The sequence below is a fragment of the Lathyrus oleraceus genome, chromosome 1, assembly GCF_024323335.1.
Source record: "Lathyrus oleraceus cultivar Zhongwan6 chromosome 1, CAAS_Psat_ZW6_1.0, whole genome shotgun sequence".
NCBI classification, from domain to species: Eukaryota; Viridiplantae; Streptophyta; class Magnoliopsida; order Fabales; family Fabaceae; genus Lathyrus; species Lathyrus oleraceus.
Genome location: NC_066579.1, coordinates 99,457,230 through 99,529,318, shown reverse-complemented (window position 1 = coordinate 99,529,318; position 72,089 = coordinate 99,457,230). Strand labels below are relative to the sequence as shown.

General features: G+C 36.5%; 2 protein-coding genes across 2 annotated transcripts; one reads left to right on the top strand and one right to left on the bottom strand.

The window, feature by feature from the left end:
- Positions 1-28,451: 28,451 nt before the first annotated feature.
- LOC127119304 (uncharacterized) lies at positions 28,452-33,858 on the top strand. The gene is made up of 6 exons (XM_051049510.1): positions 28,452-28,792; positions 30,131-30,476; positions 32,735-32,819; positions 32,994-33,080; positions 33,174-33,416; positions 33,538-33,858. The coding sequence occupies exons 1-6, from the start codon at positions 28,632-28,634 to the stop codon at positions 33,612-33,614; spliced, it is 999 nt and encodes a 332-aa protein (XP_050905467.1). The 5' UTR covers positions 28,452-28,631; the 3' UTR covers positions 33,615-33,858.
- A 216-nt stretch (positions 33,859-34,074) lies between these two features.
- On the bottom strand, positions 34,075-37,495 carry LOC127119292 (phosphoenolpyruvate/phosphate translocator 2, chloroplastic). Its single transcript, XM_051049504.1, has 9 exons — positions 36,971-37,495; positions 36,380-36,502; positions 36,067-36,219; positions 35,766-35,851; positions 35,332-35,416; positions 35,132-35,251; positions 34,933-35,010; positions 34,454-34,583; positions 34,075-34,362 (listed from the first exon to the last, which is right to left on the bottom strand). The coding sequence occupies exons 1-9, from the start codon at positions 37,364-37,366 to the stop codon at positions 34,286-34,288; spliced, it is 1,248 nt and encodes a 415-aa protein (XP_050905461.1). The 5' UTR covers positions 37,367-37,495; the 3' UTR covers positions 34,075-34,285.
- Between the last annotated feature and the right edge of the window lie 34,594 nt (positions 37,496-72,089).

The window sequence follows — 72,089 nt, the reverse complement described above, 5'->3', positions numbered from 1 at the left end:
AGTTTTTGGAACGACTTCAACCCAATTTTCCCCCATCAAAAAAGCTTCAAATGGAATTTTGTTGAACATGAAAGTTGTAGATCTTTCTCTCCCATTTTCAAAAAGTCCAAGATCGTGAGAATCGGATGAACGGTTGAGGAGATATGGTCAAATTACCACCGGGCGTGCATGGCAAAATTTTCCATGTATCGATGCACACGAATTTCGTATCGATGCGTGCAAGGCAAAAAAGGGCCATGTATCGATGCACACGAGTTATGTGTCGATGCACACTGTTAAAAAGTGCCTTGTATCGATGCAAACAAGTTATGTATCGATGCATACTGTTAAAAAGTGCCTTGTATTGATACAAACAAGTTATGTATCGATGCACACTGTTAAAAAGTGTTATGTATCAATACATAACTCTATTTTGAGCTCTCATACAGCACTGTTCATGTCCATATTACTTCATGCACCATCTTCATGCACAAGAGTGAAAATCTCATTTGAGCCAACACACTCCAAATATCAATTGAGAATGTATGAGCTGTCAATGAGCTGTCACAGGGCTTGAGTGAAAAGGCCATTTTGCCCTTGCTTAAGTTAAACCATATTATGCTAATTACATTTGGTTTGGTTAATTAAGGTGATTAAGTGTGGATTAAGTTGAAGTATATATTCATAATCATCATCTAATCATAACAGAATCTCACAATTATCAAAACCAGATCTGAAACCCTCTCATTCTCTCCATTTTTCCTCAAGAACACAACACTTTCAATCTCAAAATTCTTCATCATTTCTCAACCTTTTTTCGTGATTCTTGTTGTATTGAACTCACATCATCATCCACAACATCTGTTTTGGGAGTTTGGGAGAAGAGAAGCTTGCAATCTCGGCTGCATTTTCAAGTTTCTTCCATGGTGAATCGCGGATTCGTGCGCTAGGAGTGGAATTGGTGGAACCTGAGCATAGCATTCGACTTAGGGAGGTTTGTTTCGCATCTGTTTGAAGGAAAGAGACACGAAGAACATCGATTGCGTCACTGCCATTCCAGGTTTGAGCAAAATTCGAATCTCTCCAAATGCTTAATAATTATGTGCGTTTTAAAGTGCGTAGCATGTGGATCATCGTGATAGCTTTAGTTTTGTAAATAGTTGCCTGTAGTGTGAGAAATCGTGAAATGAAATTATGAATGCAAACCCTAACATGCTCGATTTGAGAGATTCATGAACATTTAGCCAAAATCAAAGTGATATTCATGTTGTGCTTGATGAGACGGTTCGGTTGGTTATACATTTGTACATTTTCGTGTCAGTTTGTTGTTCTTCATTTTTTTCATTTTCTGGAAAAACTGCTTGTTGAAGACGATGAGGGAGAGTGTTTTGATCCAAATTTCTATTCAAATATTTGAAAAAAGCTGTTTCCCGCTCCCGCTCAAAATAATTACCAATATGCCATTGATGATTTTTAGTTAATTTCATTAAATTATTAAAAATTGATAATGACCTTAAAAAATTTCATAAAAAATAGTAGAAAAATCACAAAAATATGGAGATTTTTTCCTTGACTTTGTTGACTTGTGTAGGATTTTTTTGACCTATTGGTCAAAGTTGTGCTTGGCAAATATTTTATTTGGCATAGGCTTTTCTAATGTATGTCACATTTTGATACATTTTGGCAATTTGATCATGAAATACTCATATCATAAAATAAATGGCTGAAAATTTTTGTGGTGGTTCTTGACTCATTGAGGATTATTTATATGTAAATTTCATGAATTTTTGATACCTGGTTAGAGAGCAGCAAATTCTGGAACTTAGGTGTGACAATTTGTGTCACACCTCTTGATGTCAACTTGTTGAATTTAATTGGATAACCTATGCATGTTGGAATTGGCTGAAATTTTGCATGATGACTTGTTGACATGTTAGGATGTTGTATGAATTTTTGTAGAATTTTTCATTGCATTTTCAATTTAACCTTGATTTTTCATTTCTGGTTGTTGAAATTGCAAGCTCATGTGATACATGTTGGTAGATTGATTGGGAAATCCTCATATTGTATTGTATGGCCATGAAATTTGATATGCATGAACTAGACACATTGTGTGACCTCCCTGTTTTGGTCTCATCCATTTCTTTTTTGTTTTCAATGAGATATGAATTTTTGAATTGGATGTATGCATTGATGGTGTGAATTGAAGCATGAAATTGTGTCTGTTTTTGTTGATTTTCATTGACATGGTTCCATTTGCCCAATTGAGCTCAAATTTGACATGGTAGACCTTGATTGACCCCTGTTTAGGTGTATTTAATTTGAGATTTTTTTGATGTGTTTTGGCATGGCTTTGAATGCAATACTTCTGTTTGTATATTTGGTGCTTCATTTGAACCAATATGGATTGTTTTGTGCATGAATTGAACTTGATGGATGATATAAACATGAGACCAAGGATGTTTGCTCTTGTTTGATGTTAATTTGATGTTGGATGGTGGATACCTTGCTGTTTTAACTTTTTTCTTGCTTTGGGACCCTAGGCTTGGCCTAGTGGTCTAGTTGCTAATGTTTGCTTGGTTTTTCAGGATCAAAAGCATAATGTACATGGAGAATGATACAAGTTGATTTTAATTGATGTTGTGGATGTTTGTACACTAACATAACATTGTTTTGTAGGTGTTGGAGCTTGGGCTTAAGCCTTGAGCTTGCTTTGTGTTGTATTGTTTAAACTGTTTGATTGTTTGCTGTATAGTTTGTCTGATTGAGTACTGACTGAGTTTGATTGTTTCCAGGTACTTTAGTTGCTCAGTTCCTTGTGAACTATTGCTTTGCTTTGCTTAAGCAACTTGCATTCGAGGTATAACCTTCTTACTTCATGTAGTCTGGAGACCCGGCTGTTACCGGGCCGGGCAAATTGTCTGAAGTCCTCCTTAAGAGGCAATGCTTGTGTATGTTTATTTTTAAGCCAAGCAGGAAAAGCCCTTCAAGTAAGGCAATTGGTGGAAGGTAGGGACAAGCAACCTGTCCCCCACTATTCAGTTGAGTCTTCTCCTTGCTCCCATTACATGGTTGTAGCATTGAGATCAAAAGCCCAAGATCTGTCGTGTCAGAGTCATCGAGTATAGAAGGGTTCCCCTATTCTGGACCCATGCTCATTTGTCAGCTCTCCCTGGTTAGGGATAAGAGTTGTGAGGTCTGATCCTCACTTCACCCTTCATCTGCTTCACCTTAGCCTCGTAATGGCAAGGTTAAGAGCAAACACAGCCTGTACAGACGATTGCTTAGGCAGTCAAACCTGATTGATTGAGCCCCCTTGTTTGGCTATAGTGCGTGTTATGTGGATATCTGATTGACATGCTTGTTTGAGATACCTGTTCTCATTTGATGATATATGATTGTATGCTTGTATGCTAGCTTCTTTCCTGGTTAGGTTAGTTTGCTTATGCAAGTAGGATAGAAAACCGAACTTAGGGTTAACAATGCATGACAACATTAGGCTCGAGTCTCAGCTCCCTAGTTGTGTATCTTTCCCCGGTTTCTGGTTAGCAATTTAGTCCCTTTCAGGGGAACTACATCGCCCTGATCCTCGTGCCAGACGAGGTATGTAGGCAGGTGGTCGTGCGAGACCACTCCGGGCACCCTTTTCTTTTTTGCGTGTGTTTTGTTCGCCAGCTATCAGGCTCGAGTTCCCGACTCCCTACTAGTTTGCGTGTTCTTTCTTCCCTTTCAGGGGAACTACATCGCCCTGATCCTCGTTCCAGACGAGGTATGTAGGCAGGTGGTCGTGCGAGACCACTCCGGGCAACCTTTTTCTTTTTTGCGTGCGTTTATTTGTTATCTGACTGTGTGTTTGGGTTCGGATGCCGACGTAAGCCCAGTGATTGGCTGTCGGGCTCCACGTTTGCCCTTTTGAGTATGTTTTGGTTCGGATGCCGACGTAATTCCATCCAGTGGTTGTCGGGCTCCATGTTTGCCACTCTTGCTTGTTTGTTTGTTTTGCGTTGTTTGGCGTGCGTAAGCCGAACTACAGAGGCTCTGATTCTTGTTCCAGACAAGATATGTAGGCATAAGGTGCGATACCTTATCGAGCTCGTTCTTCTTAACCCCACCTGCGTTCCCCGTGTGTGTGTGTGATGTTTAGCAACCTATTCTTTATTCTAGGACGTGGATCCCTAGGAGTACCTAGGACGTGAGGGGTGCTAATACCTTCCCCTTGCGTAACCGACTCCCGAACCTTTTCTCTCTGGTCGCGAGACCATGTCTTTCCAGGTTTCTCTGAGCGTTTCCTTTCCCTATCTTGGGATAAATAACGTTTAGTGGCGGCTCTGTGTGTTTTTATTTTGAGCTTCGCCGGTTGATTTTTCGCAGGATGCGACAGCTGGCGACTCTGCTGGGGACTTGCGATGTAGACCTATGCTGGTCCATCGTCCCTAAGCGAGTCCTTCCTAGCGTTTTAGGATTAGTTTAGGTTGCTTGTTGTGTTCTATTTATTGCATTTATTATTCTAACCTGTGTATATATTTGCATTAATGTCTGCATGCATCATACTATCATATTGTTGCCGTCCTCTGCGCAGGTGGTTCCTCTGTTTTGGGGTGGGAGTCAGTTGAGGTAAAAGGCCCAATACCCAGGCTATGAGTGAAATCTAGGAAACCTAGGAATAGAGTGATGCATGGGAAGCGGGTGGTATGGCGCCACTTAGCGGAACATTGACATCACGAGCAGTTCAGACCCTGGTGGGATATTATCGTTACATACTTCGGGTGTGTATATGATGGTATTCTGCGAAAGGTTATTTATGCTGCGTTTCTTTCGACTTTACCCTGGCCTAGATGACACCCGTGAGTGGGGAGGGAATGATCTTTATCACAGGTACAGATGCATAATCAGATGGTGACTTTGTGTTCTGTGATTCAGAGACATATTTATAAGTTGGATTTATGGCCGTTTTTTGCCGTGACGCCGGAGTGCTGTCCGAGATTTATCAGTGGGGATCCGTTTATTTCAGGATTCCCCGGGCCGAGTTATTTATCAGTGGGGATCCGTTTATTTCAGGATTCCCCGGGCCGATTCAGTGGTTATGGTATCTGATCAGAGACTGGTGATGATGATGATGTATTTGTCTTCCGTTTATTTCGGAACCCGTGGGTCAGATTGGTTACATTTCTCCTCAGATGGTAATGATCAGTCCAGAGGCCAGATTCAGTACAGAGGATCAGATGATTTGGAGGATGGCACAATGCATTGCATACATCTGCATCATTCTCATTTTGCATTCATCTGCACCAAACCCACGTCTAGTCATATGGGGAGTATTATAGATTGAGAATCTGGTTGAGAGACATCTTGAATTTCAGAATGTGGATGTCAAAACGTTATCTGTCTCGATGAAACCAGAATCAAAAGACAGAATCTTCCTCATATGGACAGACGTTGCATTCATGCATATTAACCTGTTTGCTGTTTTGCAGGAATCATTGCTCGTGCTCGCAGAACTGTACCTTTGCACTCGACACGTCCTCACAGATACTTCACCAGACGCAATACACCCAGACTCATGGAACTCCCAAACGCTGACATCCTCGAGCTGAAAGACAAGATGAGTGAACTGATCAACATCATGCAGGGCTTTGCAGTTGGTCAGAAGGCTTTGGTTGATAAGGTTGAAAAGCTCGAGCGGGCTTCAGCAGCAAACAGCGGTGTTAACCTGGATGGTGTCTCCAACCAGGGGCAGGGGTCTCGTGATGGTGGAAAAAGAGAAACTGTGGGTATGGTGAACAACCCTGCTGGAGGTTTTGGTGCTGGTGGTCAACCTGGGCCTGGTCAGGGGCAAAATCTGAAAGACGGCCTGTTATCTCCATTCTTCGGTTTTGATGAGGACCGAGAGGAAGACCGAGAAGCCGATCAATTTTCAATGCACTACGAGCCATTTGGGCAATACAATACCCAGCCACAGAGCAAAGAGATCCAGTTGCTGGCAGAGAAGGTAAGGGCTCTGGAAAGCCATGCTACTCCGGGGTTTGTCAACATGTCCAACATGGGGCTGGTTGAGGGGATTGTGATCCCACAGAAATTCAAGGCGCCCGCATTTGACAAGTACAATGGGAGTTCTTGCCCTGAGACTCACCTCCAAGCATTCGTTCGCAAGATCTCTGCTTACACGACGGATCAGAAGCTATGGATGTACTTCTTCCAGGACAGTCTGTCTGGAGGATCTCTGGAGTGGTACACCAAGCTGAAATCTGCTGACATCAAGGGTTGGCAAGATCTGGGAGATGCTTTCTTTAAACAGTATCAGTTCAATGCTGATATGGCCCCGAGTCGTACCCAGCTGCAGGGTATGTCTCAGAAGAATACTGAAGGGTTTAAAGAGTATGCTCAAAGATGGAGGGAGTTGGCTGCCAGAGTGCAACCTCCTTTGGTGGATCGGGAGATGTCTGATCTCTTCATGGGTACTTTGCAAGGGGTCTTTGCCGAGAGAATGGTGGGTTGTCCCGTCACCAACTTTGCTGATATTGTGGTGGCGGGTGAGCGAATTGAAAGTTGGCTGAAAATGGGGAAGATCCAGGGTGGTAATGCTTCGTCATCGGGATCAAAGAAACCATTCGGGAACGGTCAGCGCAAGAATGAGGGTGACTCGAGTGCTGTGTATGAGCAAAGAGGATATAGTGGGGGTCGTTATTATCAGCATGCTGCTGCGGTAAACATCCCTGCTGGTAATCAGTCAGCCAGACAGCAACGTCAGCCACCGCAATCGAGAGCCGGGTACCAGGTGAAAGGGAAAGGAGTTGATCGTCACTTCGACAGGCCGCCCGTGTCATATGCCGTGCTGTTCAAAAAGTTGAGGGATTTGGGGTTGGTCCAGCCGAGGGCGATGGTTCCGATAAGAACAGATCAGTGGCCTCCTGATTACGATGAGAATGCCAAGTGTGAATTTCATTCTGGTACGCAGGGGCATAACATTGAGGGCTGTAGAGCATTCAAGAATGTCGTCCAGGACCTGGTAGACTCCAAAGCTATCAATTTTGCGCCATCACCGAATGTTAATGCTAATCCCATGCCGGTACATGGTCAAGCGACGGTGAGTGCAATTGCTGAAGATGCAGATTACACCTGTGCAGTGGGTGGAGAGACCAACAGTGACTGCAAGCTGGATGGTTGGGTAAAACCGTGTGCACCAGGAAGCTGAAAGGCCTAAACAAGATCATCACTGACACTCGTCCGGAAGAGTAATATTTCTTGTTTTCAGTTTATATGCATGGAAGCCATATGTGTTGCCCGACACGTAATGGTCCATTGTAAGGGCCACCTCATGTTTAAATTTGCATTTCTGCATCATTAATAAATGGATGTTTTTCAGTCAAAAAACGGTGTTCCCTGTTTTTCATTTATTTTTGCAGTTTAAAAACAAATAAAAATGGCAATGTTTGTTTTCATTTTTCTTTTTTGATTTGTCTCGTCCAAATTCAAAAAATAATTCTCCGGATCTCGTTGATAACAATTTGGTTACCCCTCATATGACTTCGACAATCCGAGCAATCAGGCTGAAGAAGAAGGCGAAGAAGACTGTGATCTACTGGAATTAACCAGGTTGTTGAGACAAGAGGAGAAGGTGATTCAGTCGCCCGAGGAGCGATGCAAGATCGTTATTCCAAGCACCGAGGTCAGAAAGGAAGTGAAATTAGGGCCGCTTCAGAGGCGAATCGAGAGCAGAATGGTAGCCTTGTTGAAAGAGCATGTGGATGCTTCACCTGGTCATGTCAGGATATGCCAGGGTCGGATACCGGTGTCGTTGTGCACAAGCTACCATGGAAAGGAGACTGTCCTCCAGAGAAACAGAACGCCAGTGCCATGTATCAGGGAGCCATGGTGACTTTGTTTCATGAGATGATTCATCATGAAATAGAATGCTATGTTGATGACATGATAGCAAAGTCCCAAACAGAAGAGGGGCATCTGGTGGATATGACCAAGCTGAGTGAACTGGTTGAGACAATTCAAACTGAGGTTGAATTCAGATAAGCGCACTATCAGAGTGCGATCCGGTAAGCTGTTGGGGTTCATTGTAAGGGAGGAATCGAGGTTCATCCTGCAAAAAAAAAAAAAAAAAAAAAAAAAAAAAAGAGAACAATAAGAGAAACGCCTGAACCGAGAAAGAAAAAGAGAGGTTCGTGGTTTCTTAGAAAGATTGAACTACCTGTCATGGTTCACATCTCATCTAACAGCCACGTGCGAACCTATATTCAAGCTGAAAAAAAAATCAAACGGTCAGGTGAAATAAGGATTGCCAAGGGGCATTGAAAAATAAAAAGATAAGTTGCAGGAACCACTGATTCTGATACCTCCTGTGGAAAGAGCAATTGTCAATCTGTACTTGACGGCCTTCGAGGGGTCTATGAGGTGTATTGGGTCAGCATGGCGAGTCTTGTCGAAAAGAGCATGCAATTTACCTTAGCAAAAAGTTTATCGACTGTGAAACAATACATTCACTGTACGAGAAAACTTGATGTACTTTGGCATAGGCTGCTCGCCGACTGAGACAGTTTATGCTGGTTCATACCACTTTGTGGATTTCCGAGATGGATCCGATCGAGTATGGGTTTGAGAATCCAGCATTGACCGGACGGGTTGCGAGAAGAGCAAAAGAATGTTGACTGATTTGTGACACTCTCAGAAAGCAATCAAGGAGTGTATTGTCTGATTACATCGCTCCGCAACCCATGGTGGGTTATCAACCGAGGAGGTTTGAGTTCCCTGATGAGGACATCTCGAGGTGCTCCAATCGAAAGATTGAGAGTAACCGATCCCGGAGGAGGGGCCTGACCCTGAATCCGAACGGATTATGATGTCTGATGGGGAGGTTAAGGTGAATAAGCTTTTGTTGCCCGGATAACGTTTGAATGCACCGATGGTGTGATTGAGTAGGAAACTAGCATCCTGAGTATTGAACCTCGGTGCGCCTACTGGGGCAAAGCTTTTCTCATTGGTATATGGAATGGAGGTTGTGTTACCGGTCGAGGTTCAGATTCCCTCTTTGAGAGTCCTGATGGACGTGAAATTGCAAGAGGCTGAATGGGTAAGGACCCGATATGAAGAGTTGAGCCTGATCGAGGAAAAGAGGCTAGCAGCCATTTGTCATGGGCAGTTGTACCAGCAAAGGATGAAGCGTGCTTTTGACAAGAAGGTGCGACCTCGGGTATATCACGTCGGTGATTTGGTGCTGAAAAGGATCCTTCCTCCTCAAAACGATCGAAGGGGCAAATGGACGCCGAATTATGAAGGTCCATTCGTGGTCAAGAAGGTTTTCTCAGGTGGAGCCTTGTTGTTAACGACCATGGATGGTGAGGATTTTCCATCCCCTGTGAATGCGGACGCAGTTAAAAAATACTTCGTATAAAAAGACCCGCTGGACGAAAAGAACAAAATAGTCCAGGCAAGAATGGGCATCCCGGCGAACCAAAAACAGAAAAAGGTTCGGGCAAAAATTAGGGATATAAAATGAAAAACTGTACACCCGGCAAGTCGAAAACCTGAAAAGGCGACTTGCGCAAAAAGGGGTATCCCGGTGGACTGAAAACCCGAAAGGGCGGTCCAGGCAAAAGAGGGATTGAAACGAACAACTGCGTCTAGCATGATCGTTTGTGCTTTGGTTAAAGCATCATGGATAATACCCGGCAAGGATCAATCAGAAGCGTCTTGTTCAGAAGGCAGAAAGCATGGAGAGTCTGAGGACATATGGGGTGTAACCGAGTTGGAACTCGATGAGATCACGAGTTTCACATTGCCATTAGGATAGATTTTTCCTTTTGTGCGCAATTACCTCTTTTCAGGAATTGCTTCCTTTTGTATTGCTCATTTGAGCCACGCTTTTCCAATCAATAAAATGCATATTCAGTCAAATAATTTTGTTTTTGTTTTCATTACCGCTTTGATTGCCAAAACATCCAATTATTTTTGATAAAGAATCTTTGCATTTTAACACATACAGGTTCCTTCCGATGCATGTTTATAAGATTGAGCGCTTGAAATCTTATTTGGAAGGTTGAGTGACCCAAGTGTTGAAATCTTGACACGCCTGGGGCACGGTTTTATCTAACGATCTGTTTTGCAGGTACTGTTAGATATTCTTCACTCACTTGCAGGTTGTGATGTGGAAGCTTTGTAATAGATCCCCAGAGAGTTCGCTCAGGGATAAACAAATGAAGAATGACGAAGACGTTGCGGCGTACGACGATCCTTGATGGTAATCAAGAAGACTCTTCAAAGTCGGAAGACTTGAAAGTTTGTAATTCCCCGCAGAGTTCGATCAGGGACGAGTGCACAAAGGAGGGCGACGAAGAGGCGACGAGAGACGTCCGACGACCCTTGAAATTAACCAAGAAGACTCTTCAAAGTCGGGAAATTGAAATTTCTGTATAAATCCCAGGAGTACGTTTCTCGTCGGGCGCGGAGCGACTTGGAATATAAGATGATGGAGCAGAAAAGGTCCAGACGAGTCTGGGAATTCTCAAAAGTGGAAAGCTGATACGAGATTTGGAAGATTGATACTGTGGTTCGACGAGTCGACGGGTGTTCTGTACCGACTGTTCTCATTTCCCGGCTAGGTCTCCAAGCAGAGTCATAGGACTAGCTCCCCAGCAGATTCAAGGTCTGTAAACTTCTCCAGCCGAGTCAGGATGGTTGTCCCCGGCCGGTTTACAACGGTGTTTCCTCAGCAGCCAGGTCTGAAGGTTGCTAATCCCCGAGTGGAGCGGGTTTCAAAGAAATATATCTCCAGCAGTTCCCCGAGTGGAGCGGGTTCAAAGAAATATATCTCCAACAGTTCCCCGAGTGGAGCGGGTCTTTTTCAAAGAAATATATCTCCAACAGTGTCCATCCTACCAGTGGATTGGACAAGTTTCCGTAGCGGACGGATGTTTGCATCTCCAGCTGAGTTGATTCTACCTATGGATTGCATGGGTTGTCCCCAGCGGAGTAGTATGCGTTTCCCTAGCAGGATCAGGATGGTTATCCCCAGCAGGTGATAGATTGATGTTTCCCCAGTTAAGCCTGGAGATTGCTATTTCCCCAGCGGAGTATCTGTGAGCATTTCCCCAGTGAAGTCAGCAGGTATCTGTGAGGGTTTTCCTGAAGCAGAGTCAGGATTGATATCCTCAGCAAGTCAAAGATTGTTGTATCCCCACAGAGTGCATTGGTGGTTCTTATCCCCAGCAAATTCCCGAGCGGATTGGGTACAAAGGAGGTTTCCCCAGCAAGGGTTGCCTATTTCCCAGCAGCAGTACTATTCCCCAGCAGGGTGGAGTTGGAGCAATGGCGAGTTCCTCAGCAGAGTGTCTCGTATTCCCCAGAGGAGTCCCTTGAGGGGGATATTTCTTTTTTATGCATTCATCATGAAAAAATAACATGGCATATTGCATAGAAAAATAAATAATCGCGTAGCATTTCCATATTTATGGAGCATTACGCAGAAAAATCAATCATGCATCATATTGCACGCATAAGCTAGTCTCAAGCTGTGGTTACTGTTTGAGAGGTGGTTTGGCCCGAAGAGCAAGGTGTTACTCCGAGGAGTTCAGAATCTTGGGTTAATCAGAGATATTCCCCAGCAGTGCAATACTGGAGGAAGCTTTTTCGTCGGGCAGAGATGGAAAGGTTACGCGATCAGCGCGACTCAAGCCGTGGTTACTACTTGAGATTTGGTTTCGACAGAAGTTGGAAGATGGTACTCTGAGGAGTTCAGCATCGGGGTTTTGGAGCAACAGCATCTACCGGTCATCAATAAGTGTTTGGTCGAGCTTTCTTTGATGTCAGTAAACATCATCATCCGATGTTCAGTAAACGTCGAGTTTCTTCCTAGACACCAGTAAGTGTTCGGTCGATCATTGTTTGATGTCTGTCCGCATCATTGTTTGATGTCTGTCCGCATCATTGTTTGATGTCTGTCCGCATCATTGTTTGATGTCTGTCCGCATCATTGTTTGATGTCTGTCCGCATCATTGTTTGATGTCTGTCCGCATCATTGTTTGATGTCTGTCCGCATCATTGTTTGATGTCTGTCCGCATCATTGTTTGATGTCTGTCCGCATCATTGTTTGATGTCTGTCCGCATCATTGTTTGATGTCTGTCCGCATCATTGTTTGATGTCTGTCCGCATCATTGTTTGATGTCTGTCCGCATCATTGTTTGATGTCTGTCCGCATCATTGTTTGATGTCTGTCCGCATCATTGTTTGATGTCTGTCCGCATCATTGTTTGATGTCTGTCCGCATCATTGTTTGATGTCTGTCCGCATCATTGATTGATGTCTGTCCGCATCATTGTTTGATGTTTGTCCGCATCATTGTTTGATGTCTGTCCGCATCATTGTTTGATGTCTGTCCGCATCATGGTTTGATGTCTGTCCGCATCATTGTTTGATGTCTGTCCGCATCATTGTTTGATGTCTGTCCGCATCATTGTTTGATGTCTGTCCGCATCATTGTTTGATGTCTGTCCGCATCATTGTTTGATGTCTGTCCGCATCATTGTTTGATGTCTGTCCGCATCATTGTTTGATGTCTGTCCGCATCATTGTTTGATGTCATGTCAACATCATTGTTCGGTGCCTGTAAACATCGAGTTTCCTCCCGGTCATTGGTTAATGTCTGGTCGAGCTTTTTTTTGGTGTCAGTAAACATCATCGTCCGATGTTCAGTAAACGTCGAGTTTCTTCCCAGTCATCAGTCAGTGTCTGGTTGAAGGTGTACCCTCTGACGTGTTGCCCTTAGAGTGGTGATTAGTGAAGTTTCCGACTATCAGGTTGAAGCACTTATGGTATTCAGGCCAGTTTTTCGGAGTTCAGACCGAAGTGGTTTTCGGACCAGGTAGAAGAAGAGAAAATTTTCGGGGTTCAAGAAAAGCAAAAAAAAGAATGAGAATCCCGAGTGGATGTGGTGATCAGACCATGGTTATCCCTGGGTTACCATTTATTTTGGTATCCAGGTCGACGTTGTTCAGAGTTTGTTTCTTCGCCGATGCTGACAGGCGTTGTTAATTATTATCCCATCAGAGTGCAAATTGTTCGTCTGTTCTTGGTATTCAATCACTCTTCATCCTGATCATCCGAAATCCGAGGCTATTTCGTATCGACAGGTTCACAGTGGATTGAATAGGGGCAGCTGTAACACCTCAAAATTTGCCCTCCTCTCTTGGGACTAGCATTAACATATTTGCATATCATTTTAGGACATTAGGCATTGCATATTGCATATCATGTGGTTACATTGTGCAAGCTATCCTCTCAAGTCTTGATCAGAAGATGAGGAAGTCAAAGGCAAGCCTAGGGGTTTATTGATTGATCATTGGCCATCTGAGGATTGGGCTGTGAAGTAGGGTTTCATGATTCTCAATGGATGTTGGTCTTCATCTTGATTAAAAAGATACATCATCATAATCATGGTTGGTCATCATCAAGTGTTGGAGCATATTCCTTGAGATTAGGGTTTTGACCACTGGTCAACCTTAATCATCTGCATTGGGCCAATCAGGGCATAATCAGGAGATGGGGGCTATGATGTATATGAGGATCATAATGTGATTATATTGAGCTCATGGATGCTAGGGTTTCATGGTTGAGCCATTTCATCAGGAGTTTGGGGCTCAATTTGATCAGTGCGTAGCCAAATTCATCTATCTGTCAGAAAAGTCAATTGTGGTCAACTGTGCCTGGATTGATGGATTTGGAGGAGGGAGAGGGCAAGAGATACTCCATTCATGTTCAAACAAGTCTCATTTGACATTTCAAATACTCACATTGAAGGATTTGAGGTCATAGCAAAGGTTTCCAAAAGGAAAAATGACCTATGGTTTCAAGTTTCCAAAAGGATGGCAAGTTTTTGGAACGACTTCAACCCAATTTTCCCCCATCAAAAAAGCTTCAAATGGAATTTTGTTGAACATGAAAGTTGTAGATCTTTCTCTCCCATTTTCAAAAAGTCCAAGATCGTGAGAATCGGATGAACGGTTGAGGAGATATGGTCAAATTACCACCGGGCGTGCATGGCAAAATTTTCCATGTATCGATGCACACGAATTTCGTATCGATGCGTGCAAGGCAAAAAAGGGCCATGTATCGATGCACACGAGTTATGTGTCGATGCACACTGTTAAAAAGTGCCTTGTATCGATGCAAACAAGTTATGTATCGATGCATACTGTTAAAAAGTGCCTTGTATTGATACAAACAAGTTATGTATCGATGCACACTGTTAAAAAGTGTTATGTATCAATACATAACTCTATTTTGAGCTCTCATACAGCACTGTTCATGTCCATATTACTTCATGCACCATCTTCATGCACAAGAGTGAAAATCTCATTTGAGCCAACACACTCCAAATATCAATTGAGAATGTATGAGCTGTCAATGAGCTGTCACAGGGCTTGAGTGAAAAGGCCATTTTGCCCTTGCTTAAGTTAAACCATATTATGCTAATTACATTTGGTTTGGTTAATTAAGGTGATTAAGTGTGGATTAAGTTGAAGTATATATTCATAATCATCATCTAATCATAACAGAATCTCACAATTATCAAAACCAGATCTGAAACCCTCTCATTCTCTCCATTTTTCCTCAAGAACACAACACTTTCAATCTCAAAATTCTTCATCATTTCTCAACCTTTTTTCGTGATTCTTGTTGTATTGAACTCACATCATCATCCACAACATCTGTTTTGGGAGTTTGGGAGAAGAGAAGCTTGCAATCTCGGCTGCATTTTCAAGTTTCTTCCATGGTGAATCGCGGATTCGTGCGCTAGGAGTGGAATTGGTGGAACCTGAGCATAGCATTCGACTTAGGGAGGTTTGTTTCGCATCTGTTTGAAGGAAAGAGACACGAAGAACATCGATTGCGTCACTGCCATTCCAGGTTTGAGCAAAATTCGAATCTCTCCAAATGCTTAATAATTATGTGCGTTTTAAAGTGCGTAGCATGTGGATCATCGTGATAGCTTTAGTTTTGTAAATAGTTGCCTGTAGTGTGAGAAATCGTGAAATGAAATTATGAATGCAAACCCTAACATGCTCGATTTGAGAGATTCATGAACATTTAGCCAAAATCAAAGTGATATTCATGTTGTGCTTGATGAGACGGTTCGGTTGGTTATACATTTGTACATTTTCGTGTCAGTTTGTTGTTCTTCATTTTTTTCATTTTCTGGAAAAACTGCTTGTTGAAGACGATGAGGGAGAGTGTTTTGATCCAAATTTCTATTCAAATATTTGAAAAAAGCTGTTTCCCGCTCCCGCTCAAAATAATTACCAATATGCCATTGATGATTTTTAGTTAATTTCATTAAATTATTAAAAATTGATAATGACCTTAAAAAATTTCATAAAAAATAGTAGAAAAATCACAAAAATATGGAGATTTTTTCCTTGACTTTGTTGACTTGTGTAGGATTTTTTTGACCTATTGGTCAAAGTTGTGCTTGGCAAATATTTTATTTGGCATAGGCTTTTCTAATGTATGTCACATTTTGATACATTTTGGCAATTTGATCATGAAATACTCATATCATAAAATAAATGGCTGAAAATTTTTGTGGTGGTTCTTGACTCATTGAGGATTATTTATATGTAAATTTCATGAATTTTTGATACCTGGTTAGAGAGCAGCAAATTCTGGAACTTAGGTGTGACAATTTGTGTCACACCTCTTGATGTCAACTTGTTGAATTTAATTGGATAACCTATGCATGTTGGAATTGGCTGAAATTTTGCATGATGACTTGTTGACATGTTAGGATGTTGTATGAATTTTTGTAGAATTTTTCATTGCATTTTCAATTTAACCTTGATTTTTCATTTCTGGTTGTTGAAATTGCAAGCTCATGTGATACATGTTGGTAGATTGATTGGGAAATCCTCATATTGTATTGTATGGCCATGAAATTTGATATGCATGAACTAGACACATTGTGTGACCTCCCTGTTTTGGTCTCATCCATTTCTTTTTTGTTTTCAATGAGATATGAATTTTTGAATTGGATGTATGCATTGATGGTGTGAATTGAAGCATGAAATTGTGTCTGTTTTTGTTGATTTTCATTGACATGGTTCCATTTGCCCAATTGAGCTCAAATTTGACATGGTAGACCTTGATTGACCCCTGTTTAGGTGTATTTAATTTGAGATTTTTTTGATGTGTTTTGGCATGGCTTTGAATGCAATACTTATGTTTGTATATTTGGTGCTTCATTTGAACCAATATGGATTGTTTTGTGCATGAATTGAACTTGATGGATGATATAAACATGAGACCAAGGATGTTTGCTCTTGTTTGATGTTAATTTGATGTTGGATGGTGGATACCTTGCTGTTTTAACTTTTTTCTTGCTTTGGGACCCTAGGCTTGGCCTAGTGGTCTAGTTGCTAATGTTTGCTTGGTTTTTCAGGATCAAAAGCATAATGTACATGGAGAATGATACAAGTTGATTTTAATTGATGTTGTGGATGTTTGTACACTAACATAACATTGTTTTGTAGGTGTTGGAGCTTGGGCTTAAGCCTTGAGCTTGCTTTGTGTTGTATTGTTTAAACTGTTTGATTGTTTGCTGTATAGTTTGTCTGATTGAGTACTGACTGAGTTTGATTGTTTCCAGGTACTTTAGTTGCTCAGTTCCTTGTGAACTATTGCTTTGCTTTGCTTAAGCAACTTGCATTCGAGGTATAACCTTCTTACTTCATGTAGTCTGGAGACCCGGCTGTTACCGGGCCGGGCAAATTGTCTGAAGTCCTCCTTAAGAGGCAATGCTTGTGTATGTTTATTTTTAAGCCAAGCAGGAAAAGCCCTTCAAGTAAGGCAATTGGTGGAAGGTAGGGACAAGCAACCTGTCCCCCACTATTCAGTTGAGTCTTCTCCTTGCTCCCATTACATGGTTGTAGCATTGAGATCAAAAGCCCAAGATCTGTCGTGTCAGAGTCATCGAGTATAGAAGGGTTCCCCTATTCTGGACCCATGCTCATTTGTCAGCTCTCCCTGGTTAGGGATAAGAGTTGTGAGGTCTGATCCTCACTTCACCCTTCATCTGCTTCACCTTAGCCTCGTAATGGCAAGGTTAAGAGCAAACACAGCCTGTACAGACGATTGCTTAGGCAGTCAAACCTGATTGATTGAGCCCCCTTGTTTGGCTATAGTGCGTGTTATGTGGATATCTGATTGACATGCTTGTTTGAGATACCTATTCTCATTTGATGATATATGATTGTATGCTTGTATGCTAGCTTCTTTCCTGGTTAGGTTAGTTTGCTTATGCAAGTAGGATAGAAAACCGAACTTAGGGTTAACAATGCATGACAACATTAGGCTCGAGTCTCAGCTCCCTAGTTGTGTATCTTTCCCCGGTTTCTGGTTAGCAATTTAGTCCCTTTCAGGGGAACTACATCGCCCTGATCCTCGTGCCAGACGAGGTATGTAGGCAGGTGGTCGTGCGAGACCACTCCGGGCACCCTTTTCTTTTTTGCGTGTGTTTTGTTCGCCAGCTATCAGGCTCGAGTTCCCGACTCCCTACTAGTTTGCGTGTTCTTTCTTCCCTTTCAGGGGAACTACATCGCCCTGATCCTCGTTCCAGACGAGGTATGTAGGCAGGTGGTCGTGCGAGACCACTCCGGGCAACCTTTTTCTTTTTTGCGTGCGTTTATTTGTTATCTGACTGTGTGTTTGGGTTCGGATGCCGACGTAAGCCCAGTGATTGGCTGTCGGGCTCCACGTTTGCCCTTTTGAGTATGTTTTGGTTCGGATGCCGACGTAATTCCATCCAGTGGTTGTCGGGCTCCATGTTTGCCACTCTTGCTTGTTTGTTTGTTTTGCGTTGTTTGGCGTGCGTAAGCCGAACTACAGAGGCTCTGATTCTTGTTCCAGACAAGATATGTAGGCATAAGGTGCGATACCTTATCGAGCTCGTTCTTCTTAACCCCACCTGCGTTCCCCGTGTGTGTGTGTGATGTTTAGCAACCTATTCTTTATTCTAGGACGTGGATCCCTAGGAGTACCTAGGACGTGAGGGGTGCTAATACCTTCCCCTTGCGTAACCGACTCCCGAACCTTTTCTCTCTGGTCGCGAGACCATGTCTTTCCAGGTTTCTCTGAGCGTTTCCTTTCCCTATCTTGGGATAAATAACGTTTAGTGGCGGCTCTGTGTGTTTTTATTTTGAGCTTCGCCGGTTGATTTTTCGCAGGATGCGACACCTATAAGATAAGACCTAAACTTTTCTAGCGCATACACTATTGCGAGTAGTTCTTTTTCCGTTGTGGCATAATTTATTTGAGCCTCGTTAAGAACCTTACTCGCATAATGTATCGCATGAAAAGTTTTGTCTTTTCTTTGGCCAAGTACCGCTCCAACAGCATAGTCACTCGCGTCACACATTAGTTCAAAATTTTCATTCCAATCGGGAGCGACTATTATTGGAGCGGTAACCAATTTTTCTTTTAAAACCTCAAAAGCTTGCAAACAATCTTTGGTGAAGAGAAATACCTGGTCTTTGGCGAGCAAATTGCTCAAAGGTTTAGCCACCTTTAAGAAGTCCTTGATGAAGCGCCGGTAGAACCCCGCGTGCCCCAAAAAGCTACGGATGCCCTTCACATTCACCGGAGGGGGTAATTTTTCAATTACTTCAACCTTAGCTCTATCCACTTCAAGCCCCCTTTTAGAGACTTTGTGGCCTAGCACGATCCCCTCGGTCACCATGAAGTGACACTTTTCCCAATTTAGCACCAAATTAGTCTTCACACACCTTTCCAACACCGTCTTCAAATTTGCCAAGCATAGACTAAACGTCCCACCAAATACCGAGAAGTCATCCATGAAGACTTCCATTGTTTTCTCTATCAGATCGGCAAAAATGGCTTGGACACATCGTTGGAAGGTCGCCGGTGCATTGCACAGCCCAAAGGGCATTTTTCTGTATGCGAACACTCCAAACGGACACGTGAAAGCCGTCTTCTCATGATCAACCGGGTCAACCGCAATTTGGTTGTACCCAGAGTAGCCGTCCAAAAAACAATAGTATTGTTGGCCTGATAGTCTTTCAAGCATTTGATCCATAAATGGGAGTGGGAAATGGTCCTTACGAGTCGCGGTATTCAACCGTCTATAATCTATACACATTCTCCACCCCGTGGCAACTTTAGTCGGGATCAATTCGTCTTTGTCATTTCGGATTACGGTCATTCCACCCTTCTTCGGAACCACGTGCACAGGACTAACCCATGGACTATCCGAGATCGGGTAAATCATTCCCGCATCCAATAGCTTCACCACTTCCTTTCTTACAACCTCCTTCATCGTAGGATTTAAGCGGCGTTGTGGTTGAGCCACCGGCTTAAAATCTTCCTCCATCAAAATCTTGTGCATACAATAGGATGGACTAATTCCTTTTAGATCGGAAAGAGTCCAACCCATAGCTTCTTGATTGGTTTTTAGCACAATGATTAGACGGGCTTCTTCTTCTTTTGTCAAGAGGTTGCTTATGATGACCGGCTTTGCCTCGGTCTCATCTAGAAACACATATTTCAAAGTCGAAGGTAACTCTTTTAATTCAATTGGCGCTTTCTCGTCAATGACCTCCTTCTTCAAGTTTTCTTCCTCTACTTCCCACGGTTGTAGGTCTTCCAAACTATCAAGTTCCTTTAGGCATTCCTCAAGAGCTAGCTCCTCTTCAACAGTGAAAACCTCCAATGAGTCGTCAAGAGCTAACTCCATAGGAGATATCTCATGAATATGCTTTGAAACCTCTATAATAGCGTCTTCGATCACATAGATGCGAAAGCTATCATTTCTATCCTTGGAATGCTTCATCGCCTCGAATAGATCAAATGTGACTTCCTCATTTTGAACACGCACCTTCATTAAACCGTCATCAACATCTATCATCATTCTTGCGGTCTTCATGAATGGTCGGCCCAATATGAGCGGAGCATCATCATCTTCCTCCATATCAATTACAATAAAATCCACCGGGAAAAAGAATTTGTCGACCTTCACCAACACATCTTGGGCTACGCCATGAGGATGGGTCGTCGACTTATCCGCCAATTGCAATGTCATTCGGATGGACTTAATCTCAATGTTGCCAAGCCTCTTGATAATTGACAAAGGTATAAGATTAATGCTCGACCCCAAGTCAATAAGTCCCTTCCCGACATAAACGTCACCAATTTTAACCGGCAATGTAACTCTTCCCGGATCAACCTCTTTCTTAGGAAGCGTCCTTTGAATAATGGCACTACAGCTCGCATCAAGGACGATGGTCTCCGGTTCCGTATACCTCCGCTTTTTGGTTAGTATGTCCTTCATGAATTTGGCATACTTTGGCATTTGTTCCAAGGCTTCAGCAAACGGGATGTTGATTTGCAACTGTTTAAAAATATCCATGAACCGGGCGTAATGCCGTTCATTCTCCCTTTTGGAAGGAGCATGAGGATAAGGAAGATTTTGGACCGGAGTAGCGCTCACTACCTCCTTTCCCTTTGCAATTCTAGCACTTTTCCATCTAGGCTTCTTCACTACCTCCCTTATTACCTCATCACTTTTATTTTCCTCAATCTCCACACCTTTTTTTTTTCAACTTCACCATTATTTTTATTCTTTTCAACTACTTCCTCATCACTCCACACTCCTATTTCACCATCAACATTTTCCTCCACTATTTCCTCCTCAATTTCTTTCTCTTTCTCTCTTTGTTCACTCTCAACTCTTTTTTCATTCTCACTACCCAACTCCCTCCCACTTCTCGTCATAATCGCCTTACAATGCTCCTTAGGATTTGTTTGCGTATTAGCCGAAAAAGAAGGACCGGTTTGTTGTTCAGCGAGTTGCTTGGCAAGTTGCCCAACTTGAGTTTCAAGATTTTTTATGGCCGCGTCATTACTCTTTTGATTGGCCATTGACATTTGCATGAATTGCGTCAATGTCTCTTCCAATTTAGAATTGACGACCGGCGGTTGTTGAGATTGATACGGATTTTGGGGAGGGTTTTGACGGCTAGAAGAACCACCTCCATAACCTTGGTTATGATAATAGTTGCTTCTAGGTTGGAACCCTTGGTTCCCTTGGAATTGTTGTTGTTGTTGTTGTTGAGGGTGCGGTTGATAAGGTTGTTGTTGTCTCGGTTGATAGTCCCGTTGATTGGCCATGTAGTTTACTTCGTCAAAACCGGGAGGTGGACAAAATCCGGTGTCATGTTCACCTTTACAAAGTTCACAACAAGCTATTTGTTTAGCTTTTGACGGTTCTCTTAACTCTTTGATTTGTTGCGTTAAGAGTTCCACTTGTTGTGAGATGAGCTTGTTTTGGGCAAGGATGGCACCATTCGTCCCTAACTCAAGCACTCCCGCCTTCTTCAAAGAATTTCCACGATTTTGACTCTGAAGATCATTCAAAGACATTCGATTGATAATGTTGGTGGCTTCTTCAGCACTTTTTGACATCAACGAGCCACCCGAGGTGGCATCCAACAATGTTTTGCAGTTTGGTTGAAGTCCATTTCTGAAGATATGGATTTGAGTTAATTCATCAAATCCATGCCCTTTACATTTCCTAAGCATGGACTTGAATCTCTCCCACGCTTCATTCAAAGATTCACTGGTTCCTTGAGAAAACACCGAGATGGCCGTCTTTGATTCCATGAATCGGTTATGGGAGAAAAATCTTTCAATGAATTTCTCTTCTAACACGTTCCAGTCTGTCATTACGGCTGGTGTTTGATCGAGATACCAATCCTTTGCTTTACCGAGCAAAGCGTGGGGAAATAATCGTCTGAACAACGGAAGCTCCTGAGCCTGATCCACTCCGGCAGCCAATGCTATCTCATAAAATTTTGTGAGAAAAGCAAATGGGTCTTCATGGTCCATTCCGGTGAATGGACTCCCATATAATAAATTCAGAGTTCCCGTTTTCATCTCAGCTTGCCTTCCTGTGTGGTTGGCAAACTGAGCGGTGTTCCTTGGACTATTGATACATGGAGTAGAGATAGGTGGTGGTGGTTGTGGCTCCATGTTTGGTATGAATGGGTGTGGATTTGTGGTTGAAGAACTTTCTCCTTGCTCTTGGCGTTGTCTAGCCTGTTGCCTCCTACGTCTCGTTTTGCTATTGAGCCTCCTTGCGGTTCTCTCGATCTCAGGATCAAAAAGAAGTTCGTCCACAGGGATTTGCCCTCGCATAAAATGTAAGCTGCACACTAAACCAAACAAATTACAAGCACAAATCAAAAATTCACAAGCTAAAACTTAAACAACCATTGCGATGCTCGCAATATCAATTTACAATCCCCGGCAACGGCGCCATTTTGTTGATAAAGTATATTTCGTGTCGGGTTTTTGTTATCGTATCCACAGGGATTGTAAGATATCACCGCCGTTCGATGGTTGTATTAATCTTAGCTCAATGTAACAATAGGGTTTTGGTTTTAATCAAGTTATCTTGCATAAAAAGTAATAAATTGCGGTAAAAGTTATGGTTTGATTAAATGAGAAATATTGTCAAAGTTAGGTTTCAATGATCACTTTGCATGTATTTGCTCGGTCAACAATCTTATAAACTCCTTTAGATGATAAATCATTTCACAAAGTCCTCTCAATATGTTTCTCTCGAACACATATTGTGAGTTTTGCCATTTTGATCCATTGTTTCTCTCGAACACAATCTATCAAAATGATAACTTTTTGGTTCAACCTTATGGTGAACAAAATCATTCGTTACTATCTCTAGCTAACAAACAAGTTTGGATGAAAACCTAGGTCAAGAGTCGGTAAACATCTCTCGATCATAAACCAACACAAAGAGTTTTAAATAGAAACAAAGTTTTCATCATATATTTACCGTTAAAGAGTTTACATATGAGGATCCTTACATTTACACACAAAGCTAGTAATCACCTACATCTAACCTTGACAAATGGATGACTTAGCTACTCATTTTCATGGTAGCTTGGTCGGCAAGTAAGGAAAGAAGGTTGATCAACATCCAAGTCGGATAATCGAGGTTGGATGGGAATCCACCTTCTTTTTGTAGAAGATGGTTCTAAGATGAAGAGAAAATGAAAACTAGGGCATAAAAATCCCAAGAACAATGCTGCAAAAATATCTAGAAGAAAGTACAGAAGTGGAAAAAGTTGGTAAAAATGAGGTATGGTGCTCAAAAGTGGCACCTGCTACTTATAGACCACTGCTGGGTTGTCATGTTCGCTAGGCGAGCAGAATGGCTCGCCTAGCGAGGGTCTAAAATGGGCACAAAAGGCCCCTGCGCCCAGAGAAAACAGGGCCTGCTGAACTGTCATGTTCGCCTAGCGAACATACCTTCGCCTAGCGAAGGACACGCTTCAACCTTCGCCCCAGCGAGGTTGAGAGGTTTTGCTACTGGAATGCTCGCTGGGGACTCGCTAGAGCTTCGCCTAGCGAGTGAGTGCTGGCTGCGTTTTTCACCAAAACAGAATGAACTCGCTACCACCTTCGCCTTCAGCTCGCCTAGCGAATTAATTTGACAATTTACTGGAGCTGTTCGCCTGGAACTCGCCTAGCGAACCAATGCTTCGCCACAGCCTCGCCTAGCGAGCAGGCTGATGAAATGCTTGTATTCTTTGGTTCCTTTGCCAATTTTCTTGTGTCTTCATTTTCAATTAGTTCATGTCTTTCCTGCACAATAACACACAAATCAAAGGCACCAAGCTTGTTTATCAATGTAATGCATTCCATGTAAAACAAATGTGGTTTTGACAGTTTTAGCAAGGAAAAAGAGTGAAAGATGCCCACATATGATAGCTCTAATAAGCACTTTTGGGCATCTAACATAACCCTGAAACCATTTTCTTTTTTTCAGATCTCTAATGTCTTTGAAATTGAGATGACCGAGTCTATAGTGCCATATCCATTCATCTCTGCTAGCTACAATTGCAAGGCACTTGTGCTCCATCATATTAAGTTTAATCCTAAAGGTTCTATTTTGAGACATAGGTGCCTTCAAGATTAACCTTCCACTTGAGTCGAGAACTCTCATCATCTTGTCTTTGATCGACACTTTATATTTCTTTTCGACCAACAACCATACGCTAAGCAAACTACTTTTCATGCCTGGTATATACAATACATTGGAAATTACTGACCTCTTTCTATCTTTCCTCATAATTAGAACAACACCAATACCTTCAGCTGCTAGAGTATTATCATTTGCAAATTTCACCATGTTCTTCATTAAGGGTTTTATGTTTACAAACAGATCTTTCGTACCAGTCATGTGTGATGAGCATCCTGAGTATAAGTACCATTGATCCTTGAATCTTTCTTTATCTCTTATTGTGACCATCAACAACATCTCTTCTTCTTCATGCTTTGCAAACTTTGCATCATTATCTTGATTCTTTTATTTTTCAGGACAATCACTGGATTAATGACCATACTTTTGACAATTAAAACACTGAATGTGACTTTTGTGAGGTTTTTGACCATCTCATCTTCTCTACCAACATCACCACCTCTTTGGTTACTTTGCTATGAGGGTCTTCTATAGTTCGAAGAATTTCCTTCTTCCTGATTTCCTTTACCAGTCTAATTGTTATAGCCTCCTCTACCTTTATTATCAAACCATTTCCCTTTGCCTTTCATTTATCTTGCTGATTGCGCCTACAAAGTCACATTAATTTTTGACTTGCTTGTAGCTCTTTCAGCCATTCATTGTTCATGAGATTCAAGTGTCCCTTAAAGTTCTCCCTTTGTCCACGTCGACAAGTCTTTCGATTCTACTACCACGTGATTGAATTTTAGAGCCAATGACCTCAAGATCTTTACGGTAATTGATCTTGATATCAACATTGTTGGTGTAAGCCCTAGAGGCCAATACTTTTGGTACTTGTATCGAATTATTTATTAATAATAAAAAGGCTTTTTCTTTATTATGTTTGTTTAATAAAGTCCCTAGAATAGCTAGTCCGTTTAATGTATCAAGTGTGACTTGATCATGAGATCACATTAAACATAAGGACACTATTCTTAAAGTATCCGCAGTCGAGCTTTATTGTGAAGTGAGATAACATTAAAGCATTAAGACTATTATGTATATAGACTGATGATCACATCTCATGGATCATGGATAAGGAGTTATCAAGTCTTAAACATAGGTATGAATGTTAAGAGTAATATCTATACTAGATTGACCCGCTATGAGAATACTATATAGAATGTTATGCAAAGTGTCATAAGTTATTCTCATGGTGATAATGGTGTATACCATCCTTCAACCTGAAACCACTATGGACCCTAGATGTAGAGTCGAGTGCTTTATTGCTGATCAAACATTGTCCGTAACTGGATAACCATAAAGACAGTTGATGGGTACTCCACGAAGCATGCTGAGGGACATGAGTGACCTAGATGGAATTTGCCCATCCTGCATAATAGAATAAATGTCTATGGACCCAATATTGAACTGGACAAGGATGATATGGTCTATGCCTTGTGTTCAATATAGACATTAGGGTAAAAGGGTAATTATACGCATAAGTATTATCACAGAAGGATTTATCAGATCACATGACATTTTCGTGTCTTGGGTAGCAGTGATGTGTTGCTAGATACCGCTCACTGTTTATTATGTTAAATGCGTGATTTAATATAATTACCAATGTCGCGAAAACCTACAGGGTCACACACAAAGGACGGATTGATGAGAGATAGAGTAAATAAGGAACACCGTAAGGTACGGTACACTTAAGTGAATTGTAGAACATCGTAAGGTACGGTGTACCTAAGTAGAATACGAAATGTGGTAAGGTACCATGCGCTTAAGTGATTTTGGGCATATTATAAGATATGTGCCACATACACTTAAGTGGGCTTTTTAGCTTGAAGCCCACACAAGTGGTTATATAAATAGAATTCTTGTGCAGAAGCATTAATTGCGGTTGCATTTTCGTTCTCTCTCTCTCTCTCTCTCTCTCTCTCTCTCTCTCTCAAAGTCTTCATTCATAGCAGCTAGCACTGGGATTGAAGGAATCCGTTCGTGTGGACTGAGTAGAGGCGTTGTCATCGTTCAACGTTCGTGATCGCTCCGTAGATCTGCATCAAAGGTTTCAATCGTCACAAGAGGTAAATATTATATCACTGATCATGCCCATTCGTAAGGATCACTAAAGGAGAAAATTTTAATTTCCGTTGTGTTTTGGATCGCCAATCTCCTTCAAACATTTCTCCACATACCTTGATTTAATTCACCAGTTTGTAACCCTAGTGAACAAATCAATTATGTTTTCACTTTCTTCCATCTGAAGTAATTCACATGTTCTTTTATGTGTTTGTAACCTCACATATTTCACCTTCTCAGTGCCTCCAAACGATTTCTCCAAAATTTCCCATGCTTTTTTCGCTGATTCAACATAACTCAGTTTTTCAAAATTGGCTGAATCAATATATTGATGAATTTCAAAGAGAGATTTATAATCTTTCTTCTTCAATTCTTTGTGTGCAGCCTTTTCTTCATTTGTCGCGTTTTCTGCAAGCGACATCACTTCCTCCTTTACAAGATCCCAAAAACCTTGACAGCAGAAAACAATCTTCATCTGATTGCACCAATTCTCATAATTCAGATTCTTTAGAATTGGGAGACACATCGGAAAATACCCATTTGGATTATCCATCACGCTATGCTTCCCAAGAATCACACAGTCAGTGCTCTAGATACCAGATGTTGGAAATTTGCCAAATTCTTAATGTGGAATTTCACCAAATCTTGGAGAGTTCATAATCAATCTTAATGAACAAGAATCAATCTTTCTGATTGATTACTCTTCTTTTTTTTCACTCTTCACTCGAGTAAATTAACCAACCTTAATTGCAAGATGATATTACTGCACAATGATTATTGAAAGAAGAAAAGATGAATTGAAAAAAGGGGAATTAAGGTTTTAGAGAAAAGTGGAAGAAGAAGAATTGTAAAATTTGTAGAGAAACATCTATTCTTTATTTTTATGCAACTGCATTTGTTGTGTGTTATAATCAATGATATGAGACTTCCCTATTTATAGGTTATGATTGCTTGTACACCAAACAATCTCTAACTAACCTAACTAACTCAGCTAAAAGTAACAAATAAAACTAAGTCTATATTTCGACGACTGATCTAACTCGACACATATAACATTTCGACAACAACTGGCTATGTCAAAATGATTATTTGACACAAAGAATTACACTTTAAACATGAATAACACAAGTCATTCTATAAATAACTTCATATTCCAAGGTACCAACTTCGAGCATTGTATATCAACCATCATTGTCTCCACTTCATGCTCAGGTAACTTGTTCAATCTGTGCTATTGTCCTTCCATGATTGACTTTAGAATTCTCAAAATTTTTAGCATCAATGTTCATCCTCCAAAAGCCTCGAGGATCTTGGAAATCTTTTGGAACCCTCCTCATATGCAGTGGCTCAAATGTAACACAAACGTGAATGCAAAAGGTTGCATTGGACCTACTTGCTGGGCTAGAGTTTTTAGATACAAAGATGATGCTTTCATAGGTGGATTTGCCGCCCCTCTTAATATTCAAAACACTCTTCATGCTGAGCTCATGACCATACTTTTTGCTATTAAAAGTGCTTATGAAAGACATTGAAGATTCCTTTGAATTGAAACTGACTCCATGCTAGATATCCTGGCCTTTAAAACTCGCAACTTAGTTCCATAAAAAATTCACAATAGATGACACAATTGTTTGTTACTTGCTAGAGTCATGACTTATTTTGTATTTCATATTCATAAAGAAGGAAATCAATGTGATGACAAACTTGCGTCCACATGTTTGACATCTAATAATTTTACTTGGTGGGATCATCCACCAATCATCATTAGGTCCTTTTTAATGAGAAAAATATTGGGGCTTTCCTTTCACTTTTGTAAATTTTTGTTTGATAACCTTTTGATGGTTGTTTTGGTTAAAGTCCCATTTTCTCTTTTGTACTTTTATTTTTTTTAATAAATAAAAACATATAATATATATTTTTGAAATGCTTTTAAGCTGACTGATTTGATCTATGCTTTTTAGTTTAAAAAACACATGCATGCAACACTTTTTTTAATACAGTTGTTGCGAGTTTAAAATAAGTGCTCCTGATATTTACATAAATGTTACATTTTTAGAAACATTTGATAGAGAAGAGTTTCTTTAAAAAATTAAGAGTCTTTGAATAAATGTATCTAAAGATGATTTTTTTAATCATCAATTCACTTTTAATAAAAGTTAATTTTATATAATTAATTTATTTAATTTTTCTAACTGTATAATCAAAATCGTATAATGATTTTTAGGAAGATTACTTTCACATTCCTCATCATTTATTTAATATTACAAAAATTTCTCTATCACACACAAATGAAATAATAATAATTAAAAAAGTAGTTAATATATTATATAAAATTGATTTATTTATGTAACATTATAAAATTATAAACCCTATCGTTACTAGTATGCAACAGAGTACACCATGGAAGCGTGAACAACACTGATCCATTCATCTTCCCCAAATTCAATTCGAGCAACCGTTTCAAATTGAAATCATCATATGCTTCACTTTCTTGTATAATACGATACCAATCGAGAATCAAGCCCTAGAAACAATGGCGGGAATAGCTATACTTGCAGATCTATGGAGGAAAAATCACAACTCTGCTGCATCACACGCTTTTCAATCTTCTTCCTCTTTTTCTGCTGCTGCTGCTGCTGCTTCAGCTGCTTCTTTTGCTGCAGGAACCACTTTTGCTTCAAGGAATTTCTTTGGGTGTGTATTGTTTTTTTACCCTCTTTAGGTTATTTGGTGTTTGATGATTTGGGGAAGATGAAAATACGGAGATTGTAATTTCTGATTGCATTGCAGTAGAGAAGTTTATTTGTACTGGTTTGTTATGATTGCTTGATAGGTAAAGGTGAGAAGGGATTGAATTGAAGTAGAAATTATGGTTGAGATATAGATTGTAGTCATGAGAGTATTAGGGTTTTGGTTGGTATAAGGGTATGTTTGGTTTAGCTTTTGGAATAGCCGAAATCAATTTAGAGGTGTAGAATTGATTTTGGAATTATTTTGAGGTGTTTGGTTCTTCTAAAGTTGAATTGATTCTACTTGAAGCTAGAGTTTGTAGCTTTTGAGTTTAAACTTGATTTTTTACATTGAAATTTACATAAAGTTATTCAAACATAAATTATTTTACATTCAATTCACGTTTAAGCATAAGCAATTTTACAAAATCAATTCACTCAAAATCTCCATAACCAAACATGCGCTAAGTGTAACTTCATGTTTGGATTCACGTTGAGTTTGACATAATCACGGTGGCACTGTGAGTGTGATTTTTTTGAAGCTTAAGCGTGTAGTTGGAAACTGCGTGGTGGAAATGTACAGTATCTTGGAAATTTAAGTGTAGATTTTGTCAAAATTACGGTGTCATATTGTGATTATGCTAAACTTACTGTCGGTCCAAACATCAAAGTGTCACTTTAGGAGATTCTAGTTTTATAGCTTTGATATAACTGAATAAGCATCTGAATGATTGAATATATTATTGCTTAACAATTGACACTTAAGGAGATTCTAATTTTTTAACTTTGCTATTTTCAAGTTTCAATAACATGGAATTTCCCATTTTGCTTGGTTTACATACTTACATGAATGGTCAATGTGCTTCTAATACATGAAGCTTACCAAGTTGCATTGAGATTTATTTTCAGATTGGATAAACAATATTAGTGGACAATAATTTATAATGTGTGGATGTTTTCTAGGAAAAAAGGGTTGAATAAACCATGATTATATGTGTATATCGAAGAAAATAGAGACGTAGATTATCCTGTTGGTTATTTTTTGGTGAAGAAAATAATCTAATATGACACTGCTGTCACCGATTTTACTGAATTTTAACTTCTCTACAACCTTTAAATCTTCAAAGGGTTAGGCTTAAAATTATGTATTTCTGAAACATCCAAGGTGTAAAAGACAGGGTTTTGAAGTTGTTGCATTTGCACCCAAGTGTAATTTATCATTGTATTTTAGGCATATATGCCCTACTTTGGTTTGGCGTCCTGCGTACTTATACATTAAGCAATCACGCCTCTTTAATTTCAGGTCACCAGTGGCATATTCTGATGCTGGCGCAACATTATCTGAAGATTTTATTTCTAATATACAAAGTGCTTCTGAAAGGATTTACAAGTATGACGTTGAAAGATTCAGTACAAAAACGTACAATGTCCAACCTAAACCTCTATTCTCTGCTTTCGAATTGAGATCACTCGGAATGACTTCAATAAGGTCATTCCTGATGTACTATTTGCCTCTTTTGGAACCGCGTGCGGAAATGGAAGATGATGATGATGAGGACTTTCTGGAGGAACTTACAGGGGCACATCAAGAACGCCAGGTTGATCTGGTTGTTCCCTTCAAAAAGTCGGTGAAACAAATCGTCCGCGAGGTGAGATTTTCTTTTTCTTATTCTTGTTTTAACTTTTAGTAATGCTTATCTCTTGCATTATTTACAATTTATGAAATTGCCGTGTGTGACTTGTTGTTTAGTATCAGTAAAAATAGTTTCAAGCTGCTGCATGTAGCTTGTATTGTGCAAAACCTCTTCTCTATGTAGATTATCATTGTCATAGACAAACAAACATGTTAATTGAGGTAGACAGCTTTTGCTGTTATTCTATGCTTTTGTTTTTGTCTTAGTTTTTACTTTTTAGAAGCTACAAAGTTTCTCTACACTCATACTTTAACTTCATATACTTGATGTAGGTTAACATTACTCGAATCTTTATCTATTTGTATGGTGTGTATATCTGTCCAAATATTTTTTAGCTTGACTTCTTGTTCTAAGGAGAAGCTGAGCCAAATGGTTTTGCATAAAAGGTCTTAAGGAAGAATATCATTTGAGAAAATAAATCAGTAAGAACTTTACAAACAGTAATAATAGTTGAAATGGGCCAAGTTCACTAGATATAGATTAACAAATGATTAGCGTGGGTGTCACATTTTGGTATAAAAGTTCATCCAAATTGAGTCTGAAGGGTATGTACTGTCTGTGTTTAGTTTGAAAACTGCGTCTCATGTCGTGGAAATTATACACCGAGTGAACTATGATTGGACTTTAGTTTCTGCATGACTCTCTAGGTTATACAACTGTTGGTTTCTGTTGCACACTTTAGATGAATGTTATTGAGCAAGAAAAAGCTTGTCTTGTTTCATTACCTCTCCTTCATTTTGAATCTTGGTTTTATAAATTTGAATATGTAACTTAGTTGTCAGTTAACTTCCTTGCAACGAGGTGTTGTGGCATGAGGAAAACCCTCACAAAGTTACACTTACAGTTACTTGTTTTGAAGTTGTTGACGGCTTTTCTATGTTTTCATGGTTTATTACGTGGTTTATTAATTTTGGGAAATATTGCTTGTTCTACGTGAAAGATTGGGTACCATGCCGTTATCCAGGATGGTTTAGTATGTGTTCATGTAGTTGATGGAATACATTAAGATCAAAGAAAACTAGCTGAATCTGAACTTCCATATATGGAAGAAACTGAAAAATGAAATTGAAGTTTTACAAGAGCTCTGCTCAGCTATTTATAGCAATTAACTATTAGAAATCACAGAATTATATATTTTCACATCATTGACATTTTCTAAGTGAATTCCATCAGTGTCAGGACTTAGTTTTGGAGCTTTAACGTAAATTGAATCTATATGGACATTATTGCAGCCATCAAATCTGAGGCTTACAAGGAAGGTCCCACCATTTTTGTCCTCTTCCATCTATTAAACCACTTCCTTCTAGTGACATTCCATTGATTCTGTAAAAAACCAGCTACTGTCTCTTAATGCTGTTCTTTCACTAAGAGTCTGGTCCATCAGGTGGCATAACAGTGCCATCCACTTAATTGATCATCCCATAAAATTCCATCAGCTAATTAGCTAGTGAGAAATCTCTTGACGGGCATGTGCAGTTAGTCCAGGCATCAGTCATTGGATCGAGCTGCAACTCAGATCCAATAGTTGAGTTTCGCCGGACGGGCTGCATGGCCGTATAAAACCCGTCATTTAACTTTAAGCTGCTGGATCGAGGTACAGCATAGAAAATTTGTATTGAGTAAGTATTGCATTTTTATGACCTTGAGTACCAAGTCACCTTGACATGGACCGTTGGAGATAGTAGACTGGACCATGAAGGAGAAGCCTTGAGGAATAATAATAACATTAACTTGTGATTCATTTTGGCAGGCAGTGTCTCATGCCATCTTAAATGATTCTGTATCATCTTCTATACCATCTCCAATGGCACCAAATGATCTTACATAAAAAATTCCAGAGAAATTATTATTGTAGTAGGCATCATCATGAGGAGACGGTTGTGGTAGTGAAGTTTTGTTTGATTTATGTGAATGCCTATGTTTTCTATGTTAATGATGTCTAGCTTGAACTAAAGGAAATAAAGTAAGGAAAAATGAACAGAATGCTAGTGCTGAAATATGAAAATGCTTCATTCTCAAAAAAACAAACATTGAAGCAAAAATGACTTAGTTTCCATTCTCAAAAACTTGAAAGCCCACGAAGGTACTTTAAGCACAAAAACACACAAGTTAGAACAAGTTTAACTGAATTTGTCTTGGCATTTTCACCCTATTCATAATATGTTTCTGTGTTTTAAACTCACAAGTTAAATGTGTTTTGGATGTTATGACAGACAAGTGTTGTGACCACTAGAAGGATTTTAGAAAGAATTTCTGTTCATTATGTTTCATTGCGAATGGCATCCAAGCTTCTAAAAGGTATGTTCTTCGAATTCTATAATGATTTCATCTATATTTTAGAGATTATTGCATACACCCAAAGAGATTAATATTTACCATACTACAATTTTATGGGCGGGTGATGCTTTTTATTTTTGGCTGTGCTATCAAGAGATCTTACGAGCACTCATTTGTCGCATTTTTTTCCAACAGATGTTCCTAAGTCAGCTACTCGCAAGGCTGCAAGGAACTTGCCTACCCATGTTTACTTCTTCTCTGTGAGCAGAACAACATTCAGAGGTCAATAGATTTCCATAAATCATCTGTGTATTTTTTGAGATTACCATTTAACATCAACTATATTGTACAAACTATATTTTTCATTATTTACAGGACACATGCTAGGAGTTGCAGCATCTTGGGTTGTCCAAGTAAGCATTGACTTGTATCGATTCTTTAGGTCCATTTTCAGGTCCAATGATGAAGATAGTGACGTCGATACAACTGAGCAAGTTCGAATTCTTGGACAGAAGGTTGCCCTTACTTCAATAAGGTGTAGTTCGTCTTTAGTGTTTGCATCAATAGGTGCAGGAATTGGTGCTACCCTTGTCCGTCCGTCACTCGGCCAATGGATTGGTAAGATTGTAAACAACACATGCAAAAAAATTATTACTTCATGCTTGAATTGTGTTAGGTTGATTCATAATAATTTGACTTACTAAGACAAATCATTGTTTCTTTTCCCTTCTTTTTTCAGGATGTGCTGCTGGTGATTTGGCTGGTCCAATCATTGTAGCATTTTGCGCCGACAAAGCATTTCAAGTGAACCTTTAGTCGTGGTTTTATCTCTCTGACATGATTTTTACCAACCTCAAAATGAATGGTGTATCTTCAAAGTTTTGGTGTTTTTATATGCCATATCTTAATGAGCTATACTAACTTCAATTTGGTTGACCTCTTTTGAGCTGAAAGAGTTGTAACATTCTTCCCTTGATGGTGTCTCTGTTTCAGTTAGTAACATTCTTCAGCTGTTATTGTGTTTCTTGGTAGTTTATTATACTGTTCAGTCTGTGTGTTATATTTCATGTTCAGTTTTGGTCAATTTGAATCTTACCCTTTATTCATGACTGAGTGGGTCTGTTTAAAAATAGAGATAGATGGATAAGATGGTAGAGATTAAAAGTATGACCACTCATGTTTTTTTCTCATGAAAGGATCCCCTAAACTCTAATATACCATACACTTTTTTTATAGTTTATGTCATGCCAAACATATATTAAACGAGTTTAATATATCATAATCAAAATTACACATACTCATTTTATTATTTTAATTTCAAAATATCTACTCAGATATCTTAAAAAATTATTCAATGAGTGTAAGTTCAGTCTCATCCCAAACAATTGAGACTTTGCAGGAAAATTGAGGCTTTGCATGGTGAAGCATATAAAAATATATATACAAGCAATTAGTTACCAACAATACTCCTATAGTATTTTAAGTTATTATGCTGTATTTGTTTTTGGCTTGATCCTCTTTGCCCTTGAATACAAGAAAACACCAACAAGTGCAATAGCAGTTCCTGCAACCAAAATTAGGACCACAGAAAATAAAAATGAATAGCAGACACCAAAAATTTGTACCCCACTTGAAAACATGAAAGAGAGACATACCAAGTGCATTAATAGATGAGACAGGAATTTGGAAGAAGATAACAGAAGAGACTATGACAACCACACGCTTCACACAATTTCCTACTGAGTGTGTCACAGGGGACACTTTCTCTAATATCCCATATGAAACCTGTCACCAAATGCATGCATTATTTACCTTCAACACCAATTATTGATGCCTCAATGCTTAATAAATAAATGATTAAAAGTATGCTATATTTTGTTTTCTCAAATTATTATGGTTATCAAACTAATGAAATAGTCAAACATACACCAGACATAGTCTTGTCACTTACATGTCATATGAACAAAAAATGACACTAAAAAATAGACCATAGAACCCATGTTAATGACAACCTTAGAAATTATTTCTTCCAAAAAAAAAATTGATTATTGACTTGACCTTGAAAGTTGCTTTTAAGCAGAAAATCACTTTATTCACACAATCAAAGCATACAACAAAACTTGAAAAGCCTTACCTGCTGGTATGCATGGAAGCAGAATGCAGCCAAAACTGATCTTATGCATAACTCTCTAACATTCAATCCTTGGCTTGCCTATAAAGAAAGTGACATACTATATCTTAGCCACATTTTTTCTCTTCATCAATTAGCGAGATTAAAAATATATTTAACCCTATTTAAAATCGACTAAAAAGGGTAAAACTTGTTTACATACCGCAGATTTCAGATACGAAGGAGTAAACTTGAAACCATCCAAAAATATAGCACATGGTACCAAAAAGAAAAAGGAAATGATGGTTATAACTGAATAGAGATTGATATTGTCCAAAGCTTCCTGTCAAAAACATGGTTCAATCGATAAGTCATATTTTTAACAGAATATATTGCAACAGTTTGAATAGGTACTTTTGTTACCTCTTCATTAGACATTAGTTTTTTGCTCATAACGTTCCGCGATTGATTCGTAAGGTTGGATGCCATTGCAGTGCTGAATCCAATCCTGTTTTGAGACAGAACTTGTCAAACTCTAGAAACAATCTTAACCTATGTAGTACCGACAATTTCAATCTAAGACATGTCTAGTGTCCGAAACCGATACATATGGTTACATTAAATTATTCTATTTCTGAAAACATTATCGGTGTTCACGTGTCAGGGCCGTTTCTGGTGTCCACGTCTGCATCATTGTTCCAACAAATCATAGCATATGAAAACAGGTTATAATTTATATAAAACAAATTAAATTTTCTACTATAAGCGCTTAACTAAGCTGTTTATCTAAACACGATCTTATTAAATATTGTCTCTGAAGTTCCTTTGCATGTAAAAGCTTTAGTTTCATGGATTACCAATTGAAAGAAACTTCAGTCATTGAAGCCAATGCCACTCCACCGACTATCGGCAGAAGAGAAGAAACCACCCAAAAAGTAGGCACCTGTTCATTTAAGAATCAAAACTTATTTTCAGAAAACCAAAACTTTTTTATTCACTTTTCAGCCCCTACAAATTGCAAAATTGCATGTTTTTAGTCCATGCAAATTTGTAATTTGTCGAGGTTGAAGAGTGAAAACAAGGACTAAAACAAAAAGTGTATATTTTTTAGGGACTTAACAGTTTTATAAGAATCTAAAGATTTCAATTCGACGTTACCTCACCGAGGAGAAAAGATGAAAGAACAACAGTGAAGAAAGGCTCCATAGCTTTAATGGTGTGAGTGAATGAAACAGAAACCTTGCCAAGACTGATGTTGGTCAACAGGTTTCCCAATGTATGAGCCATAACCAGTGGAAGAATTGCTGCAAACTTCGAAACAAAAACAAACCAATCAATCAGTAAGCAAAGCAGTTCCAACAGCATTTCCACATTTTACCGTTGTATAAAGATTTGCAGCATAACTCCAACCGCGACCACAGTTGAAAACCATGAATTGGGCTAGTCGATTTTCATTGAAAATCAAAATTACCTGTGATCTTCTAATGTTTGGCCTTGGATGTAGATTCAAAATCCAGATCAAATTAATCACCAATGAAGCAAAGCCAAATTGAAATGCTGTAACTGTTGCTGGAAATGGATAGACTTTTAGAACCTAATAATACACAACCAATGCATAGATGAACAAAACATGGTTATCAAATCAAGATTCAAATCATGAATGATAATAGCAAGATTATAAGTTGAAATATCACATGCAAACCTCAAAATAATTCACAATTCATATCATGAACCAAAATATAGTGTAACAACTCAATACGAGATTCATGTCCAAAATATATAAACATTACAAATTCGTATCGATCGAGTTCAGTTTAGTATCGAATTGAGAAAGAACTAACATGTAAGATAGTGATGACCATGACCCAGAATTCTTTTCATGTACTATGTAAGTCTATGTTTGAAAATTTCAAAATTTTATAATTAAAAACACAAAATTTCCTTTGATTTTTTTACCATTTCCCTTCCCACCCATAGTCCAATTCATTGCTAATCAATCCAATAACTGCAAAAAAACAAAAACTTTTTACTCAAAATAAAGGATTGAAAGAAGAAAAAAAACCTGTTTGTTGTAAATGTTGAAGTAAATATTCAAGAGATACCAAGTAGCAAACATGAAACCAAGTTGTAGAGATTGAACAAAACCAGAAGGTTGAGTTGGTTCATGACTCTGTCCCTCTGGAAGAGAAGCAGCAAGGATTCTAAAAGAATGAATTTTTGGAGTGGAAATGAGAAAAGGTGAAGACTTTCTAAGAGATTGAAACAAAGAAGAAGATGGGCATGGAAATCCATCAATGGTGAGTCTAAGTGGTGAAGAAGAAAAATGGTGAGAATGAGAGAATTGAAAAGGGTGAAACTTGGGTATGGTTATGTGGTTTGAAATTTGTAGGGTTGAATGAGAAGGTAACATAGAGAAAGTATGCATTTTGGAGTTTGAAGAGAGAAAATAAGAAGACATAATTGTTGCATGAAGTGAAAAGAAAAATAAAGTGAAACAAATACTCTACATTCTCATATGTTACACTCAAAATGGCACACTAATAAATAGTGTTGAATTTTTCTGGGGTGAGTTACCAAACTTTAGAGGGTTTTTTCAAATTTAGGTTTCAAATTTTGTTTTAAAAAATGAATAACTTCCTAATTTAGGTTTTTTTTATCATCTTTTTCTAATTTAGCCCTTTTACATAATTTATAATCATATTTGTTCTAGAACTAAAAATGAAATAAAGATAGGTGATAACGGTGAATTAGAGTTTTGATAGGGTTAAGAGGAGACTCCCTCAAATCAATATACGAGGCAAAAGAGTGAATTGAAATTGTTTTTTAAATTATATACATGAATTTGCGTACTTATATATATATATATATATATATATATATATATATATATATATATATATATATATATATATATATATATATATATATATATATATATATATATATATATATATATATATATATATATAATGGAGAGAGAATAATAACATGCCATTTGTTAGACGTGAATCGCATGGAGCTGTTGTAATATTTTAAAATTCAGACCGATCATCAAATTGGAGAGGATATTGTGTTACTGATTCATTGATCGAACCACTGGGTTACTGGTCGAACCACATGTCTAAACTAGATTAAACCGGATAACTTGGTTGAATAAATAGAGCTCTATAACAAAACAAGACAAAAATTAAATCGATCAAACTGGATGACTTGGTTTCTAAAAAAATCACGACACCTACACAATTTTAAAATATCATAATCTCAAGTTCATTATTTAAACTCAAATTTTAAACATAGTCCTCATACACAACAAAATAGTACAAAATACATATTCAAATAAATTTTGGACAAAGTTTAATTGCAAAATTAACAGAATAACAAAATAACCGTATTGTCTAATAAATTTAATTTCAAAGTGGAAACGTTGTTTCAAATAAGTTTTGAACAAAGTTTACTTATATTTATATTTTATTTTATTTTATTTTTAAATTATCAAAACAACATCATTTTGTCCGAGGAAAAAAAACAAACATTTAACCCGACAATTTTTCAAAACCGTCGATTTGCCGATTTTCATCAGTTTTGGCCGATTCAATATCCTACCCGGTCCAACGATCAGACCAGCGCGGTGATCCCTCAAGTTTCCAGTTCCACCAGCTGGTCCAGTTCTGTTTTTAAAACACTAAGACGTTGGAAGTATCTGGAGTTCAGATCCTCTATACTGATCCATAGAATTGCTCTCGTATGCTGAGAAGATTTTGGAAGGATTGCAGCTCCTTTAGAGTGATCAGTTAGGGATCAATATGGTTAGTGGTCCAAAATAGTTGCCCTCTAAGCCATTGTTTTTGCGTAGCAAGGCAGAGGTTTATCGTATTTGCCTCATCTGCCGACCATTCTTTCATCTATCCTGGAAGAGAAAAAGTAAGCATTTCAGTTTCTTGGGGATTCACACATTAATGACTCATACTCCAAACTTCTTTTTAGAGGTATCCTCATTATGACCCTTGAGAACCAGAGCACTTGAGTGTTCCATGCGAGTGATTTGAAGCGTTGATAAAGTCCATCTTTCTTTGCATGCTAGCCTATGATTCTTGAAGAGTTAGCTTCACATTTCTTTGAGTTATCTTTCTGAGTTTGTTGTAATCTTCTTCTGTTTGATATTTTGCTTTCTTGTGTCTGGAAAAAATAATATACATCATGAGTCAAAAATCACAAAAGAATGCTCGATCCTTGTGGGTGGATGTTGTTTACTCTTCAACTATTTCTGTTTTTTCCAGAGAGGATAATATTGATGGGGACTTCTTGATGTTGGTCCATCTTCGGATAATATTGACGGTGAGTATGGGGATTGTGACATTCCTTTTCATGAATGCATTTTCTCGATCCTGGGCCTTCAGATGTCTTTTAATGCTTTTGAGATAGAAGTTCTTAAGCATCTGATAGTGGCCCCGTCGCAGCTTCATCCTGGAGTTAGGCGTATGTGAAAGTCTTTCAGTATTTGTGTGAATACTTGAAGGGGAAACCTTCTCTGACTTTTTTCTTTCATCTCTTCAAAGTTCACAATGGCCTTGTGACCATTACGTGGGGCAGAGGCTTGGTTTCTATGGTTCTGATCTCCAGGTGTTTCAAGGCTTTTTTTTTGAGATCTTGAAGCATTTTGAAGATTAATTCTTTATGGTTACCCCTATCCATCCTAAGACTCATGCTGGTCTACGCTGTTGGAGATGGAGTGGAAGGTAAATGTGCTAAGTTGTTCCCCAAGTACTAGAGCGGGAGTCATTTCCTAATGGGAAATGGATCGTACGTCTATAAAGAGGAAAACCTCTCTCAAGAAGAGTTGTGTGTGAAGAAGAGATTGTCGAGCTTTGTCAAAGACCTAGGTTATCTTGGGGGAAGTATTCCTCAAGATGAAGTCGATCAAAAATGCTTGAAATGCCTCATCGATATTCGCTTGGTGATAGAGGCCCGCACCATGGAAGAAAGGAATATTATTTTTGGTAAGTTGTGCAAGCTTTTGGCTTCTTCACTTTCAATTTGCTCACTTGGGACGTATTTATTTTGGTAATGATTGCATGTAGATTCAATGAAAGATGAGGTAGCGCTCCGACTTTTAAGGCGGGGAATCTGGCCAAGAGGAGCTGTAGCAAGCCCTTCCACTACTTTGTAGTCCTCTATGGTGTTGCTAATTCGAATGATCTTCAGAGACCACTACATGCTTTGGTTCTCCAACTCTTATGTCGTTGATGGCGTCGGGCGCATGCTTCTCTAGGAAAAGACGAGTTCCTCCTTTAGAGGAGGAATGTTCATATCTAACCAAAATGTCTGAGCGTGCTCTGGAGGAAGAACTTGTTACTATAGCGTGGTATACTCGATGCGCCTCTACTGCTTTGGCCCTCAGTGGAACCAGTCTCTGGGATGCTCTTTCGCTTGACTAACAACGTGAGGAGAAGCATCAACTGGAAGAAAATGTATCTCGCGTGATGCGACAATAGGATACATACATACAAGAAATACAAACAACGTTCACCTCTCTTACCAGGATAAGTGATATTTCATGCCCCTTAATCTACCTGGTTCTTTTACTAACCAGGTGAGCCTTTTGGTTAGAAGTGCAACAAGGAAGGACAAGTATCTAGTTTCGGCCTGAGACACTTTGAAGTCTACTTAAGCGTCTCTTTCGGCGGCTCAAAGGTAACTGGAAGCTTTGTGCCTCGAGAATGCTTCTTTGGCTCAACGTTTGACTAACTATACGACCGTCAACCTTGGGGTTGTCTCGTAGTATTTTAAGAATGCATAGCAGCAAGTGGAGCATTTTCATTATCCCCTGCGTGTTTCGAGGAAACAGGTTCGTCCAAACCAAATGCTCAAAGATGGGGAGGTAATTTCCCTGTTGAGGTAGGCTTACCCTCTTTTTTTGTTCACATCCTATGTGTAAAGTACATTTGTAGTAAATGAATATATATGTGTATATTTGTAAAATGAAATATCTTACCTTTGAGGTATGTTTGTGTTATTCTTAGTATCTAGCTCTGGATTTTGGAAAAACTTATGAGGTCCTCCCTCGAATTTTATTGGACGTCTCTGGATCCATTCCTGACCAAAGGTCGGTTCCCTTTCCCCGTCCTTGTGAAAACCTTGTTTGAGGTTGTCGTGTGACCAACTCACCGCGTCCTCTAGAGTGACTAGCTGCCAGAGAGGGGTGTACCATTATTGCATACATGAAGATGATTATTATAACCTCATGTGCGTGGCATTTGCGACAGTATCCCTGAATTTCTTTATGTGTGCTTTATATTATGGGGAATTGATTGTTGTAGTCGCATTCACACAACTTTTGCAACAACACCCTTGAGTCTTTATGTTGCGTCCTCAATCCCTTCGGTCGTACCCCAAACTTGTTGTTTCCTTACATGATCACAAATAAATGAATATTTCAGAACTTACAATATTCCATTTATATTTGACAATTAATTCTACATACGAGGAGGGTGGTTATACATATATGTTGTATAATGCAAAATAATAAAGAACAAGCAGGCTTACCACTTCTTATCCTCACTGTTTCACTTTTAGTTTGCTCAACCACTTTTTTGGGGATGAATGTTCATACTTCTGAGCTAAGCGGTTAAGGAAGTTACTTTGATTTCCATTGTCATGCCTTCTCCTTGGTCTCGCTGGAGTGTTTGATATATTCTCTTTGCTCCTTCGAGATCGACATTGATAGGTGTAATACCCTAAATTTTGCCCACCTCTTTAGTATTATATGGGTTTTAGTTACATTTTATCTAGAATGAATGAATAAGGAGTACGAATATGAGGTACTGGTCGAGTCTCACCTTTCTCACTTTTTATATTTTTTCTCTCTTTTTTCACAAAAAAATAAGTATTTTTTTATTTATTTTTAAATAATTTTCATTTCATTTAATATATATTTTAAAAAAATATTTTTTTTCCTTTTATTTAATAAAAGATAATAAAAAAATATTTTAAAAAAAATATATCAAAAATGTACAGATTCAATATATTTTATAATAGTATTTCTTAAATTTTTTCAAATCTTATTTCTGATTGTCTGTGCTTTGTCATAGTTAAATATTTTCCTTTTTAATTGACCTAATTTTCATTATAAATAGGATACTCATTTACTCATATTAAGAGGGAGACACCAATTAGAGAGTTTTACAGAGTTTTAGAAAATCCCAAACATAGAGTCCTAATTTTTATTTTTTTTACTTTAATTTTTTTTAACCATATGATGATTTCTCATATGAATTTTTCTGTAAAGATTTATTCATTATAATTATCACTATTAACAACCACACCTTATAATTTTACTTAATATACTCTTGTGTATAATACGTAATTGCTTCATTTGCTTCATGTTTTGTAATTTACATCTCTTGAATGGTGATTTGTATTAATTGGTTCTTTTAAAAAAGAATTTGAAGAAGTTATGGAATTATGTTTGTTTGTATGTTTTACTAATTCCAATATTTTATACTATTTGTTAAAATTGATTTCCAATATTGTTCTCTAACATCGATTATATTAAAGAATTTAATTGAAATACACTGACCGTGTAAAAGGATTTTACACCCGTCAGTTAATCATGACCGTTGGATATTAAAATAAATTTGAATTTTATTTTAAAAATTTATAAAATAATGCAGACGGATGATGATGATGAATCAATTATATAAAACTTTTTACACTGAGAGTGCATAGTAATTAATTTCTATCCTAAATGAATGTTGCTAAGATTTTACAAATTACAAGTGACCATGTCTTAATATAAGTAAATTTGTATTCATACTACATGCATATATCACATCGAATTTAGATGAGTGGCAACGAAGAAGAGAATCATGGATGAACAAGAGAAGAAACATGAAGAGTGAAGAGAAACATTGATTTTGTTTTTCCTGTGTTTATGCGTAAAAAGAGAGAAAGATGGAGGATATGAGAGTGAGAATCATTTATGCTGATACATGCTTTATTGCTACATTTAATATAAATAATATATTTTATTGTTATTGCAATTTATTGTATTTAATCTATACTTATCTTAAATAAAAAAAAAAGTTAAAAACAAACAATTCAATCCACAACATAGTAAAGATTATTGAAGAAAACATTAAACTATCAAATTAATCCATGATACATCGGTTTAATAATAAAATTTTGACTTTATAGTCTCAAATTATAAGAATAAATAATAAAAAAAACAATTATTATAGCCATTTTAGTAAATCTTATTTTGTGTATTAAAAATTAAAATTAAAATTAATTTTCCATTGATTTGATCACAAATATACGTGTAATCTTCGTGAAGTATTAGCTTTAACTTTTAATATAACAAATAAGAGTTAAGTCTTTTAGTCTTTTATTTGTAGATTATACATTTTTTATAAGTTTTCTTTTATATTTTTATGTGACACCTAGGGTGAAAAATACCTATTTAAAGCAATTCCTTTTTAAAATAATGTTAATAGAATATAATCATTTGTGGGAGTTAAATTATACATGTAAAAAGTTAATAGTGATTAAAAAAGAATGATTATTTAGAAGAAACTAAATTTTAAAAAAATGAAAAAAAAATCTCTTTTATCTTTTATACTATGTGTTTTGTTAGTTTAAAATTAATTTATTTAATTAGGTTTTTTTGTTTGTTTTTTCTAAATTTTCATAAGAAACAAATTTACTTCTTTATAATTTAATATTAAAAAATAATAATTATCTATGTATATATGACTCTATTTTTTAAATCAAATAAAACTATATTTTTGTAAATAAAATTGATTGACTGGAGTCATGCCTTATCAATAAATCAATTAAAAAAACTTATAATCAATTCAAACACACCAAATGATATTTCCTCTGCCTGGTGCATTGAGACCTTTTTCAAATGACATTCTCTCTTCCCCAGTGCATTGAGATCTTTTCACAAAAAAAAAAAATCAATCAACACACCAACATTTTCAAGACGAACTACAATACTCTGATTCTTCATAATGCTTGAGGATACGTAGGCACAAAGTTGTGATACTCTGGCGAGTACAATAATAAAAAACATTTTTTGTTCCCCTTCTTGATTAAACCTTTTCTCTAAAATAACAAAAGAAATTTCTTGTAAATAAATGAAAGAAAACATTCAGTAGAAAAATAAGTAATTAGGCAAACATCTTTAGACTAGTATATTAATCCTAGAACTATTGGAGGATCTCATTGAATAAAATGGAGGTGAGAGGTTCCTTACACCTTCCCCTCACTTAATCGACTCCCGAACCCTAAGTCTTATCCTTACCTTTTAGGTTTTATCATTATTTCACTGTTCCTTAGAAACGAATACAATATGGTGGCGACTTTGTGATTTTTTCAGCCACGACAATGAGGATCGATTCCTCCTGAAGATTATGGTATTTGAGTTTAAGACGCATTGGAGAGGCTACGAAATCCAAGGTGGATGTGAAGGGTCTCCCCATAATGCAATTGTAGGTGCTCCTGCAGGGGTGATCAGTCACCATTTTCATTAAGTTTTCATTACTGATCCGACAAGAAACCGAGGATTTTGAGACACTGTGCAAGCATTTTAGTACTTTTCAAGGCAATTTTACTTCCAGTATAATAATTAAGCATTTCCATTCATTATTATATTTTACTTATATTTTTGTGATTTTACGCGTGAGATATATGTGTTTTTGTTCGACAGGTCCAGGTAGAAGAACTGAGGAACTCGGAGCGGGACAATGCGGAATTTCGGCAAGCAAAGGAGTGGGAAAACCCCGATACAGGAGCCCTGACACGTCCACCCGTGTCAGGCAGAAGAAGCTTGCAAATAAAAACAGTAGCTTGACACGACCACCCATGTCAGCTGACACAGCCACCTGTGTCAGCTGACACGGGCCGTGTCAGGCAACATCCCTAGCCGTGTCAAGGAAGAAGTGGGCATGTCACAGGAAGCAGTAGGCTGACACGGCCATCCGTGTCAGCTGACACGGGCCGTGTCAGCCCATGACCAAAATTTTCCCTTTTCATCGGGCTTTTGAATATCGGGCTTGCAGAGAGATTTTCGGACATGTCCACCTGTTGCTTGGAATTTTCATTATAAAAGAGGACCTTCTACCTAAGAAAAGATCATCTTGGAACGAGGCAAAACACAATATTGTCAAGCAATCAAGTATTACAGAGAGCAAGGAGTTCGGAGAGCTGAAGGTTTTCATGAGCGGAAACGATTGAAGACCGAAGTCATCCAAATACTTGTAATGTGTAATTTTTATCTTGCATTTATTTTGAACAATATGAGTAGCTAAACCCCCCAATGCTAGGGGGTGTCCCTGATTTATAATTGTAACAAATTTGAGTATACTTTTGCATTTACAATATTATTCTTACGGTAACCTTTTGATGTGTTTAATGCTTTCTCTTTCGGACCAATCGAGATTATTTTGTGGTTATCAATTAGGCTGGACCGCCATTGATAAGGTTTTCATAAAGTTACTCTGCAGTAGATATCACCTAGGACTAGGGATACCCTGTGTGAACCAGAGTGTTCTTGATATAATAAAGCTTAATTTCACCCTAATTGCCTATGGACATAGAAATTAGGGTAGATTGATTAAAAGTTTTCTCACCAAGGACTTGGGAGAAAATATCCTTGAGAACTGGTCGTAATTGATATTTGTTGATGCAATAAGTGACTCAGAGTTGTTACAGGGATAAATCATACACCTTCCCTGGTATTGTTCATCTTACCCTGCAAACCCTTATTTTCATTCTTATTTGCCTTCGCCTTTATATTTCTACATCTAAAAACCAAATTCATACTTTTTATTTAATTAAATAATAATTTGAACTCGATATTGACGTGCATTCCTTGAGATCGACATTTGGGGATTGCCCCATTATTACTATAATAGGAAAAATAGTACACTTACTATTTTTCCGATCAAGGGACCAAGAGGAATTGCAAACTGACAGACCAAACGTCTTTCCCTTCTCAAACTGATATCATTAGCTTAACGCGTCCACATGGACGAGGTGTCATACCGTTGAATTCCTACATGTTTGAACCTTCACATGATGATAAACTTCCTCTTTCTAGCCCCATTTTCTCAAACAGTTCAGAATACATGATATCACACAAGTAACCACCACCGATTAAAATCTAGAAGACATCAAACTACCCAATTGTAGTTGTAATCACCAAAGGGAAGATTTTGTTTGGAGTTTATCCCACCTTTCTCAAGTCTCAAAAACTTAATATAGGTCAGTCAGGGGTTTTCATCAACACACTTCCATCCGTTTTATAGACGACCAACATCTCGACCATCTTTCTCTTCATGGTTCCATTGGAGGGGAGATTTGCTTGGGATGCTCCTCTAGTAATGGCAATGATATACTGACCCTTCCCCTTGTTGGCCTCTTTATCTTCGTCACTGGTCCTAACATCGACAACTTTTAAGGGAGACTTACCCTGGGTGACTCTTCCTTTTCTCTTTTTAATCATTTCACATATTCAGATAACCAGCCTCTCTTGATCAACCATTCAATAACATCCTTCAGCTGGATGCAATCGTAGGTGTTATGACCATGCTCCTTTTAGAACTCTGTGTTAGCATAGTTTTTGTAGATCTTAGCCCGTGATGCATTGAATGACATTTATTTGTCGTATCAGCCCTACATTCCCCGATCAAACTCATCCTTCCACTACTGGGGATCATTTCCTATCAAATGAATAGAGTTGGCGTCGATGGTAGCGAGATTGTCAAATTGGATATTCAGTTTTTCTTCAAAGATCATGTAAGATTGATTCATTCTCAACATTTCCTATGTGCTCCGCACAACTTTCCTTCCTAGCTTCAATCTGAAGGGATAATCCCGTAGGAGGCCATTCTCGAATATCCAACACTAAAGGCCTTCTTCGACTTCCTTCACCTCAACGGTTACTTGTATAAATCGGTCGATGTAAGATTGTAGACTCTCTTTCTTCCCTTGAACGATCCCACTCAAAGTAGCTATTGTCACTGGATGCCTTTTCTGGACGATAGCCATGAATCTTTTACAGAAGTTCGTCCAAGATTTAATTCTCCCGTTCGGTAGACCGTTGAACCATATCATGGCCATCTCAACAGGTGTTAGAGAGAACAATTTGCACTTTGAGGCTTCATCAGTACTAAATTAATTTAACCGATCATTGATGAGTTGCACGCGCTTGTACGAATCTTCCTTTCCGTTATATTCGGTCATCTTGGGAGGTTTCTCTATGGATTTTGGTATTTTATTGTCCAAATGCGGGCGCACATGGGATGCTTCTGCTAGCTCTTCGGTTGATGATTTTTTACCTAGTCCGGGGGAGGAGTATGGCTGCCTCGATCTCTATCGAGGCTTTGGGTATGAATTTGGTGCTTATTTCTCCTCTATTTATTCTTTGACTTTGGAGCTTTGAATTTTCTGGATGTGATCGGTTCAAGAGCGAGCGACGACTTGACTTCTCCTGGGCATAACCTCTTGAGCAGTGTCTCTTTGTGGAGGGGCATTGTGTCGGCTTTCCTCAAGAGAAAGCAACCTTTCTTCTATTGCCAATGAATTCTACTTCCAAACAATATTGTACATGTTGTTCAACAATTATTTGGCTCATTGAAGCCCAAGGTTAGCTCGCAACAGTTAGAAATCGGGTAAGGCCTCAGGTTGTGAAATTGGCGGTGAAATCTGAGGTCTAATCAGAGGCACTTGGACAGATCCAACTATCTGATGAACTTGAAGCAGATATGGATGTAATGAAATAATATCTATACCATCTTTTCCTATATAATTTTGGATAAAGCTATCACCCATTATATCAAATAATTCTTTGATATTTTTAGGTGTGTTATAAGACTGTGATTTATATCCATAAATATAGGATTTTTTCTTATCCACATAATTTATATATTGATAGGAGAAAAGATCATATCCATATTGTTTTTTTATTTTTTTTTCATTTTTACTAAGTCGACTTCTGCTCCGTTTTCTAATTCTACGAAGTCCACTTGTTCTTTTTTGGAAAAAATGAATAGGGTTTTTTGAGATGAACCATATTCATCTAAATCCTTATTTTGAGCCACCCGCTGTTATAATACTGAATTTACAACACTTTGCAGAGGATGTGCAATTGGTTGATTGATCACTACTTGAGCTATGGTAGGGAAAACGACTTCTTGTGCTGCGACGAAGCAAGTAGCTTTGGATCCAGCCATTATTGAAAAATGTAGAAAGAAGAGATCTGAAAATTCAGGAAATCAAAGTTTGTATGCCACTTGATTGGAATGAATGAATGTGACAAATATTTGTATTCAATTTTGAGAGCTCTTGATATGGTGAACTGTAAAGGTTTCAAACTGACGAATCAAAGAATGGATGTGAGATCATGGAAAACGCGAGAATCAGAAGTTGATTCCTATAGACGGCACCAATATTTCATACTGCAACCAGAAATGGAGTAAGAATCAGTGATAATAGTGAATCAGAGCTTCCGATACAGTAGAGAGGGGGTTGACTGTAAGGTTTGCACTCCAACGCTCAAATCTGTATGTGAGGGAGAAAAATGAATTGAAATTGAATTTTAAATTGTGTATCTGAAATGACGAGTTTTTTATATATATAGTGGAAATGGAATACCAACCTGCTATTTTTTAAGCGTGAGTCACATATAGTTGTTGGATGTATCTGGAGTTCAGATCCTTTGTATTGATCTGTAGAGTAACTCTTGTGTGATGAGAAGATTATGAAAGAATTACAAGTCATTTATATACACTCTAGTCACTTGTTATTTCAAGTGCAATGATCTTTCAGATTATTACAGAATAAATGTGATGTGTTGGCATAAATTCATCCCGAGATAGACAATGTCACTTATGTAACTTGAATATGCTCAATGATGCTCAAGACAAGAGATGCATGTCAATAAAGAAAATCAAAATTTGACAAAAACATAGAAAGACACTGCAAATTCTATAGAATACACAGGTATACCATTGACGAGTGTCAGTGATTAAAATGCCATACAATAAATTTGATATAAGAAGGTCATTTATAGAAGTATGTGGAAAAGAGTACAATCAAATTTTAATGAACCATACAAATGTGCTAAACACGACCTTCATGATTGATGAACTTAATATCTACTACGAGTTTATGCCCTTTGGATTAAAAATTAACACTACTTATTAGTTTGTTTTTACTATTTCATATAATTCAAACATCATCAATGATTGTCATCCAAAAATATTAATTGTTGATATATTATACTATTTTATAATATTATTATTAAAAAATTATAATTTATAATTGGGATATCCAAAAACCAATTTAAATTGACCATTGTTAGGTTCACACCAATTTACTATACCGTATGCAAACTACACCGTATATGTCCAATTATTTTAGTGTTGTATAACTCAAAGTGAAATAAAAAATTATTAAAAATATTAATGAGTATGTGTTAATGTATAAACTACAAGGTGTAAAATATAGTATCATAGAAATATTTCTCATCTAAAATAAACTGCATTAAATTATATCATATCATATTTTTTAATTAGGATTGATTTTTTAAATTATTAATCATCTAATATTAATATTGAATCATATGTAACTTTATCTCTGTATCAAATCAATTTTTGCCCTAAAAGCAATCTAAATTAGTTTTAATTATTAGTCATCTAATATTGAATCATATAGAATTTTATCTCTGAATGTATTACGAATGAGTTATTTTTATATATTTTGTTCATGTGAATTTATGTCATATATTTATTCCTTTCTCTCGTCACCTTACAAGTAAATAATAATTTATTAAATTTATTAATGTTGTCATGATAAATATGGATAAAAAAGTAAATAGAAATATTTTCCATCTAATTCTTTTATGGATAAAGAGCTAGAATCAACATTTTAATTTTTTAAATATATATATATATATATATATATATATATATATATATTATATATATATATATATTATATATATATATATATATATATATATATATATATATATATATATATATATATATAATATATATATATATATATATAATATATATATATATATATATATATATATATATATATATATATATATATATATATATATATATATATCATTTTGAAAGTCTATTTTTTAATTAAAATATAGTTAAATTGATTGTGCTTAATTTTAAAACATATTTTTAGTAAAACTTTTAAAAATAATTTTATTTTAACATTAAGATATCATCACCAAATATCATAGATAATTATTCATACTACATTAATTATTTATACATAGAGATAAATATATAATTTCGTTAAAAATAAAATTGAGAAAATTATATAAATAAAAAATTAAGAAAATTATTAAATACTTTTTTTTTAAAAAATTAAATAGCATAAAGGATAAAACAAATGATGTATAATTTTAAAAAATAAATAAATTGCATTTATTACACTATAAACTAATATGCCGCCCCCACAATTTAAAATCTCTGGCTCCGTCCCTGATCATAGGAGAATGCAAAACTCAGTAAAGACATGTATTAATGATATTGTGAGACTTATGGATTTGTTCCTTAGCTTGATTTCATTTATTTTTATGTTGTATGCATACACTATTAGATCGAGTTTTGGCCTCATTTGTCACGACACATTACATGAGACTCATACATTAGATTAATTCATTAAATGAAACATTGTCTAATAGATTCTTTCACTTTGTGTTATCCCTTAATAATTTTTTTTGTTTTTCCACATTCTTAACGACATGAAACACCATTATTTTATTACCTTCACTAATGTTTACTTTAAAACTTCTTATATGAAAATCATTATGATTAATACAATCTCTTTCGAATCGATACTCTTTATTATTACTTGCTACTAGCTTGGCCATGTATACTTGTACGTACAAAATAGCCATCACCTAACATGGTGAAAAGGAGAGCCACCATCAGTTGACAACGACCATGAGGCCATACTAGAGGATTTGATTGATATGGAATAATTGCATCGCCATAACCAAATCTTGGATGACAATGTCCTCAATCTCTAAGAATGATAGTAAGAGACATACCCCACTAACGAGATGGAGATTCTGGACCCTTAACTTTTTTCTCAAAAAATTTGGAAGGTCCATGTGCCGATAAGCTTCAAACCCCATGCGCTGACAAAGTTTGATGGAAGGAGCAACCCCAAGAGCATGTTGCCTCCATTAACGCTTAGATGACCATCATATGCCACCTAAGACTCCTTGAAGTGCAGACTCTTCTCTAACACATTCAGGGAGACCTCATTAAGGTGGTACATGAACTTCCAATATTGCTAGTTACTAATTATCAATAGATGGTGAGGAAGTTAGTCCACCAATTCTTAGCAAGCAAACACAAGAAGGTATCCACCACCATCATGTTTAACGTCACTCAGGGGTCATTAGAGTCTTTGAGGGAATACCTCGCCCGTTTTAATGAGGCGTCCATTAAATCCGTACAACCAAATATGAAAATGTTTATAGGGGTATTCCAAAATGAATTGAGAGCATGAAATTTCAATGAATCCCTCCCTCGTCTAGAATCCAACATCTTCCATGATCGAAATCATGGCACAAGCCGAACGTTACATCATATGCGAGGTGAGTAACACATAAAAAAAGGCTAAAATTTTAAGGAACGAGAATCTAACGTTTCTCACACGTCACAACATCAACACATAAGTCACCCCACCTCGCCTGTGAGACACAAGGTGACTTTCAAGCACAATGGAAAAACCACAAAGATTATCACATAGTTGAACACTTATCGTGAACATATATGGTGTGAAGTCTTCCATGCGTATGGTATTCCTCCTCCGCCAACCCCAAGTCTGGCACTATGAGACCTAAATCTATTCTGTGGTGAAAATATCATATGTTTAAGGTCTTCACACAAAGGACTACTACCATATGAAGAAGGAGATCAACCGATTCATTCAAGAGGGTCATATAAAGAAGTGTGTTCAAGACGATCATTGCCAATCATTAGGCAAGTCCATACCGATAACGTGCGATCCTCTCTGAGTCCAAAGTCAAGAAAGGGCTAAGGTCTAGATAGGAAAGATGAGGACAAACCACTTTTCCACACTATCAATATTATAGAATAAGGGTTCACTGGAGTAAGGAGACTAACTCCTCTCGCGGGAGATATGCCTCCCAAATTATGAAAGTGAAGGGCTCGCCCGCCAGCCCCAACTCAGAATCTAGAAGAGCTTCATAAGCCTAAATCACTTTCTCTAAGAAGGACACAATTGGATGATAAGTTCCAAAATTACATAAAATACGTAGGCATCTATTAACTTATTTTATAAGCAATCAATAGAAAAACCCTAAATTTATCTATGAAAAGTGATAAAACACCTGTTTGGACTTTTCACTTTCACATTGATCAAAAACTGGTGAAAAGGATTTAAAAACCACCAAGAAACACATAAAGACCTTTTCAAGACCAATTTCCTACAAGCAAGGATCGTTAGGCCACATTCATGGGGGAAATGGGTGAGAAAAAGCGAGAGATAACTTCAAGGCAAAGTAACTTGATGGTGAAGGAAAAGTTTGTGCACTAAGCGAATATGGGTGGTGTACCTTGCGAGCTAGGGTGGCTAGGGCTAGTTGAAGGATCAGATGGCATTTCTTAATAGAGAAGAAAGCATGCGCGCTACACGAAGGTGGGTGGTGCGCCTAGCGGGCCTACCTTTCTCAAGCTTATAAATAGGAGGTCCAATTTTAGCTCTAACCGATTTTCAGTGGACTCGAGGGAGTATATATAGGTAGTAAGTTAACCTTGGTCTCAACAAGAGAATATGAGATGGGGATTAAAGGTGGAAGCACTGCTCGAGAGATTGCTACATATGGCCTTCCAAGTTTTCCCTCTCAGGATTCCCTGTACAACTACGATGAGTGAGCGTAGCTAGAAATCTCTTTGTTTGGGATAGACGTAGTCATTATATGCCCATGTTTAATTACAATCATGGAGTTTTATGAAATTCTACTTAAGTTTTAATATTGATGATTCTTCGTTCTTAATTCTTTTTTTTGGATAAGCTACCTAAATTTTGTTTTCATGGTACGACTTGACATACGAGAGGTGTTGGTTATTATTAGATCTAATTCTCCATCTATTGGATGTTAATGCCTATAGATAAGGTTATGTTTAGCATCTGCAAAATACTGATAATTGATAATCAATATATTTATATCATTGTTTAATCTTAATGTTGTTATATTTAATAGTGTGAGAGATTTCCTATTAGGTAATACAACTGATCTCACGTCATTGAGTAAGAGATGAGATACGATGAGAGCAACAAGCAGTAATATTAATAGCTAAGTATATGAGCATATTATTGACCAATGGTTATGCATGAGTATAAACAATGAAGAAATCTACCCATAACAAGTTTTCTCAATGTAAACATTGAAATCTCCATTTCTTTTCTATCATTTACCTTTTTGCAACCAAAAAACTATAAACCTTTGCTTAGAATCATAAAAACTATTGAATCTATCTTTAAGCACAACCAGTCTCTATGGATACGATAATATTGCACTTGTTATTTACGCTGCAACAAAATGGTGTCATTGTCGTGGACCGATGTTACTTTTTATTGACATCACAACAGGTTTTATAATTTTAAGTTTTATATTCATATGTATGAATATTTGTTTATTTTGTTTATAATCAATAACCTACTAATAATGTTAGCTAGTCTTTTCTGTTTATGCGAGGAAAAGATCCAACTGAACCACTTCTGTTTGATCCTGAAACTGAGATAACCACACAAAAGATCAGAAAAGAAAAGTTGAAAGCTAGATTGCTATCTCTAGAAGAGTGTTATGTTCCAAAGCAAGAAAACATGGGTGACGCGTATAAAAATCATAACAATAATAGCAACAATGGAAACCACACTGGTGGCAAGTGTAATCATAATACCATTATTGGTGGTGAAAATAATTAGGGACATTGAGATAGGGCCAACTGCGGAAATATTGTATATGGCAGTCAAAACTTGCAGGAAACCAGTGGGAACCATTAAATATGTACTGATCAATGTTGACAATCTTGTGCAACTTCTACATGCTCAAAGTTATTTTCTCCACTCACTTAAAGGTATAAAACCCTACTTATTTTCCACGCCCTTTAATTTTTAATCAATAGTGATTATTAGGGAGTTAGACGAGAGGGGTAACATGATAGAACCTTCAAACCATGAAAAATACATGGAGTTATTAAACCATTGTCTTAGGAATGTGAGGCGACAAAATGGGACCGTCGACTATAACTTAATAGAACTAGGCTTATTTGGCAGCAATGATAGTAGTACTGACTCTTCTTGCAATAATGATATTGACTCTCTTTTTTCTTGTTCTTTCTTAGGAAATCTAGAGTTGTCAATGCCGACCAACACATCCAAACGCTCAAGGTGGAAGAGTTACAAACTCATTTTAGTTTAGAGAAGAGGGTAGCCTCTTTTATAAAAACACATAAGCCTATCTAAAATGAGCGACAATGGCGAAGTCATCCTAGAACCCTGTTCTATAGAGGAACAAGCTAACATGAACGCCCTACCTAATTCTCTATATGCCTACTTATACATGTATCTACTGGTCATCCAAGACCTTGGGGTGTTAACCCCATTTACTCTATTTGAGTCAGAGGTTCTCGCAATCATAAACGCCGTCCCTCCCAAATAACTCTAAATGGGTGGGCCTTTATTAGGGTCTTTAAAATAATTTATCGGCGACTAGACACCAAACCCTGCCATATGCATTTTCTTTTCCTTCTATGGAACAAAGACAAGATTGAAGGGAGGTTGGGTGACCATGTGTGCCTTGCCTGGAAGAATCTTGTTCACCCTCATTTCGATCACTATAAGAACTAGAATGATAGGTTAACGAGGATGAGGGGGCGAGATGGTGATTCCATGGTTACCACTAGAGAAGATGGTGTATACAACTTCCCTTTTATTAGACGGAGGACCCAATATCTATAAATATATTTGACTATGAGTACCTCACCATTACAAAGAGGGAGGTGGTGAACCTCCTCAACGAATTACCCATCATGAGTTCTAGAGAGATTATAGAACTTTATTAGGGAGAGGATAGAAAGATTGACAAATATTTACATAAGTTAATCTTTCTAGGCATTTCCTTAATAAGGTCTTATAATCGTTTGAGAAAATAAGAAAATGGTAGTGTGTTTTAAAATGAAATAAAGTCCTTCTTTTATAGAATCAGAAGCTAGGTCGAATAGGTAATGAATACCACTCACTAGACGCACCAACAATTGTAAAGAGACCCCCCACGCCTCTCACATGTACTAAGGTCCTTAATCGGTTGGCTTTCCTAACACAAAACTATCACTAGAAGCACTTAATGTTGCATGTCCTAGTGTCATTGGCGCTTGAGGGACTCACCCCCATGCTCTACTTTAGATAATACTAAAAAATATACATTCGGTGACACAATATTACAATGACCATTTTCCACCGTCGTCATATCACATTTTGTACGCGCGTGTTTTTTTATTTTACTAAGAAACGTTTCATCACATTTCCTTCAAAAAACCATGGTCATAGAGTTTGGATGACAAGCTTCGAGTCCCAACTTTAACATTTTTCTTTTTTTAAAATAAAAAATAGCATGCGCCCTTTCACATTTATTGTCATTTAAAAATTGAAAGCATAACAACTATGATTGTTTAGTTCAACCATGGTCGTATGTTCCATATTTCACTACGGTTGAAGCTAGCAACCGTTGTGAAATGTTTTCCCACAAAATTAAAACATAACAGGTACTTCATTTTGTTCATAACACACAAGGGTATCCTTGCGAACGAGACGACAACGATAGAGAAACCTTCACCATCTTCATTCATTTCTGGAAAAAAATATCATTTATGGAAAGGAAATCATTATCCTCTTAGAATTACGGTATGTTACCAATTTGTCTCTCTGACGCTTTTGAATGTATATGTTCTTCCTAAGGGTCATTTACAATTATCTCTCTCTGATGCTTTTGAATGTTAATGTTCTTCGCTAGGATGTTATGTGTATTGACATTGCTAAATGTATTATTCATGTTTCCATATTCATGTTTTATTTAGATTTTGTGAATATGCTTTAGGTTTTTGTGTTGAATATGTTTATGTTTTATTCAGACATTGTGACGCTTCTGAATATGTTTATGTTTTGGTGTTGCCATGTTCATGTTTTATTCAGACATTGTCATATGCATATAATCATATTAAGATGTTATGCGTGTACAATTAGGTTACCATTCACATTATGATTTTGATATAAATTTTAGAATTTGTTATGGATCGTAGTTGAGTGAAAGCTGGTAGATTAGGTCCGATGTATGAGAAATGAGTTCTTGAATTCCTTGAATTTGCTAAAAAAATGTTCTTGACAATAATGGTATCTTTTATTGTCCTTGTGTTGTTTGCGGGAATATCAAAAAACGGTCAAAGAAAGAAATATTACATTATCTATGTTGTGATGGAATATGTCAAAATTATACAACATGGATGTGGCCTGGAGAGGTGGATAATAATCAAAATGCAACGTCACAAATGGATGAAAAAGATGATGATATGGATGATCGAATAAAAGATATATTTGTGATATTGGAGAAGTGTCTTATATGAAAGCACATGTTTATGATACTTTATGTATCGACAAAGATGTGCTTTTATATAAGGGGTGTACCAATCTTACACGATTGTCTGTGTTGTTAAAATTGTTTAATCTAAAGGCAAAAGATAGATGGTTGGATAAAAGTTTCACAGATTTGCTTGATTTGATGAAACAAATGCTACCATAAGATAACAATTTTCTGGATCGATGTTATGAGGCCAAGAAGATGTTATGTCCAATGAGTTTGGAGTATGTAAAAATACATGCATGCCATAATGATTGCATATTATATAGGAAAGAATATGAAAATTTGGATCAATGTCCAGAATATGGTAAGTCGCGCTACAAGTTGAAGAACAACAATGGTGATGATAATGACAATGTTCGTAAGAAGCGTCCTCTATAAAAGTGTTATGGTACTTGCCAATAATTTCGAGGTTAAAGAGAATTTTTCCTAATGCGAATGACATAAAGAATATTAGATGGCATGAAGATGAAAGAAAATGTGATGGAAACATTCGCCATGTAGCTGATTCTTTGCAATGGAAGAAAATTGATTCATTGTTTCCGGATTTTGGCCTTGAGCCAAGAAACCTTAGGCTTGGGTTTTCCACATATGGATTGACCCCTTTACTAATCTGAGCACTAACCATTCTCCGTAGCTTATTCTTCTCATGATTTGTAACCTATCTCCTTGGTTGTGCATGAAGCGCAAGTATATGATGTTAAATATGATGGTTTATGGACCAAGACAACCTGAAAACAACATAGATGTTTTATCTAATTCCATTGATTGAGGATTGAAAACTTTTGTGGGATAAAGGTGTTGACATTTATGATGCATATTTTGGTGAAAAGTTTAAGATGCATGCAATGTTATTTTTCACAATCGAAGACTTTCCTGCATATGGTAATTTTGCTAGATATAGTGTCAAAAGACATAAAGCGTGTCCTACATGTGAATATGATACCTGTTTTCAACAGCTTGAGTTTTGAAAAAAGGCCCTTTACCTTGGGCATCAAAAATTTCTAAAACCCAATCATCCTTATCGTAGATTGTGAAAGACTTTCAACGAAGAACGAGAGTTTGAAAGTTCTCCTAAACCTTTAACTGGCGATTAAGTTTATCAACGACAAGAGCACCGTAATGTTGTATTTGGAAAGAAAAATAACGGTCCCGTTGAGATAAATATTTGGAAAAAAGAGATCGATGTTCTTTGATCTTCCATATTGGTTTAGACTTGATGTAAGACATTGTCTTGATGTGATGCATGTGGAGAAAAATGTGTGTGATAGTTTGATAGGAACACTTTTAAATATTCCAGGAAAGACTAAAGATAATAACAATTCCCATTTAGATATGGTGGAGATGAGTATACGACAACATTTGGCTCCAGAAGATAGAGAAAAAAGATCGTATTTGCCTCTGACATGTTACACTCTATCTAAAAAGGAAAAGAAAAGTTTTTGCGAGTGTTTGCATGATATAAGAGTTCCCCAAGGTTACTCTTCAAACATCAAGAAACTTTTATCAATGAAATATCTCAAGTTAATTGGCTTAAAATCTCATGATTGTCGTGTCTTGATGCAACAACTTCTATCAGTGGCTATCTGTGACATCCTTCTAAAAAATGTAAGAGTAACTATAACCAGATTGTGCTTATTCTTCAATTCTATATGTAATAAAGTTCTTGCTTTAAAAAAATTAGATGAATTAGAAGATGAGACTGCAATAATATTGTGTTAATTGAAGATTATTTTCTCTATCATTTTTTGACATTATGGTTCACTTACTTGTTCATCTAGTCAGAGAAATCATATATTATGGTCTAATTTATTTAAGGTGGATGTATCCTATAGATAAATACATGAAGATATTTAAAGGATATACGAATAATCATCACCGACCAGAAGCTTTGATCGTTGAAAGGTATATCACAGAAGAGGCTCTTGAGTTTTATTCAAATTATCTATTGGAAACAGAGTCTATTGGAATTCTAAAGTCTTGTCATGCTAACCGATTTGAAGGTAGAGGTACTCAAGGTTTAAATGTTAAGTCAATGGGTCGTGATGTAGTACTTCAAACATATTTTTATATATTGAATAATCTTAGTGTAGTTGAACCTTACATGGCTACTCACAAAGAAGTTATAAAGAAAAAATATCCTCGAATGAATGACAAGTTATTGTTGACACAGCATAACAAGGAATTCATAAGTTGGTTTGATATGAGGATTTCTAATGATTATTATGCATCCGAGATAATTAAATGGTTATTGTACATGCCAAATTTTACTCTGATAACTTGGACGACATGCAAGATTTCTAATTATTCATTTTATATAAAAGCAAAAGATGATTGTAGTACAATGCAAAATAGTAAGGTTATGGTTGAGACCGAATCCGTGTATTTCTCTAGTTAGAAAGATCATAATCATATTTTTACAACTACCGCATTCTATGATTTCATTGAGGAGATTTTGGAGATTGATTATGTTACTTTTAAAGTGCCTTTATTTAAATGCATGTGGATTCCCAATAATAATGATGTACAAACGGATGAGTTATGATTCACACGGGTTGACCTTGGCAAGACAACTTATAACACCGAATCGTTCATCATGGCTACTCAGGCAAAACAAGTTTTTTATGTGACAGACCCTGCATAATTTTTGAGGAGATGATCAATTGTTCTCAAAGGAAAACACATTCCTCCTAGTGATGATGAAATTTTTTATATTCATTTCACTCCCTCTTATGCAACTTAAGCTCCTAATTCATATGAAGTAGTTGATAAAGATTATGTACATGTTATTCGTAATGATCATCAAGAAGACATATGAGAAAATAAAAAGTAAGTATTTTATATTCCTCATTCATAATTTATTGTATGTTATAATTACTACTGATTTTATTTTTAAAACTATTATTATTTGAAATTATAGGTGTTTAAAGTCAAGACATCAAGACAACAACATACTATTATTTGTTGTAATGATGTGTACATTGTAGGTTGTTTTGTGCCATTTTGGTTTTGATGTAATATACAATTTTTGGTTCCTAATGGAATTGTGTCATTGATTTAATACAATTTTTGGTCTAATTCAATTTAAAAATGGTTGTATTATTGTTTCTAGTTTGATATGATTAAGAAATATTCAGGTTAAAAATTTGGGAATACTATGAAATTGAAATATATATATATATATATATATATATATATATATATATATATATATATATATATAAAACAAATTATATCACAATGGTTTTTAACCTAACCGTCATTATAAGTATAATGCGCTATCCAAAATAATAAAAGGCAAAAATGACGAGGCTGAGATTCGAATCAAGGACCTATAAATTATTTTACAATAGTCGGTTGAACAAACAGTTGTTATAAGTAGTGAGCTACCTAACTTATAACCACGGTCTGTCGCCCGTTGTGGAAACCACTATACATACAACCACGCGCTGCCTAACAACGAACGTGCAACAATCATTATATATGTTTTGCAACCGTCATTATATGTGTTTTTCGTAGTAGTGAGAGACTCCCCCCTAGTGCAGTATGAGGAACTCGTTTGGGGTTAATTAAAGCTGGAGAGCCAAAGATCACAAAACACTTCATTAATCACTTAGGCCTTTTCAAGGCCTCGTGTTTGAGGGGCCGTGGTAAATATATTTTAATAGAAACAATCCATACCATTAGATTTGTGAAATAATTAAAATATTACAAGTATATAATGAATTTTATAAGTATAAATTTTAATAATAATGATTATAACTTGTGATTCTTAATGAATGCATGTAAGAGTAATTATTTTTTATCATCAACGTGATTGTTGTTGAAGGCGATGATATATGGCAGGTTAAGATTATCAGAGTAGTTGTTAGAGTATTAGTCAATGGTAGTGACTGGTAATTCAATTTGTGATGGTAGTCAGAATGGTTATTGATTATGGTGAATGTACTTGTTGGCAATAGTCGTATTGGTGGTTTGTTATGACGAGAGTGGTGGTTGGTGGTGGTCCAATTAAAAACTACAGGTGAAAAAAGAGGTGATATGAGGTGATGGTATGAAGTGTTAGTGGTGGTCTGTTGTGAAAGTAATGGTCATCAGAAACTGACGTATTGATGGTTGATAGTTGTTAAAATAATTGTCAGATTAATGACTAGAGTGGTGGTCGTGGTGGTTGGTGGTGGTCATAATAGTTGTTGGAGTAGTTCATGTATGAAAATTATTTTATTGTTTGAAATTTTATAACTCAAAATTAATATTGATTTTATTCTTGGAAAATTATATAACTCAATATAATTTGGTTTTAGATTTTAAAATTTTCAAAAAAAAAACTAAAAATCAACTCGAACGAGACTTAAGGTTAACTAACTAGTAGCAAATCCGACCCTTCACAAGTGCAGGAAATGCTACAACATTGTACCCCAAATTTTGGGGGGCCTAATTCTTTTTTATCATTGGACAAAAGTTTTTTTAAAAAACACAAAACATCAAAAATACACATTTTGGGTGCTGTTCAAAAACGAAAGACGAGCTCTTCTCCCTCGATCTTTCGTTCGCTCTTTGTTGTAAAGAGTTTTTGAGCAATTTAAGCGTTATAATTGGTTAACACGGGTGTGTAACCCGTTACAGGTGTCAAAATAAGTCAAATAAGCGGAAGAAAAATGCTTATGGAGTTGGTGTAACCAGTTACGCATTTGCAATAAATGGTTATTAATGTTAGCTAATTTCAGTTGTAACCGATTACAAATTTTGTGTAATCAGTTACAAGTCCGAATTTTTGAATTTTTATATTACTTGACTTGTTATTTGGTATCCCAATCACTTGTATACATGCCTTGGAGGCATCCTCATCAATGTTAATGATAAATAATAAAAATATTCTCACCCTTAATCAATTTCTCTCTCTCTCTCTCAATTCCTCTTTCCCTTTCCACATTCTAATTTCTCCATTATTCACTAATCTTGTGATTCCAAGTTCTAACATTTGGTATTAGATCCTCGTTATGATCCACAAACACCGAGTGTGCAACATGAATTATGTCTACATTGAAAGAATCCCTACAAACCTACCCATCCTTGCTGCGAAGAATTATGATAAATGGTGCAAAAAAATGAAAGTATTATTTTGGTAGCAACATATTATTGAAGTGATCAAGAACGAGGTGAATCCTCTTGTTGAAGGTGAGACGAATGCATAACGAGTAATGCCTAAAGAAGAGAAGAAAAAAGAGTTCAAGGAGTTATTTTTATCCATCAATGTGTGAATGGTGATAACTTTGAGAAAGTTGGTGATTGCGACTCATTAAAGATAGCGTGGGAAATATTAGAGAAGGCATACGCATGAGATGACAAGAGAAAGATGGTGAGGTTAAAAACTCACAAATGTCAACTTGAATTGATTCAAATGGAGGAAAAGGAGACGATCAATGATTTTACAACATGAATCACTCGATTAGTTAATCAAGTGAAGGCATGTGGAGAAACATGTAAGAACAAGTTTGGTTCTATATCTACATACCTTTATGTTTTGATGATAGCAAAGTGGAGAAGAACAATTTTATGCACTAACTGTTTTGTTAAGTGTGCATAAACTCAAAGATCATGTAGCGTTAAATTCATGACCATCAAGCTATGGATAAGCTAGACGTCAATAAAACCATAGTCGTCACCGCGCTTTTATTGTTTCCAAGGGAAAAGGGAAAAGTACGAACAAAACCAAAAAATAAGAAGTTTTCAAATCAAAACTAATAAAATGCCAGAGATTACAGGTAAGGGGGTTGGTTACACAGAGGGAAGGTGTTAGCACCCAAAGTGTCCTAGGTACTCCTAGGGAGCCCTTTCTTGTGTGCATATGTGTTTTTGTACAAAATGATGTTTGTAATAAATAGAATGGGGGGATGAGAAAAAAATTCATTAATTATATTTTGGTGTTTGACAAGACCTTCGGACTTGTGCCTACGTACCAACATAAAATGAGGGATCAAAACCTCGTAGTTCGTGGTATCAATTTCAAAGTGAGTGAATTGCTTTTAACAAAATTTTAAGTTTAACAAAGGCACAAAGGGCCTAAAAATGGTTTGGATGGGTGTTAGTTCTTTTTGGCTTTTGAAATTTTAAGTCAAGTATAATTAAGTTCATTTACAAGTTTGATTAATAAAGTGAGTTTAAAAATTCAATGGCATAAGGCCAAAGTTTCTAATTTGCAATATGGTCAAAGTTTAGAAATCATAAGCAAAGAAGATTTTAAAAGGAGGGAGAGATTTTTGAAATTAAAGAAATGGGGAGGAGATGAAGAGACTAATCCTAAGCAAAAATTTAAAAGTTGAGAGTTGAAAAGATCTGACCAATGGGCTGCAATCCAATAAACAAGAATGTCATATAGAAACCCAAACTTCCCTTGGACTTTAGAATCAATCAATATCAATATACAAATAGCAATATGAAGAGCAAGGCATCAAATAAAGATAGCCATATCCAAGCTTAGCAACTCCATGATCTTCTTCATGATTCCCCATGTATCAGATGACTTCAAAGAGGAGCATTAAACACAGGTTCAAAATAACAGCTTCAATATGATCATGTTGCAGATGAACTCAAATGGATCTTCAATAATTGTATCAGATGAAAGTTCACTTCACAAGCACTTGGTTTCATGAAAGTTGGCATTGGCCAAGTCCTTTGCATAGGGAGTGTTGCCTAAGTCTAAGTCCAATGTCTCAGATCAATCCAACAGTCCACACAAAATGTTTTTTAGGGTTTTTGTTCTTACTATATTCATTAAGGTCAAAAGACCACAAATACAAAGTATATACAAACACAACATATTCACAAAGCATGGCTCAAGTAAGCAAAGTGAAAATGGCATTAAAGTAAACAAATTGAATGGTATCAATAATGGCAAATGAATAAAGGCTTGAAATTAAAGTGCATAAAAGTAAATGGCTTGAAATTAAATGTTAGTTGTTAATGGATTAGAAGTTAGTATTGCTTTTGCTTTGGTTTCATTTAAGTCACTCTTTGGAGAACACTCAACCCACTTATCACAAGCATGGATCCTTGAACCAAGACATATTCCAAAGGAATAAAAAAAGGCCAAGTTTCCACACAATACCATGAAAGAGGGGAGACTTACAATCTCACTTACTAGAATGCTATGCCTTTTTATGTCACAAATTTAGCGCTATGTTAAGCAATCGTAATTGGACTTATGTAGAAGTCACGACTATTTGAGGTTGGGCAATAGAAATTTTGGTGTTAATGCATGTTAGAGACATGGTATAATGGACTATACTCCTAAAACATACCACACACAAAAAGAATATGCAAAAAAGTGGACATAATCTCATCCATACTCATGTTGATTTTGCAATAAACTAACCTTAGGATCTAGAGATATCATTGGTCCATGACATGAATGAATAAAGAAGGGGAATGAGATGAAGAGGGAGGGGAAATGGAATCAACACCAATTGGTCAAAGGAGGACTTTTACCAAATTAAGATCATTCATTCATTTTGGGAGATGAAATGTCCATTTCATCAATCCCCTAAATCCAATGATCTTAACTCAACAAAGTCAAATCAACCTTGACCAAGGCCCAACAACACAAGTCAAAATTAGAAGCTCAACAATATTTATTTGGCATTTAAATAATTAAAATCAATTAAAATATGCATTAAATTAAATTATGGTTTGTCAAATTCCTAAAATCTCATCAAAACACCAAAGAAATGGCCATGAGATTTATCATAGGTCAAAAATTTCATCATTTTTGGAAACTTAAAACTATTTTTAAACAATTAAAAATATTCACAAAATTAATTAAATCATGAAAAGTATTAATAATGATCCAAAAAATAATTTTAATTCAGAAAATGAAAGAGGAAATTTTTTGAAATTTTTTGGTGAAACTCTCATATTTTTTAGATCAATATTAAAATTAATATGAAGTAATGAAAATAAAACAAATAAAACAAATAAAACGAAAATCAAATAATCAGAAAAAACGTGGACCACTTGATCTCCCTCATTAATTGAGGTGGCAGATCAAGTGGTCACAAGCGCGCAATCCACGATGGACTCTGGTCAGCACGCTGCAAACTTGGTAATCCAAACCAACGCTTATGATTAAATCATTTCAAATGGATCATGTGGCTCTGAACACGCCAACTCACCACCGGAGTTACAACTCCGGTCTCCTTCTCAGGCGAGCTTCACCGGACTGGTTCAGCCATATCCATCACCAAAATTAAAAAGAAGGACATGATTTTAAAGTAAAAATGGCACTGAGCTCGAATATGGCCTTAATTCATCCTAACTCCAAGTATATTAAGAGATACAAGGAGTTGAAATTTGAGGTGCACGATCTGAGTTGCTTCGATTTGACCTCAAAGCAACTCAATCTTGTTGCCTACATTGGTAGGACTTTAGACAACTAAAGATCCAAGAGAATTATGAAGAATTGAGTGAGAATCGAAGAGATGAAATTTTCTAAAAAATACCTTCAATGTAGGTATGGATTCAATTGTTCTTGCTTTGGCTTGTGCTTGATCTCGTTCTGAATGCTTCAATGAGTAGATTAGAATGATCAAAAGGCTTTGGATCCCTGGAGATTTGAATCTCAAAACAGTGAGATTCAAACTCAATTTCCAATGGAAATTCTTAGGTTTATCCTCTCAAATGGAAGGGTTTGGTGTTTGGGATCAAAGCTGGCGCGAAGCGGTTCTCATTTCTGATTCATAGTGTCTCTATTTATGGCTAATTCAAATGATATTTGCACCCTTAAAGTGAACTTCCAAATTTAGCAATGAGTGGTGCATGGGTGCATGGACGTGTACATGCCCATGAGATCATGTCACTTGGTCCATAATTGAGTGTACACAAGTCTGAGATCATGTTGGAATGCTAGGCAAATGTGCATGGATGTTTGAAGTTCAATCTTGCCAAATGATGATGCAATGTTCAAGCCATGCGCAGCCCATTCAAATCTTGTCCAAAATGGATGAAATTGTACTTTTTGGAAAGGTTAGATCAAGAGGAACAATTTTCATGTTGAACACTTTTTCATTTGAAGCTTGTATCATGATGAATGTTGAGGTGGAAGTTTGGAAAATTAAATATATCACAAATTTTTCTAAGTGTCAAGCCATATGTTCACTTATTCCACCTTGACTAACTTTTTATGTGAGCTTCAAATGATAAAATTTCCTTCATCAAAGTTGTATCTATCTCAAAGTACTTCAAAATGGTCACAAATTTGACCTCATTTGGATTTAATATGAAGGAGTTATGCATTTTTGAAGTTGAAGAAAATCACTTGTTCAATGGTATTGGTCCATAATGTATCCTCATATAACATGCTCATACAAGTTGAATTAGATATTCCTCAAAACATCAAAGTTGAAGTATACATATTGAATTTGATTATGAAACTTGGAAATCTTTCATCTCATAAAAATTGAGCAAGTTATGGCCTTGGGAAGTTGACCTCCAAATTAGGGTTTAGACAAAATGGCCTATAATCTTTCACCATAAAAAATGACTTTACAAGCAAAACTAGCTCTAGACCTAAACATGAAAGTTGTTTGGAATGTCATTTAGAATAACATTTCTCTTGGAATCATTTTCATATGACAAAAATTGTAGGAGATAGGGTCTAGGGAACCCCAGTTTTGATCAGATGAATTCCTCTAGTCAACCACCATCAACCAACTTGCAAGCTTGCAATTCTCTTGACTTTTTTTGGGAATCATGGGAGATAATATATGCATAAGATAATGAAATTTGAAGTATCTCTTGAAATATTTGATCAATTGGTGAAGAAGCTTGTTGAAGAAGTTACACAAGATACCCAGATGAATTAGGGTTTCCAAGGCAAACCAATTCCAAACTCTTGATGATTTCTTGATAAAAATAACATGTGGAGATCATGGGGATCCATATATGATGCCTAAAGCTATTGTTGACCATTCTTGATTGAGCTCTTGGCAATGAGGGTCTTAAACCCTAGATATTAGCTTGATAGATCAAAGGTGAGCACATGCCTTACCTACAAAAGAGTTAGCCAAATACAAAGACATATTTTTGGTATTTTGGTTAGTAAAGATGTTAAAATACAAAGTATCATAAAATCAAATGGTGCTTGGTCATCTCTCCCAATGCAAACTCAATGAATGAGGGATAAGGAGGATACCAAGATGTGATTCCAATGCCAATGCATATGATGAGATAGCATGAGGGATCTTAGGGTCAAAATTGGGGTCTTACAGATCATAACATAATCAAAATGGAAAGAGAGAATGTTTATTAAGGAAGATTCTAAACAAGGAACTTCAAATGCTATGTCTGGAGTCAACTCTGATAGTTGAAGATTCTAAAAGAAGTCAAATATGATTGTCAACTATGAAGACTGTCATACCCCAATTTTGTCCGGCCATTTGTGGTTTACCCATGAGATCTTTTTATTTCAAAGGCCCATTTGCATTAGTGTGTTCATAATCTAAAATGTGGTTTGAATCTTTTTACATTACTAATCCAAAACCTATTTTTTCTATTAGTAAGTATTAAGAGCCACGTTATTATTTCTATGATCACTATTTACTAGTCCATTTACACATCCCAAATATTTAGACCAAGTTCTAAGTTCTTCATGGGTTCCCAAATTAAATTTGCATTTTTTAGAAACATGTATGTGTCGTTTTTAAATAAAAGTTTCATATTTAGATTTTTTGTATTTAAAATAGAATTGTGTTGTTTTTTAAAGTCCCATATTTAGATTTTTGTATATAAAATAGAATTGTGTTGTTTTTAAATTAAAAGTCTCATATTCAGATTTTTGTATTTAAAATAGAATTGTGTTGTTTTTAAATTAAATCACTATACTTAGTTTCTTTGTACCTAAGTTAGAATTATGTTATTTTTTAGATTAAGTCATTATACTTAAGTTAGAAATATGTTGTTTTTAAAATTAAGTCATTATACTTAAATTAGAAAGTTGTTGTTTTTAAAATTAAGTCATTATACTTAAGTTAGAATTATGTTATTTTTTTAGATTAAGTCATTATACTTAAGTTAGAAATATGTTGTTTTTAAAATTAAGTCATTATACTTAAATTAGAAATTTGTTGTTTTTAAAATTAAGTCATTATACTTAAGTTAGAAATATGTTGTTTTTAAAATTAAGTCATTTTACTTAAGTTAGAAATATGTTGTTTTTAAAATTAAGTCATTATACTTAAGTTAGAGATATGTTGTTTTTAAAATTAAGTCATTTTACTTAAGTTAGAAATATGTTGTTTTTAAAATTAAGTCATTATACTTAAGTTAGAAATTTGTTGTTTTTAAAAGTTGAAATTGATTAGCATAAATAAATATTGAGTTAAATTTTGAAAAGCTTAAAAGATAATTACATAATTAAAATTTAATTCAATAAGTTCCAAATAATCCAAATACATTTTATCTTTAAATTTTTTTATTAAACTAAATAATTACATTTTTTTGACTAAGTAGAATTTGCTGCAAAAACAGGTTCTTAATTCTAATGACCAAGACCAAAATCAATGGACTGGTTAAGCACTCCTTTGGACCTAGGCGCAAAAACATGCTGTCTTGAAGCTTGGAGCAGCCACTTTTCCATTCCATCAAAGTCTCTTCAAACCTGTGACCTGCAAAGAGAAAATAGTTTATTTTAAAAGCACTTTTCAAAAGCACTTAGAGAGCTGAAAAACAATTAAATGAATCATTCAGTTTGAAGCTTTATCCATAAGGTTAACCTAAGCATCCAAAAAGCGCTTTTTACATTAGCTTAAAACAAGAACAGATCAAATCCCACATAATCTGGGATGAGAAAATCGAAATGAAAAAGGAGTTTTTTAAGGCTTAATCCTTTCTTCATAATAATAACAGAAGAGGGGTTAACGGGGAGATACACATCACAGTAAGAGATTTTTCAAAAGAAACTCTAAACATAACAACAAACACAGCAATAAACGCAACAAAGTTATTTTTCTTCAAAACCCAAAATCAAGAACAACATAAACACATCAAAGTTATTTTTCTTCAAAACCCAAAATCAAGAACAACCTAAACACAAACAGAGTTTTCTTTCAAAAACCATAAAGAACACAACAGTAAGAAATTTCTCAAAAACCCTAAAAACTTACGGAAAAGCAAAAGGAAGGTAGTTCACCTCACTGAAGAATCGCTCGCATTCGGAGGATCTCACCGAACCCGGAGGATCTCACCGAACCTGGAGATTTTCAGAACTTCCGATTTGGTAAACGATTCACCTCTATCTTCCTCCATGAGTTCCCTTTTTGTAGATTTTTCGGTTGAGTTTGTTTTCGTAAGATTTTATGTCGTGTAGCTCGAAATTATGAGAAGGAGAAAGAGGGAAGTGGTTCATGAAACAGAGTTAGGGAAGAGAGAGAGTGAAGCGACGGAGAAGAGCGGAGGCTCCGCCGTGAGCCGCCGCCTCCGATCGTCTCCTCCAAGAGAGAAGAAATTTAGGCTTCGTGAAAGGAGGCGCTCTGTACAGAGCCCTTTCGTTTGAGTTTGGTATGAAGAGAGAGAAATGCTTTTGAATAAATGACGTTTTATTTTCCTATTTTCTTTTTTTAACCGTGTTTGGTATTGGTGAGGTGGCGGTGACAAGTGTCACCAACCCTGGACACTTGTCACCGTTCAGAAAAAGAAGCCTCCTAGGTCAACAAGTTTGACCAGACCTTTCATGGGTTTTTCCTTTGCTCTTAGGCCCATGTTTCCTGATTGTTCACACCCCCACAGTTTAGAATAGAACAAATACTATTGTTAATATCATTTTATTTTATTTTCGAAATCATAATTATACTATTGTTAATATCATTTTATTTTATTTTCGAAATCATAATTATACTATTGTTGATATTACTTTATTTTATTTTCGAAATTATAATTATACTATTGTTGATATTATTTTATTTTATTTTCGAAATTATAATTGTACTATTGTTGATATTATTTTATTTTATTTTCAAAATTATAATTATACTATTGTTAATATTATTTTATTTTATTCTCGAAATTATAATTATACTATTGTTAATATTATTTTATTTTATTTTCGAAATTATAATTATACCATTGTTAATATTTTTTATATATATATAGTAAATATGTAATTATATTACTATTATTATTATTAAAAAATAAATACACAATTATATGGTTGTTATCATTATTAATATTTAATTATTTGGTTATATTCATTTTTTTGTTACTACTTATTATTTAATTAAAATAAAATAATTAGTTAAACATCCAATTAATTAATTGACTATAGAATCACAAATGACCTTCATAATTTAGATGTTTATTTATCTTAAGGAGTGTATGTGCATGATTATTCTTTATCTATTTGTTTATATTGAACCTTGAGTGTACACAAAATGATATATTATAATTGTGACAAAATCACGTCGCTTTCATCGATTTTAAAATAATCCGAGCCGATTTCAAATCACATACTTCTCGATTCAAAGTTGAGTCCATTTTCAAAATACCTCTGTAAGTCGATCGCTTGTAAAAGCATCGCCATCAACCTCACATGGCTTACTCTTGGGCCTTCTTACAATGAGACCTATTCGGTTTTAATTAATCGATTAGATGGATTATTCACTAAATAAATTCAATTCATTCACAAGAATGCAAGATTTAAAACCTCGACCCGACATCGAAAGTTAAATTAAAATACTTAGTCACATCTAAACAACACTTCATTTGAAAATGAAAAGGGGGATGGTTTTGAGTTTTCAACTCCTCTCCTCGATTATTTGAATACAAGTTTTCTTACTCGGTTAGTCAAATGGTCGTCATTTCTAATTCATTTAAGTACAAACAAATCAAATCCTTTTATAACAAGAAACCAAAAGGGAGATAACTTTGAGTCTTTAATTTTTCTCCTCGACTATTTGAATACAAGTTCTCTTACTTGGTTAGTCAAATAATTGTCGTTCCTCTACAAACTTCAAAATCCCTATTAAATCAAAACACTTTCATGACAATGAAATGAAAAAGGAGATGACTTTGAGTCTTCAACTTCTCTCCTCAATTGTTTGAATACGAGTTCTCTTACTCGGTCAGTTGAACAATTGTCATCTTTCCACCAACTCATACCGTAAATCAAAACATTTTCATGACAAACTATACGAAAAGGGAGATGGTCTTAAGCCTTCGATTCCTCTCCTCAAATGCTTGGATATGAGTTGTCTTACTCAGCTATTCAAGTACTTGTCGTTAATTTTAAAAATACATCCACCATATACAACCTTATTTTCATAAATATTCAGATGAAACAGAAAGCGGTCTAGAGTCTTCTATTCCTCTTCCCGATTATTAGGATACGAGTTGTCTTACTCGATTATCCAGTATTCGTCATCCGTTCAAAACACTTTAATTATTATCAAATCCTTTCTATAATTAAGGATGAAAAAGAAAGTGATCTAGAGTCTTCTATTCCTCTTCCCGATTATTAGGATACGAGTTGTCTTACTCGATTATCCGAGTACTCGTCATCCATTCAAAAATACCTTAATTATTATCAACTCCTTTCATAATTAAGGATGAAAAAGAAAGTGGTCTAGAGTCTTCTATTCCCTTTCCCGACTGTTAGGATACGAGTTGTCTTACTCGAATATCCGAGTAATCGTCATCCAACAAAATGTCTCAACACATCAAATATATATCTTCCGCGCCCCTGTGAGATCAAAACATCTCAACCAATCAAAAATCCAACATATTAATCCAACTTGTCACCCCCGTGTGACCAAAACTCTTTTCAAAAGAACACCGTTTAATCCTTACTAATGCGCATAACAAACCAATGCTTAAGCCTCCGCCGAGAGTAGACAAGCTAGCGTTTAGCCTTTAAAACGCGATCTAAACAGCTGTTCATTAAAAAACACCAACCAATCGTAGTTCCCCGAACTACGAATGCTTTGATTTCCTTATTACACCATAAGGATACGTAGGCAGGAGATTGTTGTATCTTCGCGAGCACACTAATAAAAAACCTCCCCTTCCTCCTTTCTGAGGTTCTCATCCATTTCAATTTCTAATATTTTATAACCCAAAGATAACAAACAAACATAAATTAACACACGAAATACAAATTAGAACTAAAAGGTTCCCGTTGAGTACAACGGACGTAAGGGGTGCTAATACCTTCCCCTTACGTAATCCACTCCCGAACTCGAATATGGTTGCGACGACCATTATTCCATTTCCTAAAGGTTTTATCGATATTTTCCTATCCCTTCATTGGGATAAATAAAGTTCGGTGGCGACTCTGTTCGAACATAAATTTTTCCGCGACCATCGCGAGGAATCGTATTTTTCGAGATGCGACAGATGGCGACTCTGCTGGGGAAAAGCTCCAAGCAAAAGAGAGTGAAGCCTAATTTAGTTCAGTTTCTGTATTGTGTGTTAATCTTGTTTGTTTGTC

Excerpts from the sequence above, each read along its gene's own strand:
- LOC127119304 (XM_051049510.1), top strand. The coding sequence starts at position 28,632 with ATGGCGGGAATAGCTATACTTGCAGATCTATGGAGGAAAAATCACAAC. Across the intron at positions 28,793-30,130 it reads GCTTCAAGGAATTTCTTTGG|GTCACCAGTGGCATATTCTG; the intron begins GTGTGTATTGTT and ends CTTTAATTTCAG. Across the intron at positions 30,477-32,734 it reads TGAAACAAATCGTCCGCGAG|ACAAGTGTTGTGACCACTAG; the intron begins GTGAGATTTTCT and ends ATGTTATGACAG.
- LOC127119292 (XM_051049504.1), bottom strand. The coding sequence starts at position 37,366 with ATGTCTTCTTATTTTCTCTCTTCAAACTCCAAAATGCATACTTTCTCT. Across the intron at positions 34,584-34,932 it reads GCTTCCATGCATACCAGCAG|GTTTCATATGGGATATTAGA; the intron begins GTAAGGCTTTTC and ends ATTTGGTGACAG. Across the intron at positions 34,363-34,453 it reads CTCATCTATTAATGCACTTG|GAACTGCTATTGCACTTGTT; the intron begins GTATGTCTCTCT and ends TTTTGGTTGCAG.